Source organism: Eutrigla gurnardus (genome assembly GCF_963514095.1).
Source record: "Eutrigla gurnardus genome assembly, chromosome: 5".
Taxonomy (NCBI): Eukaryota; Metazoa; Chordata; class Actinopteri; order Perciformes; family Triglidae; genus Eutrigla; species Eutrigla gurnardus.
This window is the reverse complement of record NC_139919.1, coordinates 26,955,095-27,023,856: the sequence shown is the minus strand read 5'-3', so window position 1 is coordinate 27,023,856 and position 68,762 is coordinate 26,955,095. Positions and strand designations below refer to the sequence as shown.

Below are 68,762 nucleotides of genomic sequence, written 5' to 3'. Positions count from 1 at the left end.
ACATGTGCGGCCCAACGTCCCCGTTATTCTTCCCGCCGTCTCCCGGCTGCAGACGATGTGTGCACGTACGTGCAGACGGCCTAATCTGTTGCTGCAGAGCTATGGCTGGGGGACTGCAGAGGATATCCTTTATCAGACTGATTAGAGAGGAGGAGGGGAGAAGGATAGGGGAGGAGGGGGAGGAAGAGCCTTCACAGGTAAACACACCCCAGGCACTGTAACACACGCATGCTCAAAGCCGCAATCCAATTATTCAGCGCGGAAACGTCGCTTTCAACGAGCTCTAACCCCCATTTAAGAAGGTCTCCTCACCCAAAGGATTCTTTTTAATAAACAGCAGCAAACACGTGTTGACCGAGAGGCAGCAAACCATTGCTCTGCGCTTTCTCCCTTTTAACTATTTAATTAATCAAGTACTTTGGCTGTAATGACCCGAGTTCATTCTTCAAAGTTACTATTTAGAAGATGAAGAAGCAAAAAAATAAAAAAAATAAAATAAAAAAGAGAGAGAGAGGAGTTTAAAGAGACCTCTGGATATTCTAAATAAACACGGCAGCAGCTCCATAGTCATTTTGTATAATGATGACACGGGATATGTGAAGGCATGCACTTAAGCTGCCCGGGTGCTGGAGTCGGCCTGAACATGCTAACGCCGCAGCTTCCGCGATGACAATTCACGCCTTCATGTGAAAAAACAATGCCTTTTTTTTTTTTTAATCCAGTCTTTTTCATGTGAATAAATAGCCTCCATTGTAGAGCAGACCGGAGGGAGAGTCTCTAGCCAACACTCATTTACATAAACACTTGCTGTTCAATACACAGACTAAAGCAAATTGACTCATGTACCCGTCCTATTAAACATTAAAGCATAGATTGGGACTTATTGTTATGAAAGCAGTTCAGAGAACGCTTGGAATAAATAATTAAAGATTGCATTTTTTCGAAAAAAGTGGAGGGGAATTGAATTGGACTGACCTGTGCTTGCGTCATACTTGCTGATATGTTGACAGGTAGTATATATTGCAGTAGTGCTGAGACCTTTTCCCATTTTCCCCTCTCTATTTTCTCCGTTTTATGCCCTTTTGCTCGCCAGCAGCTCTCCTGTAAACCATGAAGCCAGGCAGGGGGGGTCCAGAGGCCAGTCATCATCTTGTCGTCATTATCTGATGGGAGCACCCTTACTGCTTCCTCGCCGGGGCGGGACGGGTCAACAAGCCGAGCCCCCTGGTGTCAGGAATGGAGAGGAAGCGGTCGGAGCTGGAGCGGCGGTACATTGATGGCATTGACATATGTAGCGGACTGTGATTTGAATTCGCAAATCCTCATTATAGCCTAAGCCTGTCTGAAAACAGCATTATTAACATAGTGAGAGGCATACGTGCCCCCATGAATACTAAAGTCCTGTTTGCCTTCAGTGGAGGATTTGCTCCCAAATCGATTAGGGAAATATGTACTCTGCATCAGTATGAGTTTGAGAACTTGGCATTGTTCAAGTAAAGTCAGTGGTTTTTTTCACCTACTCAGCACATTAGCAAAAAAAAAAAGAAAAAAGATGTTAAACTCAAGGTTAACATATTCACAATGGACATCCTTGTTATTCGTCAATGATTCATCATCATGATGATTTTTTTTTCTCTATCATTGTGTTTTGATCCCAGACCTGTCAAAGATCCCGATTTTTACAGCAAAATGATGATCTGGGCGTGACTTCCAGAATTTGAGTCAGCAAAGATTTATTCATCGCTGTCTAATTTACAAACAATAAAATGTCCATTATGCATGTACACACACACACACACACCACACACACACACTCAGCCCTTGATCCCCAGCTTTAGCCTGCCCTCGCTCTTCACTCTGTTTGCAAACAGAGCTGCCCTGGAAGCCTCTGGCTGGCCTCTACGCAGCTAATCACAGCTCCCACACGCTGGCCTTTCTAACGCCGCCGCCACAAACACGAGTGCAGGATCCAATATTAAAAGAGACAATAACCTTTATGATTTTGTTTTTATGTGGTCAATAGGCCTATGCTATACGGCTGGTGAAATAGAGATGAGAACAACTTTCATATGTGTCCAGGAAATATGAAGCTGCAGCCGGGAGACGGTTAGCGTAGCTTAGCATAAAGACAGGAAACAGGGGGAAACAGCTAGCGTGGCTCTGTAAAGTTAAAATCTTCAGGGGCGTGAGGATGGTGAAGTGCCATCGTTGTCCCCATCTCTCTCCCCCTTTTTACTCTCTTAATGAAAGGCAAAAAAACCCCTTCCTAATTAACGTGCTATATCTTGTTTGTTTAATCCCCACAAAAGCCTTTCTGAGGTCTTAGCATCACCGTGAGACTGGCGGGCCGCCAGTGGAGAATAAGGTCACTGCTCCGAGCGAAGAGACAGTCCAGCACGCAGGACAAGTCCTGAAAAAGACTTTTCGCTGTGGATCCGGTGGTGGACTATACTACTTTTGGACAGAGTCAAGCTAGCTAGGCTAATTTCTGGGTGTGAGGGTGCAATTGATCTACACAACTAACTCTTAGAAAGAAAAGCAGACAAGAATTTGCTAAACTGTCCTTTTAGCTAAAAGCTAACAAGCTAAGAGCTAGCTGATGCTAATGTTCCAATCCTGTAGTTTGTTGTCATATTTATTCCACAGACTGTATGTAAGAAGTGGACGTAGCCATCATGATGTAAATCATTAGTTTGTGGTCTCAGGTATTGAAGGCTCGAGTCTCCATATTGGAATTTTTGTAACCAGTGAAGGAAGTGACCTTATTTGGACTGCAAAGGAGCGACGGGTGGATCCGATGAACACAAGTGGAAGAGCGGCACCCGAGCAGCAACCTTACTGGATCTGGATCCATCTGGATTCTGGTGTGAAGCTGTTAACAAATCCATGATTCAAGGTCAACTTTGCAGGTAAGTGTTAAATTCATCTCAGTGGCTAACTGCATAGTATCGTGTTAGCGCCGGTAGCGAGAAAACGGTAGCGATCCGTCAATCAGAAGGTAGCCACGCCCTAAATCTTACTCTGCTTTATGGACTATATTACTCTAAATGGAACATCATTTACACAATAAATATGCTGCATTGAAGGAGACTTGAAACTAGAGACTGAGACCATAAACTCATGTTTAAGGCACTTCAGCCTTGGCTTTACTTTTCAGAACCGGAGGGTTGCCGCCTAATATATGTATTTAGGAGGCGAGTTGATGTCACATCATGTTGACATTTTTCCATGACAGCAATGACAGATGTTAGCCTAATACAAAAAAAATATAAAACATGTCAAGCATTAGTGTCAGTGCTTTGGAATTGATAGGAAACATTTCCCACTGGACTCAGTATTTTTTTTTTTTCCACAGTGATGATCACACTGAAAGATACTGGCATTGATTTCTGAATCGATTCCTGTCCAAACAGCAACAGTGGCTCTCGCGGTTTCTCAAGTGTAAACTTTTGCTGTCTTGCTGTCTTGCTGCTGCTGCTGCCGCCGCCCACACATAAAACAGCTGGACGCAACAAGTCCAGGCAAGTGCACCGGGGATTAGTCCGCAATCGTTATCTGGAAATTATAGGAGCATTTCTTACCGAGGCAACGGAGCTCAGACAAAGTGGGAGAATATAAGGTCATTCCAGCTGACTCTTGGAAAGCATTCAACATCACAGAATGATATGTTTATAGCAGTTGTGAGACAATCCAAGGGTAGCTTTCCTTGCAGGGTGTTTGCATCCAGGCTAGCTCGTAGGCCTCCGTATGATCTCTTGCCCTCTAGGCTGTAATTAATTAGAGTTGCAACAAGGCCTGATTAGGATTCCTCTGTGATTCACAACCTCAACGACCTTTTTTTCCATCCAGCCTGCACAACCGATTCCAATGCAATGTAGTGAATGTGTGCGCTGCTCATTTAGCTGCTTGTCAAACATGCATTACGACCTATACGGGGTCACGTGCGTCGACCGGTCTGGCAATGCGCAATTCTGTGAGTTGTTTGAAGAAAGTGAGGTTAACAACTAATCAAAATGGAAAACTAAGCATGACTCATTCCTCCTATGAATGTTGTTATGGTTACATGGTTTATTAATGTGATTCAGCAAAAAAAAAACACAAAAAAAAACACAAGTAAATCCCTCTTTGCATTCCGCTGTGAAGCTGCCACCGGGGGATATCTCGAACACCACAGCCTCTTGTCCTTGGCCACTAAGGATTACTTCCACTAGCCCGCTATTGAAATTGTTTCTTTTGATCTCACATTTCCAAATTAGGATTCTAATTCACACCATGAAAAATTAATTACCATTTTCTAGGGTTTCAAAGAGAATGGGCACGATTAGATCCGCACACACACACACACACACACACACGCGTTGGTATTAAATATGTTAAACAGGTTTATTTTTTTATTTTTTTCCTCTTTCTTGGGGACATTTTCTTTTTGTTGCTTGGTCAGGGTCCAGAGTGTTGAATTAGTGATGACCTTCGTGGCGTGAGTCGTCTTAAAGAGGCTGTCTGAGAGTCAGAGCCTAGGTTTTGAGAGGGCACTCTGCTCCGCTAATACGAACGGCACTTCAGCAATTATTCAACAATCCCAGGCTGAAGAACTAGATTTTGTTGAATCTCCAGGCCTGCTGTGACACTCGAGGAGGGTTTTTACACATAAAAATGCGTAACGCGTTGTCTGGGAAAACACAGTCCTATCTGTCATAATGTTTTTTTTCCCCCCTCTGCTTAGAGCAGCAAGGATAAACTCAGCAGTCCATGTTACTCACAGAATCTTAACATCTTCATATCGTCTAGTTCTGACAGGGAGAGAGAAAGAAACACATTTATAAAAAAAAAAACAGGAGCAGATTTTTCGGTATCCGTCAGCTAGTGAAATGACGAAGTGATTCCTTTATAAGTCAACGTGATTTTAAACAGATGTGGTTAACATCCATCTTCCTGTACATCTACACGATGATTGTTACTGTTAACTTAAAGGTTTCCTTTGATCTGAAACTCAAGAGCCTCGATCAAGAGCGACATGTCTTTCCCCTTCGCCTTACCCTTCAAACAACTACTCTTATTGTTCTTGCTAATTAATGGTTGTTCGTTCAGTATTTCATTAATACGACAAATTAAGTGCCTTTGTATCGCGGCCGATTTGCCGAGTGTTTAACTTCTTTGTCTATTTCAATAAGCGATATTTAGGTGTGTAATTAATTTCTTTTGCAGGGGGGAAACACAATTGATTCATTAAAATAAAAAAAGAGAGGATTCTCCTTATCATATTCCCAGAAGGTTCGCACCCACAATTTCTATGTTTTATTTCAAGCCTATAAACTGCTCAGTGGAGGTCGGTCCCAATCAGCGCACATTTAATGATAATGGTGGACTCTCGCAAAAGCTATTCAAAGTTAGTTGACCTTACAAAATTTAAATGAAAAGAAATTAATTTCCATTGAAATTAACAATATGCTTAACAACCAATGGCATTTAGCGAAGCTTGAAAGGCTTTCCATCACCTCGTGTATGACTATTCTTTTCTCACACTAAATAAATAAATTCATGAAATATAACAGTGAATAAGCCTTGATTTGTCCAAGCTATTTTAGTGGATAAACATTATTATTCTAGATTTCTTTTCTTCAAATGCCCCCCCTCCCCCTCCCCATTTGAAATAAAGAGAAAGAGAGATTCTTGTCTCATTTCTGAAGCCGTGGATATCGATTGCACCGCACGCTGGAATACTCTGCGGTGATCCATTTATCTGTTAATCTGTCTGCGACCAGAGGTGAAGAGCCAAAGCAGGACAAGAGCCAATACACCAAAGTCTACACAACATTCTCTAAACTAATTCATCAACGTTGGGGCCCTCGGCAGAGGGCCGAGAAAACCCCAACGGGAGACCAGCTGAAGAGCAACACTGCCACCTGCTGCCGCTCGGCTCCACTTCATCAGAAAAAAAAATAAAGTCAAAGGGAAGCTTTGGCACCGTCCGTGGCATTAAGATGAGAACGCGGGCCTTTGCCAAACGCTGTCGTATTGTGTTTTCTGGTTTAAAAGGGACGACCACTGATTCAGCTGTTGTGGAGCTGAGGGAGATGAGCATATGGCAACAGTAACTAATACTGGAATTTGCTGGGCAATGTTAATTAAAGGATTCGGAGATTTAATAGAGACAGAGAGTTTGGCTTGAGCGGCGTTCAAGGTTAGTTGTGTGTGATTTATGCACGGATTAAGTGTTGTTGGTGCTGCTGGAATCAATCGCCAGCAACCTTTACAACAATCTGTATGTGGAATTAAGAATGAGGCCTGTTGTTGTTTCCCATGCAAAACAAAATATAGAAAATCAATGGGATGCTGAACATACGGATGAGTTTCCACAGTTAAATGAATTAGTCCGTTTCGTGATGCACTAGAAAAACAGGTTTCTATCTATATTACTATTTGCATTATCATATTCTGTCTCCTGTTAATATTAATGCTTTCCTGGCCATGCGGTATTATGGATCCCACAGAGTCTACTGCAAAATTATAATAATAACAATAAATAAGAAGAATTTGCAATTTCCCCCCCTTTTAATGTGTTTCTTTCTGTTGACCTTATGGAAACACAATATGCAGAAATATATTCCCTTGAAACTGTGACAAAACAGAAATGATCATAAAGCATCATTATTACACCAATAAATAAAAATGTGTTATATGGGCTATGCTTTAAAAATATATATATTTCTACTTCTGAATACACCTATTTTAGATTTGTAAAGCTAAGTTTTAAAGCTGGAGCCTCCGAGACACCAAACGGCAGTAAATGCGCCATTTTCTGGACTTCTGAAACACGTAATCAGTTCAAATCACATTTCTAGGCAATTAGGAAAAAGTCACCAAGTATCAAGCTGATTATACAAAGCTAAGAATGTTTTTTTGTAAGCCGTTAGAGAGGGCCAGGAGCCGAAACAGAATATTAGATTTTTGTCAAACAAAAGCTCACCTTTGCCGGTGTGTTAGCGAACTGCTCAGTATTCCCTATACATATTTTCAGGAACCATAGCAGGAAATCCTAATAAAGGTATCGCTCAAAGTGGGCCATTTTCAAAGGTAAATGTCTGACATTAAAAGCCTCTTCTGATGTGAAATGAAACAGAATTCTAATGCAGCGCCATCCGCCGCCTATTTCTGCAGCTTATTGCGGGATAAATTGATTAAAGATCAGTGGGAACTTTATGTGTACTTTGGTTGCCTCTCGAAGGCTCCAGGGAACTTCAGTAAATGTCATGCATCTTTATCCACTACAATGATATGTTTACCTCAAAATCCTTCAAAGCATCGGTAAACAGCGGTGCGTCATCACAATATTAACCACAAAAAACATGTTTGGTTTATCCTAAGTCCTGGCATGGCTTCGAGTATCGCTATCATAAGGAACACGCAGGCCATTGGAAGGAGTTTATGCCCTACAGCATCCGTAGCAGTGATTAAATGGAAAGTCACTCTCACTTAATTCATCAAGGACACTCGCCTTCTCAACTCGTATACTCAGAAATGGCTTGAAATGTATGCTAGCGTGTTTGTTTAATCCGCAGTCACAGCCAAAGCTCAACTTGCTTCCCGTGCTACTTTTCTTTGATCTGATCATCATACATTGGACCCCGACATGTTTGCATTTAGTCTCTATTGGAGCTTGTTTTCCAGCTGCAGCGGGGAGCTGTTTCTGGCCTACACAATGCCAAAAGTTAGCCGCTAGCTGGTGACAACCCCATAGCACGTAGCATGTAGCACGTAGCATATCAGGTATTCCCTAGCTAAAAGGAGAGTGAATCCCGGATGCACGTGGACACAAACACGACTCAAAGTGAATCCGAAAGTTGCTCCATTTCTGCTGGATGCTGCATTTATTCTTTACCGACGACAACTGCTACTATCTTTGAAAACACCAAGATTTCTCCGTATAAAACTGTTGTTTTCGGGAAGCTACGTTAGCTTGCGATGCTGCTGCGATTGCTGGTGATTGGACAGGGGTGCAGACCTTTCCTTACAACTGATTTACATAAATAACTCACTGGTTTGAAACTAGTATATGAAGAACTTCACACACAATTAACAAATAGCTGGTAACTCAGTTCAGGATTGATCAGACTACGTTGACTGCTGAGAACAACTTTAAAACTGGCACATTCTTCTTGGAGCACAGCGGCGCTTTATAATATTCTTTGTCTCACTTTCCTCTGGGTGAGACGGAATGCCTCGAGAACGAGTCTAGCCAGATCCCCCGTGGCGAGTCCACCCTCTTCATTTCCTCTGGCTCAGGGCACCGAAGTGTTAGCCGGGGTATAAATGTTTTTCTTCTCACATCTTTGCCCAACAGAGAGCAAGAAGCTCCTTTCTGACCAAAAAAAAAAAAATGCAATGCGTCTTCGTCCCTCTGCTCTTTCCACCACTCAGGTCTGGAAAATGGCTTAGCAAATTGTTGAAAAATGAAGACAACTAAACTAAATTAAATATATGAGCGAACCCCCGGAGACTGCACAGCCGAAACTACCAAACACAAAAAAGACAATTCACTGCGACCGAATAACCCGAAACAAACGACTTGCATTTAGGCCCGTAAGTTGTTGACACTTTTATAGGCTAGAGTGGGTTTTTTAGTTGAGGTGGCTGAGCCCTGACAAACTTTGATTGAGGAGGGTGTCAGTCGTGATCACATTCTTTCTCCTTTAGGATTGCTGAGTGCTCCTCAGCTCAGGAGGGCCAACGTGAACGCTCGGTGCAGCAGCACATAAGGGGCTAAGTGGGAATACACATTCTTTTCTTTTTTTTATCATCTCAACTTATTGTAACATATTATTGTTATTTAAACCAATCTCATCCCTCCTAACTCCTCAATAAAACACAGTATAAATACCAATGGTTCATCTTTCACTTGTGACATTTCCAGACGGCGAGGCTGCTATACCCATAATCCTTCATGTCTACTGATCAACTCGTTCCTTAAGTCTTTATTTTTTGTGTTTGTGGAACCTTATTAAGTCCTGCGACCCAGTTCAAAGAATGGGCTCCGTCTAAGAATAGAGGTATATTATACGGATTGAAAAGCCCTCTAAGGCAAATGTGTGCTTTGTGATTTTAGGATATAAATATATATATAAACTGACCTCATCTCTCCGCCAATTTGAGCCGGGATAGACTCCAGCCACCAGGGATGCTGCACAGAAAAAAGGGACCCAGATGATGGATGGATTGGTTGGATAAAAAAAAAAGAAAATGTACTTGACTTGATTGTGCGGTTAACGTGGCACATGACACAGTTTGTGCCATCAATTACTTGAATAACGTTTGCAGCAGGTAATAAGATCTGCATGTATCTGTGTTTACAGAGCTGTTATGGACGTGAAGGAGAAGGTGCTACAGAGTTAGACGGTGATCGGATGATGTTTCGCTGCGTTTGCTGGTTATGTAAGTAGACAATGCTTAGCTTAGCCACTACTAAGGCGTTACCGTAGAAACATAGCAGTGCATCATGGCCGTGAAGAGGACCCGCTCTCTATGATGGTATGAAGGACTCATTATTAACTAAAGGATAACACATTAGTTTTGTGATTATACACAAAATGCTTCATATTGGCACTCATTTAAGCAATTGCATGTTGGATTATCATTATGAACTTTATGTATTGAGTTATGCTTCATCGGTGGGGAAATGTTTATGGGTTGTATCGGCTTTCTGAGGGCGACATATATAGATTATGTCACTTCATCATGATGGATATGGATTTTCAAGCATCAACGCATTTAATGGCTATTGCAGGAGAAAAACAAACATGCTGCTCATGACAATCTTAAAAGTACAGAAACCGAATTGGGTTTCCATTATCACCTTGACATGGTGACGGCTGAGCTGGCGGCTCGCAGCTAACAGTGCTTACATCGATAATGATGCAAATTATACTGTAAAAGTGCTGACATAGCTCATGGAGTTTTACCTGAGGGTGGAACCGGTGCTTCCACAATGATGTCGGGACCATCAACTGTATTGAAGATGGAGTCAGTGTTGGGGAGAGGGATGTCTGGAATGCCCCCCTAAGCCTGTTGTCACGGCGACCCAGCCCTGAATAACTGGAGGACGATGGATCGACAAGGCACTGCACACATTGGCATACCTTTTCAGACTCGGAGGTTACCGCCTGGGCAGCTACGCGTTGTCTAGCTCAACTATGTAAATAAAGAAGGGAGAAGCTCAGATAACAACACACACAGAGGGAGAGTGACTTCATTCTCTATAATTTACATAGAAAAATCATTGTTTGCTGCTATATTAATGCTCTGAATATTGAATTTAGAAGCTTTAAGGATTATCATTTTAAACATCGTTTCCAACACTCATCTTAATGCTTCCTAATCTCAGGGATACCGAATATCATTAAAAGCTTGTGACGACTCTCTTTGGGTGAATGTAAACTCAATCTTTTTACAAAGCATCTTCATAGATTTTCAGTTTAAACATATAACAGATCCCAGATAGTGAATATCTTTGCTTCTGCCTGGTGAGTATCAAGTATCACACTCAGGCTAAGCTGTTTACCTTATACTGAAGGTGAAATCTATACACTGATAGCATTATAAATGTTCACGGGTCTGCTAGACAACAGCAACGTGTTCAAAGGACGGGTCGGTTGGGAAATTAAGCTTAGGATTTGGCACTATATCACTGTGTGTGTGTGTGTGTGTGTGTGTGTGTGTTGGTGTGTAATGAATCAGATACCATTTTGAGAAACGTTGTTTATGAGCGTCTGGATTGACGTTGGAGGCGACAAGGGAATGTGGGGGAATTAAGGAAGGAGTGTGAGCTACACTTAACAGAATGTGACAGGCGCAAAATGACGGTTTGGCCCAGGAATCAGGACGCCATGGAGACAACACACGCACACACACACACACACACACAGACACAACACACGCACACACACAACACAGACATACACACTGCCATGAAAAAGAGGGAACAAGCATGAGGGGACAATTTGATCCGTTCCACCAAACACAAATCAATGTCTATGTGGCTCCATTTTCAAGGCACACACACACACACACACACACACACACACACACACACACACACACACACACACACACACACACACACACACACACACACACACACACACACACACACAGTCCCAATCAGTTGGGCTTTCTCAGACAGGGACAAAACAAAGTCATCTGAGCCTGCAAGTGGCTGTCCCAGCCCGGTTGTGACAGCAAGGATAGTTGCTATTAGACAGATTAACCTGAGGGATTTCTCCCCAACCCCTGCTGCCGAGGAAGGACACAGCATTCTCTGTCCCTTTATATTTACTTTCAGACAGACGGATAACGAGGCTGGGCGAGCAAAACGGACTCATTTACAAGTTCACCGTCTTTTGAATTTTGTGCTTTTGTGCCGTTATGATAAAAAAGGAGGGAGGAGGGGAAAAAAAAGAAAAGTTTAGTCAGATGTTATGCCAGCTCTTTAGAGATTCAGAGATATTTAATACAGCTGAACTACACCCACGCACCACATTAATACCTGGAATCCTGTTCTCCATCGTCTTTGTCACACACAATGTCAGATCATCGCTTCAAAGGAAGATGTAGGGACGAGACATGAACGCATTCAGCTCACGCCTGCTTTAAAAAATAAGCTGCATACACACAGGACCAGTGATGCCAGTAACCATTACTTAGTAACGGTGGAGGAGGAGGAGGATGATGATGATACAGAGGAGATGTAGGAAGAGGGGAGGAGGAGGAGCAGGAAAGGGTGGAATGAAGCAGGAGGAGGAGGAGGAGGAGGAGGAAAGGGTGAAATGAAGCAAGAGGAGGAGGAGGTGGAGGAAAGGGTGGAATTGAGCAGGAGGAGGAAGAGGAGGAGATGGGGCAGGTGGCGGAGGGGGAGAAGCAGTAGGAGGAAGTAGGAGGAGGTGGCGCAGGAGAAGGAATGGGTGAAATGGAGCAGGAGGAGGAAGAGTAGGAAGAGTAGGAAGAGGAGGAGATGGAGCAGGTGGAGGAGGAGGAGGAGGAGGAGGTGGAGGAGAGGGTGAAATGGAGCAGGAGGAGGAAGAGTAGGAAGAGAAGGAGGTGGAGCAGGTGGTGGAGGAGGAGCAGGAGGAGGAAGTAGGAGGAGTTGGAGCAGGAGTAGGAAGAGGAGGAGGTGGAGCAGGAGGAGAAAAGGGTGAAATGGAGCAGTAAGAAGAGGTGGAGCAGGTGGTGGAGGAGGAGGAGGAGGAGAGGGTGAAATGGAGCAGGAGGAGGAAGAGTAGGAAGAGGAGGAGATGGAGCAGGTGGAGGAAGAGGATGAGAGGGTGAAATGGAGCAGGAGGAGGAAGAGGAGGAGATGGAGCAGGTGGAGGAAGAGGAGGAGAGGGTGAAATGGAGCAGGAGGAGGAAGAGGAGGAGATGGAGCAGGTGGTGGAGGAGGAGGAGGAGAGGGTGAAATGGAGCAGGAGGAGGAAGAGAAGGAGATGGAGCAGGTGGAGGAGGAGGAGGAGGAGGAGGAGGAGGAGGAGGAGGAGGAGGAGGAGGAGAGGGTGAAATGGAGCAGGCTGACAGTGACAGATGAGAGCGGGAGCTGACAGAGCGCTCAGTGATGGCAGTTTATCAGCATCTGGTCCGCAGGGTCACTTCAGCTCCCGGACTCCCTTTCTCATCTGTCTCCATCTCTCTCCCTTCCAGATCTCCTGACCCAACTTTCTGCCCCTCCCCCCCTCCCTCCCTCTCCTCTTTTTCTCCCTCAGACTGACAGTTCCTGACAGAGCACCAAAACCAGGCGTCATTGTTCCTTTTTCCCTCTTCACACAAACACACTGAGTGAGAAACGGCGTCCGCCAAGACACATCCACGCGCCAATTAAGACGCCCAAATACCACCAACAGCGTTAACAGTAGTTGTCAATAACCTCGGCGATAGATTAACCAAAGGCTTTATTGCTTTGGCATTAACATATTTAAAATGCCAGCCCTCCTTGTGCAGGACCTGGGGATTTACGCTGACATCTGCCGGCTGATTAAATGTGATGTTTCCAGATAAAATACCGTCTTTGGTGAGAGGAAGAGGAGAGAGTCGGGGGAGGAGGCCCGGCTCACGCTGCATGTGTACGACACCTTAATTGCATCGATGATTACCCCTCCACATTACGCTTTTCCCCCCTGCTCATATTTATAGTTGTGTCCAATTTTCATTATGCTCTTCATTACGGCGCATAAATAACCTGCGTAAATGTGCCCGGCAACACCACGACACGCCCCATAACATTGCCAAGTGAGATCCATCTTGTCCCCCCAGTGATCCGGCATTACCTGGGCCTGAGTTATGTCTATTAGCTGCGTGTGGCCCCTCCCACTCCATCAGGACGGCAGATGACAGCATTAACTTTTTAAGACTTTACAGCATCTTCTTTACCCAACACCGTCCCATTAATCCACTTAACGGCCGGCGTGACCCCTTTCATCGTGTTTCGTAAAATAAAAATATGAATAAAGCCCATTACGGTCTCCATTGTGGAGAGTCGGCGATAAATCACGAGTGGTCCTATTAGAAGGATTGCCTCTGTGACAAGTCAGGTTGGCCACACTAAATCATCGCTGCTGTTTGCTTTATTAAAGCTCTCTTTTTCTGTGCCTGTTTTAATGCTTAGAGCTGGAATATTTCATGTGGAGTCATGTTTCCATCCCCCTGTTTCTAGTCAGTTTGTTAGCGTGGAGGCTAACGGCTAATGTTGATGAGTGACTTCTGTCGCTCTCACTTTTAGGAGATTTGCCTTAGATAGAAGTTTCCTCTTGTTTTGGTTCAATCTCGTTAGGTTTTCTGCTGAAGTGTGCAGATTTTTTTCAGAGGGACAAAAAAAAAACTGATAAATCAACCGCACGCTACCAAAACCAGCAGGCGGACGGAGAAGCTAACCAGAATAGCTGGTCAACACGGTGGAGTCAAACAAATACTAATGTTGCCCCCAAGTGAGCAAAAATACATGAATAATTGAATAAAGATTTATACAAAGTGTCAGCTTTGTTTTGTTTCTGTAGGGTGATTAAAAAAAAGAAGAAAAAAAAGATACAAAATGCAAGATCTGCATTTGATATATTCTGTTCTTTGTTTTGTTGCTTCAAAATGCAGCAAGGAACTATTGGCTGACTCACCAGAGACCCATCAAATATGATATAGAGCTGGAGAGGAAATCCCTTTTAACCGCGCCCAGAGGCATAATGCCAAACTTTATTAGTCTCCATTTTTTTTGTAATATTTGCAGAAGACCATGATGCTGAATCTGCATTCAGAAGGATTCACATCTCCAGCCGTGAGGGCAAAGGCCAAATCACACAGTGTGCAGGGTGAATGTGCACGTGTGTGCACGAGAAGCTCAGGTTCATATTCTGTTGAATTATGGAGCAAGTCTGTAAAGGAATGAAGTATTCATGCCGGTATCGTGAGTCCTTTTCACCTCTCTTCATTCCCACCATGCCTTCTCTTCCTTGAAATGCGTCTCCGACTCAAAGGGAGAGTCCTCTGCTTTCACTTCAAAGAATTATCTTCACTTTGCTCCCCCAAAAAAGAAACATCTACTTCCATTAATGGGTAACAACGCCTTAGTGATTGAGCGTCACATATAGTTTGTTGTCCCACACAAACCAGGACGCGGTAATGATAAATGGAATGATGCTTAACGGAAAAAGCACTATCGCTGGCCGCGGCCTCTCGGCAAATTCTCAATTTGGGGATCTAACGATGCCCTTGAATTGTTTAGGCACAACTGGGAAGGTTGAGGGAATTAATTTCAGATATTACCCCAAAAACAGCGGGGGTGCACGGCTCCTTGGGGCGCCGCAGATCTTTCATCCTTGTTAAAAAAAATAAAAATTGAATGGGGGATTTAAGGAGAACACAGATAATTCAATCTTTATCTGCGGCGAGGCACAATGAAATGTTGAGTTTCCGTGGGATCCTGTCGTGTCAAAGGAGGACTCTGGAATGAAAAGGACAACACATCTGAGCATCTCCTCCCTGCTCTCGAGCAAGAAGAGTGGAAAACACACACACACACACACACACATAGAACAAAAGGTTCTCATCAACATATCAAAGCTGCCGACTGTTCAGCATGCTATATGCGAACCCGGTGGAAGCCGACGTACAGGGCACGCCGCTTATGTACGCGACGGCACTGACAGCTCCTGCAGATAGCAGACAGTTACAGATCGAGATAAGTCTCGGGTGTCAGCTATACATGCACGTGCACGCAAACGGTGGCGTGTTTGGCATTCTGCTCCACAACCACCACGATGCATGAGAGAAAGTTTTAGAGGGGGGGGGGGGGGGAAGAAGGAGCGAGATGAGCAGCTCGTGGCTTAGTAGCATCAACGCCAACACACAGATAGCTCTCCAGAAAGGCTCCACTGTAGCGTTAAATGTGTCTACGGGCGTCTAATCCACCGGTTCTGAAGTCCGTAACAACGAGTCAATATGCAATTTCGGGCAGGTTGGCAGAAAACATTGGATTGATTGATTCTGACCTTTTACCTGACAGTACCCTGTTGTACACATTCCCCCACGAAATAATGAAAAGTTGCTGAAATCCCTCTATCTTTAGGTCTGCACCCCCCCTCCCCCTCCCCCTCCCAATAAACGCCTGTTGTTAATCCCACTCATATGTCTGGCTGCTGGTCTGCTTCTCTCTACTTTATCTCTCAGAGCACGGGGGAGTCACACTCAGGGGGGTGATACCAGCTGTATTGATTTGTGCAAACATGCACAGTCACACATAAGAGACGCCTGTGTGTGTGTGTGTGTGTGTGTGCACGGCTTCGCTATAATCCTCATGATTTAACGCCATCTTACATCGCAACTACTCAAGTGATTTGTGATAAAAAAAAACAACAACAACATAAATATATATTTCTAATTATCATTGTGTACTGGCACCGTGGCAACTCGGCCAGTCACCAAAAACAACAATTATATGATGGATTGCCAAGAAATTTGCCTCTTTGGTTCACGACTAAATACCTGCTGTTGATTATGCCACATATTTGTTTGTAATCAATACATATTGTGAGCACATATTGTAATTTGTTGTGGTTTAAGTTCCCTTGATAAGCAGCGATGCCAGGTTTATGTCTGGGGCTTTTATTGTGAAAGGTAAAAACAAAAGGAACAGTATACACTCATTCATTCACATATATTCAAAGTTCTTTGTGACTGTGTTATGAGCTGATACTCTACTCACATTAAATATATTATTTTCGCAACAGGGGCGACTCCTCTGGTGGCAGAAAGAAGTCCGATTACATGGAAGTCAATGGTTGGCTGGTTTATTATCTCAGTAAACTTGTAAAAATGAGTTTATGGTCAATCAATCGCTTGTTAAACATATTCTTCAATACAACAGGATGTTCATTAGTAAATTATAGTCAAATTTGTAGTAAAACAAACAATAAAGCAGGGTATGCTTTAGGGCGGGGCTACCTTGTGAGTGAAAGGCGTTGCTACTGTTGCTACCGTCGCTATCAATGCAGTTAGCTTCTGAGATGAATTCAACACTTACTGATAAATTTTACCTTGAATTATAGAAGATGGCTGACTTCACATCAGAAGTCAGATGGATCCAGATCCGGATCGGTTTCTGCTCTCAGTCGTCAGATCCACCCGTCGCTCCTCTGCAGTCCAAATATGGTCACTTCCTTTCACTGGGCTGAGAAATATCCAAGATGGCGATGGCCAGAAGGCTTCAAAATTGTAGTCCACGAAACCCAACGGGTGACTTCATGGCAATCGGTTGAACACTACCTTTCAAGATGAATTGATTCCACATTATAGGAATAAATCATTCTCACTAAATATTCGGACAGTAGTACAACGTGGTGATTTCATCACATTATACCTGCTAAAAACAAGCAGATTAGTGCTGTGGGCTTGTCGGCGTGCGGATGTCAGATCCAGTTCATTCTGACTAACATGGCCGCCGTCTCCACGTCTCAAGATTGGTGCAGCGATAAAACTGATTTTGAATGCCGTCGACATCAACAAGACAAAGTCTGCGCGGCATCAATCCCGAGCTTAAAGAGAATCAACACCCTCTTCCAGTGAGGAATGTGAGCCATCAAGCACATTTCAAGCTGATAGCACTTCTCACCGGTGCATTGAAGGGTTATAATACCCAGATGGGAGGGTTGCAGTACAAAGAGACACAACATCCTTCTCCCTTCAGATGTGGCGTGAAAAAAAAAAATCCCCTTAAGGAGAAGGAGGCGAGTCGCTTTCATATCAATCCATCAAACTAAGGGACGGCTCACGCAAACTAGAAAAATGCCAGTTCTAAATTAAATTCTCTTGTCTGGTGAAGAAGGCCCGGTCACACGAGGGGGTTTAAATAGAAATCTATTTTCCGGCCTGAAAATCAAACTGGCCATCATTCCGGTCCTGCCTTCACCTCTCTCCTGGGAACTTGTCACATTTATAACATGTAGTCATTTTCTGGGCTGTCAGACCCCGTGATCCTACCGAGCTCTGTTCCCCAACACAACCTGTCAACTTCAAATCTAATCCGCCTGAACGTCCGTGTGCGTGTGAATGAAGTATTTTTTTTTTTTTTAAATGTCTTGAATTATAAGGAGATTCTGGTTTTATTCATCATTACTATGTGTGAGAGTGTGCAACACAGAGGTGGCGTATAGCAAAGTAGGTCATGACAGAGGTTAGTAGTGGATTAGCGACTGTCAGTGGGCAGGACAGCAGTGTGCAGACACCAGGGCAGCCCCCCCCTCGTCCACACACACACATATACACACTCAAACCGAGGATTTCTGCAACTCGGCGGCGTTCTGTCGTGGATCTGAGCCAGCAGGCCGTGACACACATGGAGGGCAGCGTCCAGAACAGGCGGCCGTGTCCGGTCTGTCTTTTGGGTGTGTGCGCACACATGCATGAGACAATCTTTTTTTTGCATATGACAGGACTGCATGAACCTGCCAGAATTCAAACTATTTGCCCTTGCCAAAGACTCAAAAACAAGTGAACTTTTTGTGCGTGTGTGTTGGGGGGATTGTTATATTTTTGGGGGGTTATTCAAAGATTTGCTCTGTCTGAGCCCAGATGGATCTTCGAGAACCCCCTTTGTATCAGCAATCCAGTTCTAAGCGTTGACTTATGGAAATCGCTCTCATTACTTCCTTTTTTTTACGGTTCAAACTCTCACATAAAAACATAATGATCCAAGCTGTTTCTGTTGTCTCTGGCGTAAGTCAACGATTTCTTTCTTTTCTCTCTTTTTTTTTTAAAGTTCCAAGTCTCTTCAGCTTCCATCCTCAGAAAGTCGGGGATAATTATGTGAATAAAAAGGGCTCGCTATCGGAGCAGATTAACAACATCTCACTGGGCTGAACTCCTCGCTCCCCTTTTATCTCCTCAAACGCAGCAGAAGAGAAGACGAGTTACGCAACCACCACCCCCCCTCCCTCCTCAGGGACCCAGCCGACTTTTCCACCCAAACTTCTGTCTGCCTCGGCATGTCTAGGGCGTCTGCCAGTCCTCTCTCGCTATTTGATGTGTGCGTTTGAAGCAGACGTGCGACCGGGGCGAGAAGGATGCGCCTGTTGTTGTCGCTGCAGCTCTGTTGCCCCCTGGAGGGCCGAGTTTCAAAGCGGTGGCAAAGTTGGACCTTTCCTGCTTCGACGCTCTTTTAACAGCTTCTCAAACCGCGGTGCCAAATGTGCCGGATGGCGTTCTCTCCCTTTTATCAGCCCTCCAAAGACCCCACGTTTCCTTTTTGCAAGAAAAAAAAAAAGAGAGACCTGTCATTTAGCTCAAACATGTCATTGGAGGTGAATGGCGCTACCCAACGAACATGGCTGAAGGTCTATGTTCAAAAAGGGCATTTCATCATTCCAGCTCAATAAAATGTTTCCTTACATCAACAAGTTGCGTGATCTTTTTACTGTACTCATTAGAAACAGCTTTTATCCCCCCTCCCCCACCCCCACCCCCACCCAAAGTTGAACTTGGGGTTAATTAGTCTCTGATGGAGCTCGGGAAGATTTCCACATGAAAAGCTCTGCTTATTTATTTTTTTATTTTGGCCTTTTTTCTGCTGCAAATGACCACATGTAGGATTTATCAAGAGGATTTATCAAGAGGATTTATCAAGAGGCCCCCAATTTCTATCAAAATAATATTTTTTTTATACTTAAAACGGCACTAAAACACGCTGGAATCACTTTTCACTTTAAGTTGAATGTGTCACAGATAAGGCACCTTTTTAGTGAACATTTTTTAGTGAAAATCAATCACAAAATCTTAAATATGATCCTAAGGTCTCCCTGCACAAAAAGCAAAATAATTCTAACCAGTATTTTTACAAATCAAGGTCGATTTTTCAGTTTTTTCAAGTCAAGATATTTATGATTATTGACGAATACTATTTCTTTTTTTAATTTAAATTCATGATTAAGTCCAATCTCTACTGGTACCAAAAACTGGATATTCAAGCAATTCTGGATCAGACCTTTCACACCGGCATGAGATCTGTATATGCAGATGACATTGTCCAGAAGTTCTGATACCAACGGGAGCAGTTGTCTTTGTTTGAAGATAACATTTAAACTGCTTTGGTCGGGTTCTTCTGCTCACATTGCATTTGCTTTTATATCTGTAATGTTGAGATTGGATTACAGTTTCATCTCAGTAAGAGGTCAGAATGCAAGCGTATTGCATTTCCCCCCTTCTTGTACACACACAACATTTGATTTGAAAACATCTCTCTCAAACAGTACGTCTGTAGTTTGTATACAGATTAAGACATCTACAGGATTTAGTCATATCAATAAAAAGGTTCCCATGTGAGAGCAGCATGCAGATACAGATCTCCATACATGTTCATCACATAATAAACTTAAATAAAATGTGATGGGAGCTGATGGTAGGGCCATTACACCCGATGGCTCTATCAATCTCACAACTTGTGGTTTTAAAGGTTCTTCGGGTTTCTCACTTATTAAAAATGTACTTGGATTTATTGACCATGGGATCTTTGTTCAAGGTGAGCATGCAGCTGGCGAATCCCTTTTTTAAATTCAACGCTGCAGTGACAGCGACACATTTTTTTCAGAAATGATTCCGTCTCCGAGGACAGTCGCTGCTCTCGCCAACGTGAACCTCCGTTTCCTGCAGCTGGAAACTGTGGAGCCGACCCCCAAATGGTGGAATATCTAATCTCATATTCGTCCCCTAAAGTAGGACATTCTTGTTTGTTAAACATTTGTATGGAGTGTGACGGCTCGGTCGCATTAAATGGCTGTACAAAATAAGTTAATGTCTGTGAGCAAATAACCTTTACAAATATTAACTGTCGTCATAATTTAAATAACCGACTGCAATGTTATTGATATGAATGTGTTAAGCCAGTATTGATCTCGTCCTCCTGCTTAATGCTCCATGCTCTTTTAACCACAGCACCACGTTACAACAGCAACACACTGGCTGCTAATCCTTTCTAAATATTAACAGTCACATTCATCCACAGAGGCAAAGAGGCGATGGAAGAGAGCCCTGCTGCTTCCTCTAGGGAGGGGGGGGGGGTTTGACAATTGAGTCCTCATTTGACATAAAATTACTCAGTGTGTCACCTCCTGTCTAAATGTGGCCCACCCTCCGATACTGTAGGCACGCTACAATTAAGAACGGCTGCTGCTGCACATGACGGGAGACGGGTCGCGAACCTGCGCCACGAAACAGGAAGCTAGGCCAATTAAATAAAAAAAACAACTTCCAGAGAATTACACGCCTGATTTATTACATTTTGTCAAACAGTAGCTTCATATGGAGATTTTTTTATTTAATTAATTATTTATTTTTTAAATGGAGGCCTTGTTAGTTAACACAACACAAATTATCTGGATATTTGCCATATTATTCTGAACATTACCACTTTTTTTTTTTAAAAGACATTGTAATATTTAACTGAATTTTAGACTGTATGTTTATGGTTCTACTTATTTCTGACTTGTAGTCTCCAAAATGAGCTCGTCATGGTTTGCCTCTGAATGAAGCGCTTAAAGCCACCACTAGTGGTCACTATTGAACCCTGGAAGTCCTTCTAATCTACTACTATGTGATCAGAACGTGACATATGGTGTTTGTCAGCGCGTGAGTGGTGCCAGTCAGGACACCAGACAGCAGGGGCTGATTTGGGTATCCTTCTGGGTGACTGCCTTCTCTTTCCTCCGGGTGGAGTTATAAAGTAGAAAGGTTGCCAGGTGGAGATGTTCTTTGTACCATTATAGTCCTTGGCCCTTTTCATTTGTAACTCTCCAACTGCTCTTGCTGCAGAGGCCTCAAACACAGGTAAGCAACTTTTCTCTGTATTCCCTCGGGGGATTTGGGCTTTTTTCAAATTGATGTGTATAATAACCAGGGATGAAAGTAAAGAGTAGCACAGGCGGGATCTATAATTCTACCAATCTGCCGTGCCAAGGAGCCTGGCGAGCTGCCAAGGGGGATAGAGGAGTGGCGGGCCAGAAGGAGTGCTCTGCCAATGCTGTAATGCCTGGCACAGGTGCATTGTTAAAGACACTGTTAAAATGATTCATTTTCAATCCAATAATCTGCGCCGCACTATAAGATGCTCCACAAAAGGTCTATATAGTTTCCAAACGACTGCTAAATATGTTTTTCACCTTGAAACAGGAGTCGAGGTTCCAGCTCTGGAGAGCATCCATCACAAATGGGATTTGACTAATAACACTAATGACAATTCTGTAATCTTGGATGGACCATCCCCTTCTCTTGAGCGCCGTAGACGCTAAACCCAGAGAGCAAGGTGGGGAGTGACCTTGAGGGTTACAGCGGCGGTTTCCATGGTGATGATGTAGGGACATCCCCCCCCCCCCCCCCCAGCTCGTAATAGATGCGATAATGTGACTGTTGTCGTTTTTTGATGTTGGAATATGAGGAAGTCGTTAGCACGTCACCAGCGGCGGAGTCGGCCCGGGTCATGAAGATGGGATTTCTTTTTTTTTTTTTGCACTCATCACTTTCCTTAATCTTCGACTTTCCCCCGCTCAGGCTCACACTAATTGTCAGATTTAGAGATTTGAGTCAAATATCATCCAATGACTTTTTCCAGCAGACCTTGTTTCACCGAAGCTTTTTCATCCCCGGCCTTTGATTTCCAGCAAAATAATGAATTGTTCAGTTTTCGGCTCACTTCAAAGCTCTTATTTTGAGTTGGGATATTGTCGGAGTTATTACACCCTCAAAGGCCGGAGCTATCTGGTAGAATTTCACAGCAACGCCGTAAAATATCTATATCCAAGGTTATTAAAAGAAAGTGGTCTTGTAATGCCCCGAGTGTCATCAAAAAGAAGGTCTGATCAAATTTGATCATCGCTTCATCCCTTTACTTTTCAAAACACCTGGAGACATTAAGTATTGATTGGCTGGATTTCAGTTCTCCCGTTTGTCTTTGAAAGCTAGGATTATAAAAATTTCATCAGATGTGTACTCTTTTATGTATGAACTCTTCCTCTGCGCTTTGTCCGATAGGTCTCCCTCCTATGGCCGGCATACCATGTGCGGTGTCCATGCTGTTACTGCTGGCGCTCTACTGTCCGGCGGTGTCCTCGGCCCCCGCCCAGCACCTGTGTGGCTCCCACCTGGTGGACACCCTTTACTTCATATGTGGAGAGCGGGGCTTCTTCTACAGTCCAAACCGACCCCACAAGCGGGATCTGGAACATCTGCTCGGTAAGCCGCGGGACTCATTCCGTTTGACTTGTGTGTAAGATAAAAGCTCTAATTGTCCTCTCGGCGGTGGCAGCTCAGAAAGCAACAGTGTGAAATCGCACCCAAACGGCTGCCCGTGCAGTCACTGCCCACCGTGCTCAAAAGTTCAGACTCAGCCTAATGAGAACGCCAATTTGGATCCTCGCTGGGAGGAAAACTGTTCAAGAGACAACAAGCTGGAAACTAAACGCGTTTGTAGGAACAATCATTAGTGCGGCGTCTCTGGCCTCTTTTGAATTCGGCAGTGTGGCCGTGATTTTGGCTTTTTTTGGCGTGAACAAAAATCCTCATTCCCAAAAGCCATTATTTGGACGCTCTGCTTCAAACACCCAGTGGATGTTTTTGAACTTAAGACGTGTGAGCTATGATATGTTGGAGCGCTGTCATATCTCCTCTTGGTGTGGTGACTAATGAGACTAAATGGATTGGGGAGATCTGATTACCTAGCCATTAAGTCTCCATTAAAGTGGTAAGAGTTTAAAATGGTAGTTTTAAGAACTGTAGGTTTCCAGCAGCAGGACTTAACACTTTATCCTCCTCAACAAGGGTTCCTGTCTAAAAGGGCCAGGCAGGAGCAGCAGCTGTGGAAGGCTCTGTCTGGCCGGGAAGAGCCGAAGGTGAAGAGAGGCATCGTGGAGCAGTGCTGCCACAAGCCATGCAGCATTTACCACCTGGAGGGCTACTGCGACTGACTCGTGACTCATCGCTCCCTCCAACACTCATAGCTTGTAAAAAGTCAATTTCTGGCCCAATACTTGCTGGCTATGTCTTATCAACTGAAGGAAATAAAGCCTCATGACCCATAACCCCAAGGCTCGCTCTCTGCAGAGATTGTGAAGTTGTGTTCTTTGTGGCGGGCGTATAGTGTGGATGAAACGTGGGCGCTCCAACCTGCGGCTACAGCGCTAGAGTGCTCTCTACTGGCTGAGGACAGACATGGCCGAGACGGTTCAAGCAAAAAAAATTAATAAAAAAAGGTTTTGTACATATTTTTTTTACACTTGGAAATTAAATAAATTTCAGTAACACTTTTGTTTAAGACGTGTATTAAAATCTGTCTTTATTTACAAAGAAGGAAAGACTTTTAAAGAAGTTTGCTACCATAACATTTGCTAAGGAAGTTAAAAGGATAAAATGTATCTCTTATTCTAATGCTGACTATAATATTGTTCAGTTTATTGTGTGCAGACTAGCATCCGTTTCCTCATTATTTTCCACACACATACATTTAGGGCATTTTGCATTGCATACACAATCTACTAATACTTATTTTTAAAACTCCAAACAGATATGTACATCCTCTCTCTCTCTCTCTGTAACTATTTGACACAAAAGGCTGCAAAACAGCAACAAGTACAACAGAAACAGCAGTGAACAAAATGAAAACAACATTTTAAAAGCATCCAAGGAATTGGTAAAAGTATTAAAAAGAAAATTTAATTTAGTTGTCAGTTCTTGTTTGGAAGATGAGCTCCGTTACGCATAATGATTTCCTGATAAAAAAAAGGACAAAAAATAAATAAATCATATACCGGTTTAATTCTGATCTTGTCATATCTCCAAAGTTCTGCCTCTATATGGTTTCAATGTGTTGCAATTCAGTACTCACCTTCCTTCAGGGCTTCAGTTTGCCTGTTCTCCTTGTCGTGTTGGAACGCTTTGCTGGGATCAAACCTGCGACGAGGCGTACCGGGGGCCTTTGACTTCAGCTGCTCCAGATCGCTCTTCTGCCGGCTCACCTGGGACCGAAGCTTTGACAGCTCCTTCACTCACACACACAACACATCAGGACGAATTCAGGCACTTTAGATTCAGACAGAACGTGAATGCCGTTTTTGGAAAAGTGCATCACCTGTTTCAGGTTACTGTTCTCATCCTTCAGCTTGATCACGTGTTTGATCTTCTGCTTGTGGTTCTGGTGGCCCAGCAGACGAGCGTAAGCGCTGGACAACTTGTTCAGCTCCTCGTGGTTTGCGCCGTTTTCGTTAAGTAGTGCGTTTCGCTCAGCCGCGAAGGCGTTGAGCTGTTCCTGCGGAGCACGCGAACAGAGAGGGTTTTAACTCATCCAAAACAGACAGGAAACGGTTGTTTTGGGGCGACAAGGTGTAAGCACAACACCCACGTACGGCTGGAAGTGAGGCTAAATCAATACTGTGAAGTCGCAGCCAGTAAATCAAAAGAACAAGCTGAAAGACACCAAAATGCTCCTTAAAGCTGAGTGGAAGTGCCGGAGTGGGTGACAAATATCTGTGGTTACGTCACTTACAAAACACCTTTATCATACAAAGTCGTTTGTTTCCACTACTGATGTAAAAATATTGATTTCTGCAGCTTTAATGAAATATTCTGAGGTGGAATGATGTGGAAATGACTGACCTGGAAGGGCCGGACTTTCGCAAACAGCTCTTCATATTGTTTCCTCCAGTGTTCTGTCTCTGAATTTGGGGAGCTGAGGAGAAATAAATGAGTTAAAATGTGCAATTTGTAAAATAAATTTTAAAAAAAGTCCCAAAAATCCAATCGGGTTCACCTTTTCTCCTGCGCTTCAGTGATTTGTTGTTGGAGTTGCTGTCGCTGCTCCTCCATCTCCCACTGCAGTGTCACCTTTTCCTGAGTCAGCACCTCCACCTGCTCCTGCAGAGCCCGTCTGTCTCGCCTTTGCTCTTCCAGGTCGCGGTGCAGAGTCACTGTCTTCTCCTCTATGAGGTCTAATTGGGCCTGGAAACCCTCTTGGAGCTCATCCGGGCGAGGCTGATCTCCGTCCTGCTCTTTGAGCTCTACTTGAGACCGAAGGCTCTTCCTCTCCTCGTCTGCTCTCTCCAGCTCGTTCTGCAGCCTCAGCACCTCTGACCTGACCTGCTGGAGGTCTTCTCTTTCAACCTCCAGTGCTCTCCTTTCCTCCCGAAGGGCTGTCTGAATAATGACGTTCCCTTCTCTTTCTAGTGTGAGCTGCTCCATTATTTCCTCTTTTTCCTGGCTGACCTCCTTTAGCATCTTCTGGGCTTTATCTTCCTCATTTTGGAGCCGACTCCTCTGTTCCTCAAGTTGCCCGAGTGCCTCTTCTTTCTCCTTTGTCTGCTGCTCTAACTGATTGATCAAGGCGGCGTGGCTCGCTCCCATGGCCTTCATCTCCTCATCTTTTTGTGAAAGGTGAATCTGCACCTCCAGCAACTTTCTATCAAGTCAAAGAAAAAAGGAGTGTATAGTTATATATATACACGGTGGAAAAGTGACTTTACTTAGATCCAGACTCAAAGTGAATTTGAAGCATACCTTGAATTCTCTTCCACGGCTTTTGCTTGAGCTAACTGTCGCTCCTGATGCTCCTCTAATCCCTCCTTCACTCTGTTGACCTCCTCCTCCTTCTGTTGAACCACTTTGTCCATCTCCTCCTTCATCTGCCGCGTCACTCTCTCCAGCTCCGCTTCCAGTTCCCCCCGTCTTCCCTCGGCTCCCCGCAGAGCCTCTTTTGTGCTGAAAAGTATGACAAGCAGTCTGTGAAGCTCGCACGCCGGTTGAATTTTAACCCAAACACGGATCCAAACTCACACACACACACGCTCCAGGAATGCTGACAACTCCGGCGCTTACCTTTCCAGCTCTGTGACGATGTCTCCCATCTTGCTCAGTGAGTTTGCGTGCGCCTCCTGGAGTTCTGTCATGGCGGCTCTGTGCTCCTCTGTGAAAGCAGCCACGTTGTTGCTTTTACTGCAAATGACAAGCACAATGTTTTATGGGTTAAAAGTTCAGACTTTACTGATACAAGCACCATCCTAAAGATCACTATTTACATCTTGTATTTGGGTCGTTTCTAAATTCGACAGACTTCTAATGTTTGTGGAAATATACCTTAAAAAATCGGAAAATACCAGATTTCTGAAAAAGTGGTCCTGTCAATACGTAGATAGAAAAAAACTGAAAGTATTTCTGCTGATAGTGAATTCCAGAGCGACCCTTTAACAACAAGTCAACCAGGAGAAAATGAATCTGCAACTACTTTAGTGATCAATAAAATGTTAACATTGTTGGTTGTTTATCATCTACAGTGGGGGAACAACATACATTTTTTAATAGTTACAAGAAAAAATATGTAACTAAATGAAATTTCTAATTTCAGAGGGGTGAGTTTTACGTCTACTATTTTATTTCTGACTCCACTGTCAAGTTTCTAATAAAATAAGACAAAAATTGGTCTCCCTCCGATTCCAAAGATGAGGTGGCAAGGTTACTTGCAAACTTGAAATTGGGCATACACAGAAATAGACAGTGACCCGCTGTCTGTGTCAGCGCTATGATGGACTGGAAACCTGTCAATTATTTCTTTTTTTATTTTATGCTCAGCGTATGCTGGGATACGCTTCCAGCTGCCGGTGATTCTAAATAGTAACACACAAATCCCCCAAAAAAGCTGTTGTTTTGCAAGTGCAGCGAGGGGGATATATTTAGTACAACTTTCAAACTTCCACTTTTCTGTCAACACATCTCATCAGTATGCTCGGCCTTTGGTCCCTCACCTCTCCAACAGTGCCCTGGTATCACTCAGCTGTCTCTCCAGCTCCTCGTTTTCCTCCTGCAGCCTCTGGAGGGACTCCTGCCGCCTCTCTGCCGCCTCCTGCCTCCTCAGCTCCTGGTCCTCCAAGATAGCGAGCTCTCCCAGCACCTCCTCCATCTCATCCCGTAGCTGTCTCAGCTGCTCCTCGGACTCCTCCCTTTCCTGCTGCACCAGCACAGACAGGGAGTCCACAAGTGCCTGTAGAAAAGAGGAGAGAGACGGTTAGGTGATCCTGCACTGAATCTAAAAGGAATGTGAGAAAAACAAACAATCACCCTTTCTTTCGTCAGTTCCTCAGTCAGAGCAGCACGTTCTTGCTGGAGCTGAATCTGGGTGTTTGTGTGATCTTTTTTAGCTTCCTTCAGCGAGGAGAGCTCTACTTTCAACTCCTGCACTCTCCTTATCCCCTCCTCTTGAGTCTTGCCTATAAAAATAAACAGAAAGTACACGCATCACATAACCGCCCATTTATTTTCTGCAATTTAACTTAGGATTGTAATACTGAACATACTTCTCTCCTCTTCAGAGAACAGACACCTCCGTTCAAGATGTGCCACTCTCTCATCCAGCTCCTTCTCCGTCCTCCGGAGCACCTCCCTCAGTCTCGCCAGCTCCGCCTCCTGCTGTCGGACCGTTGCTTGGGAGTCGTCAACTTCTTGGTTGGCCGACTCGACTTGGTGCTCCAAGTCGCTCACCAAACTTTGTGAAGACTTGAGCTCCAGCTCCTGGTTCTCCAACCTCTTCTCCACCTCCACTAAAGCCTCCTTCGATGCCTGCAGCTCCTGCTGGAATGTCTGGGCCTCCTCCTCTCTTTGCCTCAGCACACCGTGGATGGTTTCTAGCTCGGTACTGCGTCGGTCCAGGTTGCCCTCGAGCTGCCTGTGGAAAAGTGGCAAATAAGTAACATGGTACACGAGACTGAACATGCTTGGAACCATGAGGGCATTCGCTTACTTTACTTTCTCCACATGAGAAACCGTGTTCTCCTGCGTCTTCTCTCTGAGCTGCAACCGTAGATCCTACAAAACACACACAGAGGTCAAGCACGTCTTTCACAAAGCATGACTAAAAGAGGCCTACTTCTTGGAATTGTTCTTATAAGCTATACCTGGATCTGGTCATTGGCTGTGTCCAGGTATTCCTGTATGACTCTGACTTCCTCCTTCAGCTCCCGTATCAAAACTGGAAAATGACGCAGAATTATGGGTGGGATAAGGAAGCAAACCCACAAAATCCGCCGTGACCTTTCGTCTTTATTTGTACATAAAAAGGGTCAATCTTGATGTACACAATACCAGCTGAGAAATCTGGCAAATAGTCCAGATTTTTTTTGTTTTTTGTTTAAAATAAGTTATTGGAAAAAACTACTAAATGTGCATCTAGGGGAAAAAAGGCCACACATAGAACTCACCATGCAATCTGGCATTCTCATTCTCCAGCTCCTCGTTCTGAGCTTTGGTCACTTGATGAAGGTCCTCTGTAAAAAAATAAATAAATAAATCACAGTCCAGCTCCAGTTGATCTGAGTTTATTCCTTTATACATGCACGCACGTGTGTTCGACTATTAGGACTACCTGCTGTTAAATCTTACCCATGTCTTTAGTCCTGTCCCTGAGAGCAGAGGCAGTAGCCCTGGCAGCTTGCAGGTCAGTTTCTAGCACCCTTACTTGGCCTTCATTGTTAATCTGCAGGACATTTAACTCCTGGACATACAAACAGACATCAACATGCCATTAGCTATGATTAAACCTATGGAGGATAAAGGATGCATGTATACACACAGGTTCTACCTTGTTTTTAACATCCAAAGTGTTCCTGGCCTCCATCAACTCCATTGTGAGAGAATTGATTTTCTTTTTCGTTTTGTCAGCAGAAACCTTAAAAAAAAAAAGAACATATTCAAAAAACACTTTCAAAGTGTAATCAAGTAGTGATTTCTAAATACATTTCATATAAACCTCTAAAAACAAGCACACCTTGTTTTTCAGGAACTCGTTGACTTTCTTGAGCTCCACCAGCTGTCTGTCGAGGGTGGCAAAATTGGCGGCGAGGCCCGTCTTCTCCCTGACTGCAGCCAGCAGCCTGGCCTCCACCTTCTTCAGCTCCTCTTCCAGAGCCAGCACACGGCGGTCCTGCTCCCCCCGCTTCTGAACCAGGGACCTTATCTGCACAGAGACGACATGAAGGTTCCACATCTGCAGTTACTACGTGAAAAACATCTGTCAATTTGCCAGCTGTGACTCAAGGAAGCCACTGATGCAGGAAATCCAACACAAATACAAGTGTAGTGTAGCTATACCTCTTTCTCCAAGAGTTTCTGCTGCTTCCTTTCCACGGTCATGCCATTCCTGTCCTTCTTTGCGCTGCTCTCAACCTGGGGTTTTGACAACATGTTAGTTTCATGACAGGAAGGCGAGCATATGTTACTGAGAAGGCATCTTAAAAATAACTTACAAGACCATCAACGGACATAGTCCTGCGGACAGGTGACATGAGGTGACTTTTGGAGGGTGATGGTGGTGGAAGGAGAGCAGCTGTGGGGGGACACATAATCAGAATGAGTGGTAGTGTAGGTAACGGTTATTTTCTTGGCATTATCTCCTCATAAATGACCCACCTGGCTTGACGGGTCTGAATCGTTCAGATTTGTCGAAGGAGGCGGCTCCCTTCGTTTCCCCGGCTTTGACCTCATAGGACCCCGGCGCAGGGGTGGAACCTTCGGCCAGTAGCACAACGTCAGTTAGCCAAGTTACAGATGCTAAGCTAGCGAATTTAGCTAAACTTTGGTTACATTCGCGTCAATTAAGCTAACAAAACAATACCAAACTAACAAAGATGAATTAGCTAACGCCTCGTAGCGGTTTACGCTAACGCGACCCAACAGTTACGTGTAAGCTAACATAAGCTACTTACTTTTCCCGACACACGCCGCTCGCTTTTTTTTTTTTTTTTTTAACGTCACTTACCTAAGTTATCGTTGAACCTTTTCAAAGGAGCTCTTGGGAAAGACATGATTTTAATCCGCCGCAAGTAACTGTGTTTGACTTGAGAAACGTATCGATACGGCTGCAGTGCAGCAACTCCCCCAATGACACACACACAACAACAGATTTCAGCTTCACCGCTGAAATTTCAAAAATAACGTCATACGTACGTTGACGTGCGTCTGGCCAATAGGCGGCCGGTGTTGGATGACGTCCCCCCCTGGTGTTTTTCTTCTTCTTCTTTGGTGTAAATCCATGTAGGATTTATTCTATCCATCCATTCATTGTTTTGTATAATCCTAATCCCATATCCATACCATAACGGCACAATATGTTTCTAAAAATTTTTTTTTAAAATTAAATAAGTAGTAGTAGTAGTAAGTAACTGAATTACCGTAAATAATATTATATAATTATGTCAATATTAATAATAATCTATTTTTTCTATTCATTATTTTGTATAATCCTAATCCCATATACATACAATAACAACAGTGTTTCTAAAAAATAAATAATTTAAATTAAATAAGTAGTAGCAGTAGTAGTAGTAAGTAACTGAATTACCGTAAATAATATTATATAATTATATCAATATTAATAATCTATTTTTTTGCCATATCCATACCATAACACAATGTTTCTAAAAAAGAAATAATTTAAATTAAATAAGTAGTAGTAGTAATAAGTAATTGAATTACCGTAAATAATAATATATAATTATTTCCATATTAATAATTATCTAGATTTTTTTTGTGGTCTGATTGTGGCTGGCTCCATATTTTTACTAACTCCTTTCTATTAATACATTTACCTTATAAACACATTATTATTATTATTATTATCATTATTCTCATGTGATTAAAAAAACGTGTGCCTGTCAGTTGGTCAACAAATACTGTATACCCACTTATTAAGTTATCAGAAGCACACTGAAGTAGAACCCAATTGAAAAAACAGTATCGTAAACACAACTTCATCTTTTCAGTTAAACATTTTTTATTTCATGGAAATACAACATAATTTCAAATCCTTTGCAGGACCATTGTTGTACATTTTATATTCTTTTTCTCCACTTTTTTTTACTTCAAAACATGGTCACTTGTACAACAATATCATAAACAAAGCCTCATGTCACAAATGGAGCCATTGATGACAATAAATTACACTTGCCATGCTAAGGTTTTGAGATGATACATTGGTACCTTCCATTTTTACTAGATTAACCTTTAAATGAACAATACATCAGAGTTGAATAAATATGATAAAAAGACACTGGAGTTACAAAAGAAAGTTTGTTGATTCAAAACAGAGCAGAAAAAAAGACCACAGGGCAGTTTGAGGAGGGTTACTTCTTAATAATTCATGTTTTCCTTCATATGAAAAAAAAATTACAGACAAATTTTGCATATTTTGATAACACTGCTAAATCTAAAGGAAAGTCCAACAATAGTAAATACTGCCTATATTTAAGAAACTGCCCTTTAATTATAACTGACATTTTAGCTATGTTTCTTTTCCTTTATGTGAAGTCACAAGTCTGCGAGACCAACATCATCCATTCACACTCAGAACGGGTTAATCACATACAGCACTGTCTTTATACAGCCTAGAGGTATTTTCTAATCTTGGTCTTTTTTTCTTTTCTCTTTTTTTTTTTACTCTTGAAAGAGCCAACACAAGATGAAGTTGTGTATTTCTCCAAATTGTTAATATCACTGTATTCATGTACAGAATATAAAAAATCTTTCCAACAGACAAAAGAGAGAAAGAAACAAAAAAAAAAAACATGAGGTTTCCAGCCAGTAGTATAGAGGCAAGTATACCACAGATGTGTAAATTAAAATATTAATAATTAAAAACAAAAACAATTACAACACTCGACACTTCACTTAGTTCAACAGTGAAATTTACAGTGGAACTGGTGGAGAATAAAAATGTGTCAGGAATCCAGATTTTGTGGGTGAGTGGGGGGGTAAATAAAAGCAAATCGAGTACGCAATGTACCTTCGTTCCTATGAAAGCAAGCAGGCGAAGACGTGTATTTGAACGCATCATGATAGAAATCGCTTACATTACAAGGGCAGACCAGATTATTATACAAACGATGGATGCGTCACGATCAACAGGTTTGGGTCATAATAGAGGACACGTAGCGTGATGCTAGCACAGGTGTACTGGCGGTTAGTAGCACTGAAGAGCACCATAAAATATATTTATACAACTCAGAAAATGTGTTATTTTGTTGCATTATTTGTTTTAAACTTTATTTAAACATTGTTAGATTTACTTTTTGTCTCCGCTTTTGATTGCAAATTCTGAAAGGCATTTAAGAGTCCCAGCGGACTTCGATCACGTGGATACTCGTTTGGCATTTGTGTCGGTGGTTCGATCCACAGCTGTGCAGCGGAAGGAATAAGAGAAGGCATGCATGAGTCCGAGTGAGAGCCACACACATAGAAAGAAAAACAAAAAAGAAAACGGTGTGAATATACACTCCTGCCTCTGGCCTGGTCCACTTCTAAGGGGTTGGTGCTTCAAGAATTCAAAGGCAGCCACATTTTTAGAGAGAGGAACAGCTTGATAGGATCTGTCTTTGGATTCTTAAAGCTGGTGTGGAGCCATCGTGGTAATCTGCACCTCTACGAGACCAGGGAGAGGCAGAAATTAGTACCGGGAGCTATGCGTGTTCTGAGTGTGTGTGCACGGATGTGTGAAGGGTCTATCTCAACAGGTGGTAGCCAGGGATTGGTGTATAGGAGGCTGGAAACAGCGAACGTGCTCCACCGTGGAACTGTCCGTCTCCACCGCCTTCATGTACTTGTTGAGGATGGCAAAGATCTCATTGTTGAGGATCTGGTACTTCCTAATGCGGTCTGCCATCTTCTTCAGGGGCTGTCGAGGTTAAACGAACATAAAAAAAAAGGATTAAGTCGAACAGCATGATGTTTCGTGGGAGTAAATGTAACGGATAGAAGCATACCCACCACATTTTTGATGATCTCGTCCTTGCCGTCCTGCCTTTGGACTTTGAGCAAGTGGTAGCAGAAGTCAAAGAGGTCAAAACGACGCTGCTGCCCCAACAGCACGATGATGGCACAGCCGGCCCAGTTCAGCCCGTCCCCGAAGCACTGCCTGGAAGGGCGAGGCACGTACAAACGCATGAGCTGTGTTTTACATTAAAGTCAGGCGCCAGTCACACATTTGAGAAATGTCAGCAAAATAAAAAATGCAATTCAGTGCACACTTCCATCAACTTAAAATAGAGTGCAGAGGATGTGATAGGATTACATAATTAATGCTGCAACAGTATCACATCTCTTCTGAAGTGGACCCTGTGGTGTCGTTATCGGCTGATGAAGGTGACAGAGGAGGGGGACGAGCGTAAAAATGGTCCCCGTGTGGACCTGAACCGAGGTGTGGCCACGGATACCTGCCAGAACGCCACTCTTCTTATTATGGTATCTATTTTTTTGCTCCTACTGAAGCAGAGCCGTGTCGTAAGTGGCAGCGTGATGAATGCTTCGCTACGGCAGAAGGAGCCGAAGGAACTGCCCTGAAAATGTTTTCCCTGAAGGTTTATGACATCTTCTCTTTCTACACAAAAAAAAAAGAACTACAACAGTAAATGCTGTAGGCAACGGGACAGGATTTGTAGTCAGAGGAGAACTGACCAATCACATTCAAGCAGGCTTTGGTTGAATTCAGAACCCGTCGGCTATCATCAGTTGATGATAAAGCTTTTCATTGGTTTAACATCAGCTTGTAAAACTGCTACTTTTTGGTAATGGGACCGTAAAAACAAAGATCAGCACTTTGGAAAGGAGGGCTGGCCCCGGATTTCTGCTCTTTACTCCTCCGGGCTTCGTCAGACTTACAGTCAGTGGGTTCAAAGATGTGGTTGATAGCTGAAAAAGAAAAAAAATACTGTATACAAGCACCCTCCTGCTGTTCACAAGCCAGCCGGGTGCCACTTACTCGGCCGTGAACTCGTGCGTGCCCACGGGGATGCAGTAGACAAACTGCATCGCGCTCCACAGGCGGTGGAACTCCATACACTCGTCGACGTGCATCACGCCGTTGGTGGGCGGAGGGCCGCGCCAAACCCCGTCCTGCAGGAAGCTGCGGATGCGCGTCAGGATGACCTCGAACATGGAAAGGCCGCAGCACAGGCGCTCTTTGGTCAGCAGGTCCCCCTCGCGGGCGATGGCGATTTGCTGGTCGAAAGAACAGCCGTAAAACTTGATTATTAATGTTAGTATTGAAACATTGTGGGACTGTGGTGAGTATTTCTCCTATAAAAGTAGGAGAAATACATTTGTCTTCATCTGCCTGCCGTCTGGAAGACAGAGTGATGTTGAACTCACCTGTGGGGTTCCCAACCTCTCAATTAGAGGCACAAGATGGAGAGGTGCGTACTTTGCTTCCAGCCTTTTCATCCTCACCTCCAGTCGCTCTCCCTCTATACAACACACACACACACACACACACACACACACACACACACACAAGAAGGGACATGAACACATTGTACAAAAATGACATAAATCCATGAGCAACGGAGTGGACGCCGTAGGACGAGTAATTTGATCTTTTTTTTTTACCCCTATGCCTTGCGTTTAGTGCATCCAACCCTTTTGAATACCTTTGATGTAGACTCTGGGCAGAATATTCTGGAAGGGCGCAGCATGAAGCAGATCACACACTTCCTCCTGGGACTAAGATTCAAGCAGAAGAAATGGGGATTTTAATTCAAAGCACAGCCACCTTTCCTTATGGACCCCCTTACAGAGCATGCAGGTAGCCATGACGTCGCTTTTGAAAAGACCCCACCACCCCCCGATGCTCACAGCTGAAATCCTTAAACTGAGTCTCAAAATGTGACTAAAGCATATTTAAACGTTATAAGAACAGCTGCTATGAGCTCCATGCTGCAGGAGTGCTCTGAGGCATTACTCGACACTATCTCCTTCTGCAGAGAAGGAGATAAGATGACTAGGTGTGTTAATCAGGATGTTAATCAAGCCGTGATGGCGGGCCAATATAGACAGGATTTTTCTAATCAGGCGAGAGGTCACGTGCTCTTTCTGGGCAAAATGTCAGTGTGTTAGTGGTATTCTCATTCGTCTAGGCGGTTGTCAAGGTGATTGTTAGTTAATTAACACAGCGAGCTATGAATCAAACTAAATGCAACATCTTGAAACTACAAAGGGGATGAATAAAAAAAAAAAAAGAGTCATGCGATGATGCAACACACACACTTGCAGGCAGTCCAAACCAACGTCACAAACCCAGATTAGTGCAGTCAGACAGAAATGGTAAAAAGAGTGACAGGTGAGTAGTGTAATGTAGACGGGCATCACAAGCACCCAGAACCAGGAGAACACAAGCTTGTACCAACAACCAAGCAGAAATATCACCTCTTCCACGGAAGAGAAGGACATGTAGATTCTATAAAACTGAAGCCAAATGTGCTTTTTACTTATTAAATAGTCTTTATTTTACTTAAATAGTATTAAATAGTCTTGATCAAATGTCTGCCTTTTAATACAAAGACTTCCTTTCATTTAAAAATGACGTTTTCACTTAATTCTTGGTAAAAAATATTATCATTCCCTTTGCTTCCGTGGCTGATTGGAGGTAAAACCGTGTGTGCCAAACTGACACGACAGAAGAAGAAGAAGAAGAAGTAACAGAAACACAGCAACTCAAAACCAACAAGAGATAAAAGAGAGAAAAAAAAGACATTCCGTCTCCGTGCTATTTTAAGAGAAAACCTAAATCCTTACCACCTGTGGTAGTCGCCAGCGTGTAATGAAAAATAGAGTTGTATTTCAGAAGCAGAACATCACAGATCAAACACACTCTGGGGGGCCTGACAGTTTATGTCCCGTCTTACTTCAATTAGGGTGTGAATCAACACCGTTAACGGGGCAGAAACCACCAGGCGACCAGGTTATCGGTCACCCACACAAAAACAAACGCCCCGCAGAGGGGATTAACGGTGGAAAAGGTTGCGAAGGCGGTAGAATAAGGAGGTGACAACTAATGTCACAACATGTCAAAACGACAAACGCAGGAATGGGAAACAGGAGTCAGGGGTGTAATACAGTAAAATATAGTACGAAGGGGGAAAACTAAAGAAGACGTCTTACCAGAGCTTGCTCGATGAGCAGGCAGAAGAGGATGGCATTTCCCACTTCCCTTAAACTCTGGAAGACATCCGTCTTCAGCTCAGCATACTCAATGATATCCTTGAGCTGATGGTGGAAGAACTCCAAGATACCTGGAATGGCAGAAATGCACGAGCCATGATCATAAATAATAAATATATATTAGTGAACCACCGCTTTATTCCTAGCATCAAATGTACAGCCAAGCAGTAAGCGGACGCTAATTCCTCATCATGTCATTGATAATCTATCGCTACCGGGAGGACTCAGGAAGGTGTCAGCGGGTCTGCCCTGACCCACATTGGGTTCAAGCATCAGCACAGGACGGGAGGATCATTAACAGTAAGATCACAGGCAGTAAGCCAGGTGCGGGACTCAGTGTACAGAACATCAGTAATCTACAGATTACTAAACCTTATATCCCATCTGACCAGCCTCTAATCTGCACAAACAGTGCGCCAGCCAAAATGCACAGAGGGAAGTCACCGAGTACACCGAGGCGCCAATGTAAGGAGGCGGAAAAGTGGAGCAACTTTTGCACTTCAAGTGGGACGCTTATTACATGCCCCGATCTAAAACTTTAAAGCATCTCTGTTGATAAACGGAACATTTATAACTCTTTGTGTAGATGATTTATTCATGTTATATTATATCTAACTTGATTTCCATTGTAGCAGAGTTGCTATTTCCCCCCGACTGCGTTCTCAAATCGGCTCATCTCCTCACTGATTCATCACGTTTGATTCTTGTTGATGTAGCGGTTTATATGTTGTCAGCGTTTTCTTCTGCCGGCTGGAAATGTTTCACCGCCGCTCTGAGTAATCTCTTATTCCAGCAATGTTTCCAAGTCCTGACGGAGGTAGCATGTGCACAAAACACACGGAGGACTGAGCTGACTCAAGCGGGTTCTGATACATTTGCGAATGCATTTCTGTTTTCAACATATCATCTACTCCTCTATGCATCTAAATGTCATAAGTATGTTGTACATCCTGCAGATGTAAACCCCGTTTATGAGCGTGAGCTCACCTGGAGAGCCGTACTCGTGGCGTGGTAGGCGGCAGATCTTGGGCATGACTTCTATCAGTGTTTTTACGTACTGCAGGATGGTGCCCTGTAACTGCACGGGCACAAGGGAGACAAAGGAAAGAGAAAAAAAAAACACTGTGACACTCCTGGACACTGAGGAATATAACAGTTTTTTTAGTGTTGTCATGGAAAATGCAGATTAATACCAGGCTCTTGACAATCTTAAGCAGCTCCTCCATCACTACAGCGATGCCTTGGTAACCAAGGAGACGACAGATGGTCTTGAAGTGGGGCGGGCCGACAAAGTTTCTGTAAGAGCTGTATATGTGGGAGTAGGCAATGTTCAGAGGCTGAGGAGGAGAGGAGGAGGAAACAAGAGTTAGCATAGAAGGGAGACGGGTTTAAAGAAAAATCTTTACTGTGAAATCAATATCAGCACCGTACCTTGGACCCATACAGGTAGTAAGGCTGCACGTTGGCTGGCTTGTCTCTTTGAGGCTCCTGGGTGAAGGGAATGGCTGTACGTACAAAGCTGAAGAGAAAACCACGTTTAAAACCCCAAAGAGGAAAAACCTCAAAACGTCTCAGTAAACACACGCGACAAAGCTGACCGGTTAGTGGATCCGTTGTAGCAGTAGTTGGGCAGGAAATCGAAGTTGAGCTCCCAGAAGACGTGGAGCGTGATCCGTCCGTACGGCGCGGAGACGTTGTGGTTGGCCTCGCGGAACATGGCGTCGAAGCTGTCCAGGGTCATGTGCTTGCACAGGAGCCGGTGGGTTAGTCTGTTGATCTCTAGGAGCCACTCCAGCTCCTGTCGAACGAGGGGTAACGGATTTGCGTGAGAACGCGAAAAGGTTGTTGAGGATAGGAAGAGGGAAGCTCAGAGTCATCTTACCACTATGGAAGTGAGGTCCTCGCTCTCAAAGCGGCTGATGGCGTGGTCCAGGGACTTGTACATGGCTGCCGAGATCCTCTGGGTGATCAGGCGGTTCAGGTCGATAGAGCGACCTAGCAGCTGCAAGGCACAGGACGAACGTTTTAAAGGAATACGGTAAAACACCACCCAAGAATACATTCCTAGATGGTTCCCAGGATTCCAGTACCTGTACGTGTCTCTGTTTGAGCAGCGTCTCGTAGCGGTTTGACGGAGGGTACGGGATGATCACGCCATAGTTTTTACACTCCGCTCTGAAGCGCTTGTCTAGGAGGACGCTGTGAAAAACACGTAGCATGTGATTGAGTGGATGACATTTGCATTTCCAAACGTTTAGAGAGGAAGTCACGTCTCCTACTGTACCTTCCAGCCATCGCTTTGTAGTAGGCAAATATCTGATCCGCTAACTTGTAGACGAACTGGTCGAAGCAGAGGTTTACCTGAACACGAGATAAGAACCACTGTGAGGCTGCTGTTTTTAAAATGAAACACTGAGATGGAGATCGCTGCTGTGACGCCGTACCTCAGCCTCGATTTCATCGTAAAGGAACTGCTTCTTGAACTTGGTGAGAGCGTAGTAGCCGCTGTCGTTATACAGGTCTAGAGGGTACAGCACGTATCTAGAGGAGGGAGAGAAGGGGTGTTAGAGTATGTGTTATATAATACGCAAGTTTGTCACTGCAGAGTTTTGTCTTACTCCATCATGGAGGGCTCTTTGGTCTCCAGGATGTGGTCCGTGAGGATCCAGGGCATGGACATCTCAATGGGGAACTGGATCCTGCGACCCATGGTCAGCTCCAGGAAGAACTCCCTGAACCACAGCTGGGACAGATCACAGCACTGCTGCAGGGCCTCTGCTCAGTGGAAGGAGACAGGCAGGGAGAGGAAGGCAACTTTAAATGTCCACATTTCTATTTGGAAGCGCATCAGGTTATTTAATGACGAGAGCTGAGAGTTTCCACTCACCGCTGAAGTTGAGCAGGTGTGTGAAGAAGAAGGAATGTTTGTGGAAGTCTTCTATGGCCACCACGATGGGTCCGTCCAGGCTGCTGCGGAGAGTCTTCTTAGACCCGCTCTTGTCTGCTATCAATGACTCCAGCATGGTGCGCACCATGTACAGCTGCGGCAGGAAGACCAGGGTCAAACGATCACGGCACATCAATGAAATCAATCATGAGCAATCATTTGCCACCACATTAATAACCATGACACAGCATTTCCAGTTGATTCAAGAGAAATACTTGCACTGTTTTGGGAGGAAATTCTTTTTAACCTTCAGAATACAAGCCTGAGTAAGTGAGGAGATGTGTGAACTGGTCTACTGTGATCCCAGTAGACCGGTTCAGACAGGAATGTTTTCAATGTTTTCATGTCTCACCTGTGTGCTGGAGGGTCCTACAGCCCTGCGGGGCACTTTGATGTCAAATCCACCTTTCGGGTCCTTCTCCCCCCTCAGGCAGGGGTCATTTGGGGGTTCCCTCGCCCCATCCCAGTCGCAGACAGTCTTTCGAATGGCCTGAAGGACACTACAGACGAAGAAAAGAGGATTAAAGGACCGCTTTAGATTAAGTTTAAGGTACATTTGATCAGATCCTCATTGTGAGCACCTACCTAATGAGGACGTTCTTCTTCTTGCGTACAGCCTGCCGCAGAGGCTCTCGGAGGGTCATCTGGGCGAAGTCCTGCAGCGCTGCATAGATGGTGTTCCTGATGGCCTGGTTAAACACCGACTCCATTCGGCCCATCAGCACCTACACGGTTCATTACACATCTTGGTCATAAGCACTACTGAACAGCAACTCGGTAATAAAAAGGAATGATGTGACATTTTGGGAAATACACCTATTTACCTTCTTGCTCTTGAAGCCCAATACTACTGATATCTGTCCATAAAGATGCCCTCCACACATGTTTTAGGACATAAACCTTGTTAAACTTGCACATACATACCTACAGTATATTAAATCAACTTCTTCTCATTGAAAAATCTAAGAATAGGAAGGAACACCCTGTTTCCTGTCATGCTATGCTATCCTATTTATTGACAGATTGACGCGTAGCTTCTCATGACTAAATAAGCTGCATATACTGTATGTGAAAATGACATTTGAGCGGCTGTTGGAACACCAATAAAAGAGCCTGTCGGGGTCACCAGTGTCGTACCTGTAGCCCTTTGATCATGGCGATGACCTCCACCAGGGCGAATTTCTCCTCACTGGTGTAGTTGTATCTGGTGGCTCGCTCGTACTCCTCCGCCGTGCCCGGACAGTCCTTGTTACAGAATTTATCCGTGGGATGGACCAGCTTCCACGAGTACTGAAAGAGACGAGGAGCGCTATAAATAGACGGCAAGAACTGCAAAACGTTTCACACCTAAACAAAAAAATCAAGCACCATTGACTAGGCAAGCGTGCGCCGCACAATCAATCAATCCCTGGCTTTTACTCACAACTTCCATGACGTGCGTGCTCCACTTGGACAGCAGCTGCAGACCCCGGAGCGCGAGGTCGAACAGCTCTCGGTACTCCTCGTCGGACTTCTGGCTGTCCAGGCCCGAGCCCGTCACCACCTCGCTGTTGCTGTAGCGCGCCAGCTCCGAGATGAAGCGGATGTGGTCCTCCCTGATCTGCACCATCTGCTCGCACAGGTTGTACTGCGGCGAGATGCTGCTCTGGGTGCACGTCCACCTGGGTGTAAAGAATGGAGAAGGTTCAGGCGGGGCGGGAGCTGGTTTTGTGGTGGAGAGTATATAACTAGGTATCTAGATGTCCTCTTACTTGGACTTGTTTTCTTCGTAGTGGGCACTTGTCTCGATGTAACGCGACAACTCTATCTGCATGTCTCCAAACAGCGGCACCACTTGAAGCTGAAAGACAGAAAATGTCTCACGCTTGTTTCATGCACGCAACTCCGGATAAAAGAGACGCTGAAAAAAACTTACTTTGAAGAATTTGTCGATCTTGCTGAGGTTGATTCTCTTTTTGGCATCGAGTTTATAGATATTACTCACGTTCCCATCCATCAGGTACAGACCGAAGCCCATCACCTGACACACAAAAGGAGATTTAGCCAGCTAAAAGTCACATTATTGCCAGTTATATGTTGGCAGCAGGAAAAGATGAGTGCACCTTAAGCAGCATGTGTTTCTCACTGGGCGTCAAATACATCTTGTTCTCATAATAGTCGACGCAGATGTTGACAATGTCGGCCAAAAGCTCCTCGTAGCCAGGGATCACCTCCAACTGTTGGTGCAGGCACTACACGGAGACATGGAACAACAGGTCACCTTCACATGAACTCCATTTACAGTCAGCGAGTGGCAGACGAAGCCTCATGAAGCTTTCTTTTCTATCTGTGTACTGAAAAAAAAGATTTGAAGCGTCGGGGATTCAAACGGGCTTACAGCCACACCACCCTGAACACTCCCGATCTCGTCTGATCTCGGAAGCTAAGCGGGGTCGGGCCTGGTCAGTACTTGGCGTCCTGTCTACAGCCCCCCCCCCCACCCACCCTGCGCGACCCTGAATAAGGATAAGCGGTAGACAATGGATGGATGGATGGGATTCATACGCAGCGAACACAGCGACATCTGGTGGCTTGCGAAACTAATTGCAGCCCTTAAAGATGGTGCCGAAGCACTTTGACTCTTTTTTTGTGTGACATTTTTAATGGCTTTTGTGTTCAATAAATTATTATTACATCTGAAATAGTTTTGTTCAGAAGGGCTGAATTAAACGGAGATGATATTGTGTAAAAATGTTACAGTAAAAATCCTAAATATAAAATATTTTTTGTGTAGTTTAGGCCCGGTATGACTGTGTGTTTTGACTCCATGGTTGATATTCTTGTAATATGATCGGAGAATGATATTCATGAAATTGGCTTATTCGTTTCATTACATGAGCCTATTACTTGGTATCAGATGGAAATGTTTTCGTACACATGATTAAGTTTTTCTAGTGTACACCGCCATATTTCTCATTATTCTCATCCCTTCTTATCCCACTAAAAGTGCCGATCACAACGTTTAGCTGTGAAACTGAATGATGGTTTTCTGAAGCAGCGGTGACGCGGTGTTCCTCGTTTTGACACGAGCGCCGAAACGGCGAGCGTGGAACCAGCTTCAGGGCCGTGGTATCAATCGCCCCATCTCTAATTTACAGACGAAAGGCAGAAAGGACTCATTCTACCGTGACATTGCCAACGCTGCATTAAAACTTCTAATTCCATTCAGGAAGATTAACTTTAAACACAATCAGAAAAATAAAGAAAAAAGAGAAATTACAAAATGTTTCATTCTGGGCTTTGAATGGGCGTTTTATTCATTAAAACTGCAGAATTTATAATGGAGCATGTAATCTTTTAATTCAGCTAAAAATGATGTTCAGCATTGAACTAAGGTTTGAACTGAGTCTAAACCGGGGCTCAGACGACAGGAGCTTTAACAGCCAGGAGAACGTTCACAGATGCTCTTCCCTCTAATCTCAAACGAAATAAAAAAATAATGGTGCATCAAGCACGACAGGATATTATTAAGATTATCGAGCCAGAGGGAGCAACGCACCACCTTACGGGATCTCATGGGGACATGAACGGAAAGGATGATGCTTTGCAATGAGAAAAATCAAGTCTACTCTTCAGCGAGAACAGGAAAGGACCGACATAATGATCCAGATTTTAAATCCTAAATATGTAACATTTTTTAAAATTTAATCAAGGAGTCTGACAGCAGTTCAGGAGGGTTAAGACTGGATCCATAAACCCCTCACATTACCAGATAATCTGGGCCCTAATCAATGTCCCTAGACCTTAGCCAAGTTAGTCAAATTGTCTAATTTCTTCTAATTTCTGTCTAATTCCTTCTTTCTTTTCCATCATTATCCGACTGTAAACGGGGAAATGTGTGAGTTAAATACTGGTTGTTTCTCAGGTCAGATATTAATGTTTGGGTTAAAAGCTTCATTCAGACTGTCACATCCCATTAAAAGAGAACAAATGTGAGTCCGTCATCTGCTCAGCGAGTCTGGAGTATGAAGTCAGAAGGCTTCTGTAGTTCTGTATTATTACAGACTAAACATGTGTAGCCACATTTCCATCAAAAAGGTGATTTTTCTTTTTACAAAGATAACCTGAAAAAGCAGCAAAGATACTCCAAAGTGCGCACACCAACCTGGGTGATCCTGTTGTGGTTGGCTAAAAACATCGAGAGGTTCTGGGACTCCTGGATAGACTGAGGGTCGGCCATCTTCCTCAAGAATTGAGCCGCCCTGGAGGAAGAGGAGAAGAACATTAACTCGGCTCTCCACAACAAATCCTACATCAGGATTTACGATTCCTTCATTTGTGGCTCGCTACCTTTTATAGGCGGAGTGATCGTTCTTGACGCTGCACTTCATGTTCTTCAGTTCGTCCAGCACGGCGAACATGTTAATAAATTTGCCCAGAGTGAGCAGGTAGGCCTCAGACACAAAGTCCTTCCTCCTCTCAGCGTGACACAGACGCTTCACTTCGCTACAGAAGCGTTCTATAGCTTTCCGCTGTAAAGACAAAGACATCAGGCTATATGAACACAATAAACACAACGCCAAACCCTCTGAAATGAAAATGAATGAGGATTCACATTCAGGTAATCAGGCAGCTGAATCTTACCTGGAAATACATGAACTTCATGAGCTTGGTCACCTCAGGTTCCAACACCTCCACCGTTTTCTCATAGATCTCCACTCTGTTGGGCTGCTCGTTGCATTTCACCTGGCAAACACAAGAGGGTGCCATCACACAGCCTGATTCTGCAGCAGCAGCACCGTGCATTGAGTTCAGCTTTGCAGGTAAATGTGATTCAAAAACTCCCTCTCGTTACATGTTTCTCTCACCGCCAAGTTTTCCCCGTTTTCATGTATGTATAAGCTGCAATTGTCCAATTTGAGGGAATCATATTATGCGCAATATTGCAGTGACCCAGGTAACCACGGGTTATCTTTAGTGCAAGAAAAACTGACAGCTGAGTTATTCGGAGGTCAAATGACATCATGTCTGTTAAGGAAACAGCCACAGTTTGTTGTTGTTCAGTGAGCTCTGCCATACAGAGTTACACGATTCCATGAGGTCTGTCTGTGTTTTCGGGGCACCAAGGGATGAGGAACTTGCAGGTTGAACAAAAAAAGAGATTAGGTTTCTTATAAAGAAGAAGTATGTGTGTTTGTGTGTTACCTGGGGAATGGCTCTGGAGCAGCTTCTCCAAGTGTATAGCATCACGGCATACTCGTGTCCTTCCTCCAGCATTTCATTCTGCACAAATAATACAACAAAATACAACAAAAGTTCAATTAATTTGTAATGAGTTACAGCAAATATAACGGGCAAAAAGCCTAGAGTGTATTCCTTAATTTCCCTCCCTAAGGCACTTGACAGCACAAAATATTCCCATTGTCTCAGACAAGTCACATACACCAGGATGAATGGGGCTTGATAAATATTTTAGTGGTGGAACATTTCTTCCATTGAGAAGAAGGTGAGGAGGATGTCTCAATCACTGTGGCTGCAGAGTGGAGTGTCCTCAAATAGACCGGCGTCGGCTTCAATAGGACTTCCTGATTAAATAAGGTTAAATAAAGCACTATTTCCCCTCTTTGCAAGTCAAATCACACTCTCCACTCATTCACCATCGGGGGAAAGAGGTTTAGTGGTCCATTGCCTGCCTGATTCACCAATGTGAGAGGGAAGTGTGTGTCAATGAGTGTGTGTGAGTGTGTGTGAGTGTGTGTGTGTGCCCTGCCACACAGGCCCAGCCAAATCCTAACAAAAGAGCCAAATGATAATCAATTCACAATAAACAAGGCTCTCTTTAAGGAAGCGAGGCTGCTTCCCACAGTCGGCTTTGTGTTCACTGAAAAGGGAACAAGTATTCAAGATAAACAAAACTTGATCCAGCCAATCAAATGCAAAAAAAATAAAAAAAAATAAGATATGTATATATATGATTTCTCACCATGCTGGAGTGGACTGTGGCCTGCTCTATATAACGGGCGATGCCGGTCACAAAAGCATTCCTGTCTTCAAAGTTGGTGTCGAAGTTAGCCTGCAGAAGGAGGGACACGTTAACAACACGCCTGAACAAACCGGGGACGAGGGCGGGCGACGGCGTGCACGAGTGTGTGTACCTGGTACATGATGGAGGAGGGAGGGGGTTCGATGCATGGCTGCTGGTCCGGGAGGGGCAGCTCCTCCAGCAGGTCCACGTTGGACAGGGCATCCTCCAGGGTCACGTGGGTCGTCATGGTAACAAGGCGTCACTCACACAACACCCCGGTCTAAAAGAGAGGCAGAGAAAAGAGCAAAGATACAAGATGAAGCTCCACTACGGAGAGTCCGAAGATGCAAAATGGGGCCTGAAAATGCAACATGGGGTACCCGGGTTATTCTCTAGCTACTATGGGATGCGTGAAAAAATAGATTTGATAAAATACACACTATAATTTGGTTAAATAAGTACAAATCAGTACAGGTGAATACTAAGGGTACCAACTAAGAAAACATGAAAACGCTCAAGTTGAAACATTGCACTGGCTGAATGGATGAAACAGATATCTGTCAAAGTAGTTAGCTACATCGTTAGCTTAAAGTTATTTGAAATTTAATGAAATAGTTAGCTAAATCATTAGCTAAATCGTTAGTGAAAATGAATGAAAAAGTAAAAGCTACATGGTTAGCTAAAAGTAAGGAAAATGACGGAGGAAACCGATAACTAAAAGTCATGGCTATCTGTTTAAATCATTAGCTACATCGTTAGCTTAGTTATTGGACATTTAATAAAATAGTTAGCTAAATCTTTGGCTAAATTGTTAGCTAAAAGTAAGGAAAATAAACTAAACAGTTAGCTACATCGTTAGCTTAGTTATTGGAAATGTAATAAAATAGTTTAATCTTAAGCTAAATTGTTAGCTAAAAGTAAGGAAAATTACGGAGGAAACCGATAACTAAAAGTCATGGCTATCTGTTAAAATCATTAGCTACATCGTTAGCTTAGTTATTGGACTTAACATAGTTAGCTAAATCTTTAGCTAAATTGTTAGCTAAAAGTAAGGAAATTAAACTAAACAGTTAGCTACATCGTTAGCTAAAAGTAGGGAAAAGGAACGAAAGTTGGTTGAAATAGACATGTAGACAAGGAAAAAATAATGTTGGTGAAATTAATAAGGAAAGTGTCATATCATTATTCAAACATATGCTGCAGTGCAAGGCTTTTCACTCAAATATACGGCCAACAATCTCTTCATGCGTCTAGACGCCACTTCCTCTTATGAAAGCCTGTTGGGCTATGCGGTGCAGCATGCGCGTGTGTTCACCCTGCACCTGTATCCTCTCCCATTTCACTGAATACCTCAATATCAGGCCTAGAGGCCCCTCACGGTTTCCTTTTTACTTTTATGCTCGACATATTTCAAGCCTGTAATTCTTGGAGAGTCTGGCAGAGAATGACACAAAAATATGATGTCCTGCAAAGGCAGCGGGCCCATTTGCAAATATGCTTTTACCATAAGTTTCTCTATGCTTTTATTATTTAAATTAACATGATTTATAGTATGTGACACAGAATATACATGGCTTAAAAATCCACAGCCTCTGCAACGATCGTCCTCCATCCTTTGAATAAATGACAAGAGCCCCTTAGAAACAGTGCAGCCATCACAGTGCCCTCTTCCTCCTCTTCCTCATTATAAAAACACCAGCCCTGCCAAAGCAGTGTGTAGAAGCAGTGCGTATGCGCCCACCCGTATATCATGTGCCCCTCAGAAATGTGTGTTTTACGTCTGACCTGGCAGACAGGGCTGACAGGGCCGATAATCAGCTTAATATTCACAGCCAGGGAGAGTCTAACGAGAGCCGAGAGGGCCAGGGGCCAAACGGCAAAGTGAAAAGAGGCAAACGTGGCCGTCTCTCTGCCGTAGGTAGACAAAGGAAGCAATGACAGGAAGCTGTATGCTTGCATCAAGGTGTAACATTGGAAATGGATGCAGTTATTTCCTATTTCAATACGGATAAAGTTGGGTTATGGGATCTTATAATAAAAAAAAGTATTCTATTTTGTCCTGGAAGTCAGACAGACCAGATGGACGAACCCAGGGCCGGGCCAAAATCTTGTGAGGTAAAGATTTAAATATCACGACACAAGCTTTCTGGTAATTCAATAAACAAATAGTCAAAATTAAATAACCACAAAGCCAATTTTTCTTTACATATAAATCAAACACATTTCCTTATTTCATAAAGAAGTTTTGTGCCGCGTGATCACATTTTCTGAGCGCAACTTCTTGTTATTACCGATTATTTAGACGATACGCTGCAATCATGTGTATTTCAATATCTTCACGTGATCTCAGTGAAAAGACGATAAATGATCATATCAAATTATCGCCCAGGCCTCGGCGAAGCTCAAAATGCATACAGTAGACGCCCACTGCATTCTGCATCCACTGAGACACACTGCTGTTGATGATAAATGATGAGAAAAAGGAGGCGGGTGGAGTTTCCTACCACAGTCAACACATTGAGGTTGTATTTGCACGGGACGAACCGCTGAGACCTCAACTGAGACAGATGGCTGAGTCCTTAAACTTCTAATGACACTTGAGATATTGTAAGATTCTCTGATTCTTTGTTATTCTATCTTCTGCTCTGCCATTATTGGTGTAATTAGTATTGTCAAATTCTTTCCCTATTTTCATTGTTATCTGCAGATTTGAAATGACATTGGTGCACACTGATGATGAGTTTTACATTTTTAAAAAAGACCCGCTTCCTGTTTTCTTTGCACCTGACCTTACAACCTGGATTCACACACACTCTCTGATTCTTTGAAGACTCAACCGGTTATTTTTAACCGTTCGGCTTATAGAAAATGAAACATTCAGCTCGCTACAAGGGATTCTGTCAGGCAGACACACATGCTCAGTGCTGCTGAACTCCCATCTGTGCTCGAGAATACGGATGGAGGAGGGGGCTGAAGCCTGGGCTAGCTGAATAAACTTTCCCACCCTGTACCCGACACTGTTCAACAGTTGGTGTGTCTGTGTGTTTGTGTGTCTTCACAAAGCAAAAGGGCCCCTTCATTCCCTCTTCTGGACACTTGGTAACCGAGCTGCAGGGCTTCACACCGGAACGACTACACTGGACAACTTTTATCAGGGAGCTCCATGCAGTGGTGCTGGAACATCAATGATATGCAAAGCAAAGCTCCCCCTGGCCAATCTGGCATCACAACTAAAGCTTCTATACATGGAGGAGCTTGGGTCAGAGCTCATGACGGTAGCCGCGGGACGAATTTGAGGAGTTCACGTCACGCTCATTCCGGCCAAAATAAATTACGATTCATGATGTTATCACCGTGATCGTCAAAATGTGCTTTGAACTCTTGAAATGGCACTAAAACCTGCTTGTATCACAAATGTTTTAAAGACAAATCTCTTATTGTTTGAGTGTGAACATCCTTTTGTGTGAAAAACAATCACATAATGTTAAATAATATGATCCGAGGTGTCAAAAGTACTGACTTTCTATACTAATGAGTAGAAATACAAGATATAAGTACTGATTCAACCCCTTTACTCAATTAAGAGGGTAAAAGTACAGGCTCTGAAATGTACCATGAAGTAAAAAGTATCCCTATGAATTTCTATATTTCTACTGGCTATATTTCTAAGGCTACCTGAATGTCACATCATATTAATAAGAAAAGTAATAATCTACAATTCCCCTCAAATGCATCAAAACTAAAGCAACGAGCCCGTTTTGAAAATGTGAGGAGTAGAAAGTACAGATATTTGTTTTAAAATATAAATCCTGAAGTAAAGTACAGATACCCAACGTGGCATCATGACTTTTCCTAAATATACACGCCACTTCCTGTGGGGTGTTATCTGTACGCAATTCAAGCTATCCGCGTGTGCGTTCTGAGCAAAACGACCCATCACATCCGCGTGTTTGTCAGCGCCCTCTAGCGAAATGACCCATCACATCCGCGTGTATGTAAACGCCCTTTAGGGTTAGGGTTAGGGTTCGGCGTTGATAAACACGCAAAAAGGCGATTGTGCGTATATAACACGCCATAATGGCATACGAGTTGGCGTGTCATACATACGCCACTTCATGAGACCAGTCTGAGATACCGGAAAATGCTACTTAAGTACAGTAATTAAATATTTTTGCTCTTACTTCCCACCTCTGCAAATCATAAGGTCTTCCTGCATAAATAATATTTTTTTTTAAATGTGCTTGTCTACCATGATAGAGAACTGGACCGCTTTTTCACGTCGCTCACGGCGACACATGCATTTATCCCGATAATGGAAACATGACGCGACAGCACCGAACCACGCTCAAAATCTCGGCCAAAAAAGAAGATGAATGGAAAAGTACTGGCAGCAGGAGAAAAGCAGGACGAGTGTGTGCTGTTAGTCTGTGTGTGTGTGTGTGTGTGTGTGTGTGTAGTCATACATGTTGCCTGAGAGGAAGACAGACTGAAAAGTGTGTCAACTTCGGGGTCACACCACTCCGAGGGATCCCCCGCCCCCCCAGGCTGACTTTGTAATGTATATATTCCTCCTCACAATGAAGACGAGATGGTAGAAGAGCGTTTTAAACACATTCACAGTCACATGTGCGTCCCAGCAGCATCTGTGTCATCATCATCATGAGCAGGAAGCTGGCTGGCTTCAAGTCATTTCAGAGTCGCACTACTGCTGTTGTCTCATGATCCCTGTGATGTCACGCTGTCCTTTTTAAGACAACAATGAGGGTCACATGATCAGGGGGGGAACCACACATAACCCTGGCTCACATGACCAAGCTTGACAGGTAGAGAGGATTGTAAACAAAAACCCTAAACTAACATCGCCGCCCTTTGATTTGGCAGCTTGAGAGTGACGTGCGGATGTTTTCCGTTCACCAGAGTTCACCTCGACTTCTCCTTTCCTTTGACCAAGATCACAACGTGTCATGACAAATCAAATTCACAGAAAGCCACATTGTGGGTATTATTACAAGAGCTGAAACTATAGTGGCTGTTTTCATTGTCAAATACTTCTCTATATAATATATATTAATCTTCAACTATTTCATCTGCTAAATTTATTGGTTTTAAATCGCACTGTCACCGTTTTTATTACATTTTAATGTCTTTGCTATTAATGTCTGCCTCTGTAGAGCACTTTGAACCGCCTTGTATACAGTATGAATAGTGCCATACAAACAGACTCATCTGGCTTTGTCCAACCAACAGTCCAAAACCCAAAGACGTCCCATTGACAATGATAGAAAAGACAGAAAGGAGGAAAATCCTCACAGCGATTATCACATTATCGTGATAATCGCGGATATCGTCACGAGTGAATTAATGAAGCTGTCTAGCTTACTATCATGGTAGATAAGTACAATTTTTAAAATGTATTTATCCTTAAATGTATGTAGGGACACCTTATAATTTATGATTATGTCATTTAAGATTGCTTGATTGTTCTTCACCCAATGAAAATATTTCTTCACAAAATAAGTGTCAGCATCTTTAAGCACCATTTTTAAGAGTTTTTTGATATTGTGATGATTATCGACATAATGGTGTCATAATTAATGGCATTAAATTGTCCGATTGTACCCTGTAACTAGTGAATATCTGGCATGAGGATCATCCATTGCTATTGAGCGACTAGTCAATGAATCAATTCATCTTTAAACATCACATTATCACTAATATCAGTAGGGTGATAAAACCACAAGACTAGTCTGTCTGTAAGGGAATAGGGGGGCCTGGTTGTAAAGCACATGGGAGGGAAAGTGTGGGATTTGGGGCTATATAATTAGAATTGACCTGACTATATGACTTGATTTACCCCCCAATTTACTATGGATGAGTGTGAGCAGCAGCAGCAGCAGAAATCATTACATCACTGCTCGTCGGTGAGGGGGCTGGCATACAGATGTCTTACTACTCGGTGAGTCTGCAACACGTTCACGTCTCCTCCAAGTGATGAACAGACCCGAACACGGATCCGATGGAGGAGACGTTTGTTGCGCGCGTGACGCGTGAAACGGAAGTAGGTGTGAACCTGTCATGTGTGTGTGCATCAGTAACGAGGCCATGATGGCTCTTTAATGAATTTTACGTGTTGTGCCCTGCTGGCCAGTGGGTCATGGGGGGCGATACAGGAGGAGGAGGAGGAGGAGAGAACCCCCCCTCAAAAAAAAATGATGAAAGAGACGATGTGAAATTAGATCCGGCGGAAGCATCAAATTCTGCTTCTTATCGCGGGCGGATCTTCTCCGTTCCGTTATCGCTCCGCTCCTTTCTCCCCTCCATCTTTCGCCCGGTGCACTTGCTACAACACGGGAGGAAGCCTCCCTCTCTGCCTGCTCCACCCCACCCATCTCCGTGCGAGAGCTACGATGCCGATGGAAGCTAACGGGGGATCCCATTCATGTGTCCGCGGACGTTCAAACCGCCTCACGGCGAAGAGGGAGGAGGAGGAGGAGGGAGGGAGAACGGGGGGGCGAATTCTCAACCTTATCGTGTTATTTATACACGGAAAAGTGATAGTGGTGCACGATAAGGGGAGGGAGAGAGGAAGAAGGGAAAAAAAACCCTCCAGCCATCATCACTACCCAGCTCACATCAACCAGCCCCCCCTCCCCACCTCCCCCTGTTCATCTTCGGCGCTGCGGCTCCATCCGCCGCTACATTTGCCACATACCTGTAAATTGCATGTCCGTCCGGCGATATCCAAAAGACGGGCGGACGGTTCCCGGTCGGTGTGCGACGGTTCTCTATGTATTTTCTTCTTCCTTTTCCCCTCGGTCTCTCGTTCTCTCCTCCACTCGTCTTCTGTGCCGATTGATGCTCTAGTTTCGCCCCGTTCCTCCCCAGTGCTAATCCACCCCACACAAAGAGCAGAAAATGGCTGCAAGTGCATTTTCTTAAAGGGACAGTAGCCGGAGTAACGGTTGATGGGGAGACGTGTTGATTCTAGTCATTGGAGATTTACTTCTTTCTTTTTTAATTTTTAATTTTGCATAAGATTTCTTTTATTTGGGTCGCCGGGTATATTTGCAGATTTTTTTTTGTCTATTTTATTTAACATTTATACCTGCAGTACACATTTGAGCCACACGGGAGAGCCTTAATTTTTTTTTTTTTAAATTCTCTGATAATTCAATTTCAATTAAATTAAAGCTTTATTCGTCATATCCATGTTGACACTGTCACAACGCAATGATATGTTGTGGACAAGAAGAACCAATCAACTCACTGTTCTTACATTAGTAAAATCAATAGTGTGCAATAAAGAAAAAGTATAACAATTTAGGAAAAAATGTAAACTTTGTTTGAGAAATATACTTTATTATATATTCCTGGAATATACTGGCGTGTATCTGGGTGCTCATGCAGTGGTAGTTTTGTGTGTTTTATATGATTTTTTGAAGATATGGAGAATGTCATTGTGATTAAAACAAATAATATAATGATGAAATTGGAAAATATCCACACATATCACACATGTGACTTTTTGGAGCACAAATATTGAGAACACACTTGAATAGCAGGGAAGAGGATTATACTGTGCACTGGTTTGATTTGTGAAAATATAGAGAATAGCGTTTGAATTAAAACAAAAAAATATATAATGATGATGGAAATAATTAATTAGTCATCTCAGACCGCTGGTGGCGAGATGTGATTGGAGCCATATAATTAATCCTGCAGTTTAATTTGTGTTTAGCTGGTGCTTAAATTAGTTTTAGGGGAAAAGAAAATAATATGATCATTCAAAATGTGTGAAATAAAATGCAAAATTATCTGAATATTCCCCCCAAGAGTGTGAATAAAGCATTTTCTGTCTGTTTATATTATTCACAAACTACCTATATATTTAATTATTATCATTATTATCATTATTAAGATGAAGAAATGCTGAGCATACAGTTGAATAGCAGGGAAGGTAGTTATATTGTGCAGTTCTGTTATTGTAGTGCTGATGATGAAATGATGAGGAACCAAACACGTAGAACATTTCATGACAACGGAACCGTTTAATTAACAGTGGGTTAAACAACATAACCCTATGTACAGAATATTTGAAAGCTTAATATAAACCTGCTGGAAACAGTGGTAGCTGTGTCATCGGACTGTGTGAGACTTATAGATGCAGTATGAAACAGGTAAAGTGCAAAATCCAGGAATGTGGAAACTGTCTTGGGTTGTGTAATTAATCTTAATCAAAACAATGTCAGACACGTGAATTTTTCTGTAGATGAGACATCAATAAATTAAATAAATAGGCATTTTCATAGTATTCACCCTTCAAATCTTATCCTCACAGGTCTGAGAGGGAGGCCAGCTCATGCATGAGGAGAGCAAAGGATGGACGATCGTCTGGTTTCTGAGGGTGAGAACAGAAAACCAAAGGGTGTTTAGTACGTCAGCAGATCTTCCACCGTAGGAGTAAGTTTGATTCCCGTGCCCACCTCCTTCCAGCACCACTCCATGAGCAGGTGGACGGCGTCCGGGGCCAAGCGTGGCTTCAGGAGCCTCAGGCCCGTGGTCAGGGACTCCACCACTTCTGCATTAGTGCGGTTCTCATAGGGAAGACGGCCCTCGTTGTACACTTCCCACATGAGCACGCCTGAGCAGAGGGGGGACAGGGACAGTTCACGCACCATAGAGAGGTCTGGACTGTCATTTGCATGTTTGTGGTTTTGCCGCGTAAGCTCTTTTTTGCAACGCTTATGATTATGAGCTTCATCCAGAGTAAGCAGGGTGACGGTTTAATTATAGAGTGCTTTTACAACCACGTGTTTCTCCATTCAGCAGTTCTTTTTAAGCTACATGCCGTCTTGCATTGTCCACTAATTTGTGAAAAATAAAAAGGTAATTGTAATCATCCCTGGTACTTATAATAAATAAATTTGAGTCCTGTCAGATATTTATTACTTCTGAACAAAGGAACTTCTGGCGAGGGTCCCGACTCTATTAAGAGATCTCTGTAAATCCACTAGTTGGCATTGCTCCATGATAATAGCTATATATTCAAGGTTCTTGGCACCCTTATATGAATAAATCAAAGAAATATGTTACATTGAAGGAAGGCCCATTGCTTTTTTGCACTGCCATTGCTTTTTCTTCAGGCGTAATAATCACCTGAGTCTTAAAATTATATATCTGAGTGTGGTTTCAGAGCTTCCAGTGTTTAGCTCACAGAGAACACCAGAGCCGGTGTGATAGCAGGCAAAACAAAAAACGGATGACCAGCTCCCAAAACCTGCCGTTTTTTATACTTGTAATCTCAAAATGCATATAAGGTGTTAGAAAAAGACAAAAGAGGGACGTTTGCATGCCACACACACACACACACACACACGGATGAACACACCGAATGACCAGATGTCGGACTTGCTGCTGAACTTGCAGTACTTGATGACCTCCGGGGCCGACCACTTGACGGGGAACTTGGAGCACTGGGAGCTTGTGTACTGATCATCTAGAACAAATCTACAGTGCGGAGACATTACATGTGAAAGTTGACTTTTTGAAAAAAAGAAATATTTTGCTTAACACACCATACGGTTAGTAAAAAGAAAAGCATACCTTGTCATCCCGAAGTCCGACACCTTCACCTCATTGTTCTTTGAAACGAGACAGTTCCTTGCAGCCTGCAGGAGAAAGAGGAACAGAGGACGGATTAACTAACGGAGCGGGGATCCAAAGGTGTTTCCAGAAGATAAAAGTTCTGATCTGTTGGTTTACCAGATCTCTGTGGATGAAGTTGGAGCTCTCCAGGTAAGCCATCCCCTCACTGACGTCCAGACACATGCCCAGCATCGTGTCCTGAGACAGACGGCCTTTCCTGGCTCGCAGGTAGTCCGACAGGCAGCCGTTCTCCATGAACTCAAACACCAGACACATGGGAGAGCACAGGGTCCGCACGCCGAAGAGTTGAACCAGCTTACAATGGGACAGCCTCCTGTTTAAACACACACACACACGTAAGATGAGTGGTTCATTCTGCCCTGAGCAACATGAGGCAACGTCATCCGGCGTCACTTACATCATGACTCTCGCCTCTTCTTTAAACTCCTCGTCCGACATGCACTCTTCTCTTATCACCTTCACCGCCACCTTCTTGCCTCTCAACCTCCCTTCCAGCACCAGCCCAAACTGCCCGCTGCCTAACTCCTGACCCAGGGTCAGCTCCTCGGGGCCCACTTCCCATTGATCTGAGCAGCAAAAAAACAAAACAAGTGGTCAACAACAGCACTGCACGCTTGTTGCATAAGATGAAAACAATGATAAGTTGAATTAATTCCGATCAAAGGATTGTGAAAGTGTTTGTTGCACAACACCGAACCGTCAGCTGATTATCAGGGTGTGCCGAACGCACCCTGAGTGAGCAGAGCTCCGTGAGAACCACTAGAGGTCAGTGGAAACGAGATCCGCGGGATGAAGTAAGGTTTTCAGTTCATCCGGCTGACCCATTTACACAACAGTAGTGCGTCGTCTCACCTTTTGAGGGATCAGCAACGTCCTGAGAGATGCCTCCATCTTGAGACACGGGGTGTCTCAAACGCGTTATCAGGCCTGAAGGCACACACACACACACATTCATATATATATAACATCACTCTGTCACAGCCGTTTAATGAGCCTTTGAAAAGCTGGCACACTTACCGGCAGCGTTGTGTTGGTGGTAGTGGATGAGCTCAGGAATGGTGCTGAACAGGTACTTCTCCGCCAGGTAAAACCTGGCCTCGCCGGTTTCTGTCTGTCTAATTTGGTAATGTTTCACTCTTGGGTTCTTCTCCCCATTTGATCTGAACAAAGCAACAAATCACACACATGAGCACAACTGTATTGAGCACATTGCAATATGAGTGTATAAGGTGAGAAAATGCCGTTGATTTCAAACTATTAGTTATTGTGGAGCATCTTACTGATTTAAACAAGGATACAGTCACGTCATCAAGTTTAGCAGATTACATTCCGCTCCATATTATCTACTAATCTCATGTCATTTTTATCACCAATCATGTAAGAAGGAGGTTGAATTACCCCGGTGCTTTGGTGAAGACCGACACTGTGTAGACTCCTGCCTGTCTGGAGTCACGCACCATGAACGCACCTTCTTTCCCCTGAAAGTAGAAACCACATCAAATCATCAAAATAAAACGCTACATTTGTAACGTCGGATGTGTTTATTGACTGTTTAATATGCAGCTGATAGCGCCGCTGCTCCACTTCTACATGATGGAGGAGCTGTTCTACCTCCCGCTTGCAAAAAAACTGAGCAAAAGCCCTTCACTGCAGGAAATTCAAACATTGGAGGAAACACTGTGGTCGAGAGCCATTTTTCACGTCCCATGTCTTCTCACACTCTTGTTTTTGCAGGTGCATTTGCATTAATTTTTTTGCAAATGCGAGACTGCTGTAGGAGGCACAGTCACAGCAAAAGTTCACCGCGTCACACGGGACCAACTTCCTGCTAATTTTCGTCAGAATGATCATTTGTGAGCATTTTTTCCGTCAAATAAACAGCCGCAACGATGGAAATAGAATAATCACCCGTTCCTTAGACGCTGACATCGTTTTTTTTTTTTACCTGTTTCATTAACAAATCCTCTGCTTCCCCTCTGGTTATGTTTTTGTTGTACCATCTGTGAGGAGACAAATTTACAATTACATTTATTGTGTAGAAGGCAGAATGGATTTTACAGGGAAATTCACATCAAACTCACTCAAATCGCTGAAAGTTTTTGCCGAATTTTTCAGCTACGTAAGTGCTGGGGACAAAGCCAGAGTTTCTGAAGGGGATCAGAAAAAAAATCATCATTAATCACAGACTCACACACAATAAAGTGCTATTATTTTCAGCGTTTTCTTTCGAGCCTTACCCCTTGTCGTCGTGTACGGCCCACCAGTCAGCGTTGGAGCTGTTGATCAGGGTGTACTCCTGGTCTTTGTGCAGGGGCAGGTCATCGTCTCCCAGCGGTGTGTAGTCCTGCAGAGCGATTACCGTCCTCTGTCCTGCATCAAGCACTCGCATCTAGCAGAGATTAAAAGAAAAACAACATCTAAAAATCTAAAAAAACAAACACTACAAGAGATATTATTGCGCTGTAATGTGAATTCCAACATTCTGTTTTAGCAAAATATTCTGTAGGTTTTAAAATCACATATCTTTTACAGCAGTGACAAGGAGACACAGAGCAGACTTGTGTGTTTTTCTGGGTGCTATTACACTGAATGTACGTACATTATGTTTTACAACAAGATTCAAACAGTCTGCGATAGAGGAGGCCTAGCAACCGTGGTAAATTATCAATACAAGATAACAAACCGAGCTGTGCCCAAAGCACAGGTGCAGTGGTCGTGTACAAGCAACAGAATACATATTTTTTTTAAAAGCAACCATCTGTCATTTGAACAGTATTCACTAACACAACAAGAACACGTTATACTTTGGAATGCGGTACCTCTGGATCCGGGATCTGAGGAAGTGGCTTCTTAGAAGCTGTGGAATGAGAAAAATACAATTGGAGATTGTTTTAGGCACATCCAAATATACAGAATAGTCATTTCATACTGGGTTTTGTAGAAAGGTGATTTATGCAAACGCTTCAAAAATGTAGATAAAGATCTGCCTCAAGCACGTTAGAAAATATTTCTTTACAGAAATTATGTGAGACGTATTTATGATGGCATAATTACACACTCAAATTAGACGTTTGTCCTTGATGGAAATCCATATGAAACCAGAAGAACAGACGAAATCATACAAACCATAACCGACTGGGTCATAAACATGGCAACCGTCCGCCAGTTTCTCCGTCTGTTGGCAACATCTCCATTTTCCGTCCATCCAGAAGTTTGGGTGGTATTTTGCAACCAAGTCGTTATGCTTCGTCTCTAAATCGGACGTAATGAATGAGATTTCAAGCTTATGAATCACAATCGAGCCAAGACAATAACTTGTCTGAAGAGTGGGTGTGTTACATTATTCACCTTCTTTCAGAGCTCTGACCCATCTTTGACGGCAATCATTGTCGGGGGCGAAGATGTAGAGGAAGTGGTTGTTGTGAAAAACCTGTGGAGAAATTTGAGAAAACAGTGCTTTTGTTCTTGTATTATGTTACACATACAACACATGCTTAATCATATATATATATATATATAATATTTACTGTATATAACACTATATCAGTGTATCAACTTACCTGAAAAGGGTACTTATAGGTGCACGGTATGGGAAATTCGCTACACACCATCTCCACGCACTTGATTCTGGACAGCTCGATGCAACCTTTCAGCATGGGCTTTTTCTGAAAGAACATGATGTTAACTTTACCACACTGTGGACAGGATTCAAATGGGACGTCTCTTTCCCTTCTGAGTTCAGGTTAGCAGACATAATTTCACATTTAAATCCAGCGTACTCGTGGAGTAAGTATACTTACCCCCGGGCGGCGTTCAGAATACTTCAGGTCTTGAGTGTCCAATACAAAAAACCTCTCCTTGTAGTTGCAAGGTGATGTCCTCTTCTTCTGTTGAGATTTTTTGATCATAGTTCCCTTCAAAATCACCCTGGGAAACATGGTAACACCAAACGAATAACCCGATTAAAAACACTGGCGGCTCAGAGACTCAGTACCTCGCAGTCACGGGAAAAAAAAGAGTGAATAATAAACTTGATAGAAGCCGTGGAGCTTCCGGCATGAAGTTGTTGCACTCGGTGAACCACATCCTTGCGGCACTAAGTGGGTTGTGCTTAGACAAACACACACATGCACACACACACACACACATAGTTCAAGCACTTGCATGTACTTTCACTAGCGATGTTGCAGTAGGAGGAGTGTAATTCTTTAATCTCTGCACTTTTGAAAGTTTTCCAACAAAACATGCAGCTTCCACGTAGTAATGTATCCTGATGATGGCATTTATTTGGTAAGTATTGGTTGAAATTTAAAGGTTTGAAAGGCGTGTTGATTTAAAAAAAAAAAGATTAAGAATGTTAACTTAATCTCACCAACTTTAACATTTTTAAAAATTGGTAAAACTTCGGCCAATTTTCACATTTGTTGCAGCCATTACATATATATTGCAGAGGTGTTTCGTGTTCTATAATGTTTTTTTTTTTACTCTACCTCTAGTCTATATATACTTTATGTTTTCTTGGTTGTTGTTTTTTTAATCTCTTACGATAATCCCAGACAAATAAAGGCAGTTTACATCTTCAAGCAGCATCGAGTTGGATTCCAGTCAGCATGGAGGGAAAAGAGATTTTTGGATCTTGTAAAGATATAGTGGTTGGAGTTAAGAGTGGAATTTTAAAAAGTCAGAGTCAAAAACCGAACCTGTCAAAACATGTAAGAATTACATGTAGGTTAGCTATTGCCCCACCATCAGGAACATTGTTCATAGAATTGAGCCTGCATTAACATTTTGGATGAAAATGGACAACCATCTGGTCTGGATTAATTATCACTGAAGTTAAGGTACTGTTTTTGTATAAATTAATAAATAGAAAATTAAGACAATGCCACACAAAAAACATCAGTATATATTTAGTAGGGGTACAAATATTTCTATTTAATATTTATATTATTTTGAGCTGTGTAGAAGTCTTGTCTCACATATCCAAACTCTATTATGCAATGAGTAGAAAATGTGACTTTCTGACATTTCAAATGTACTTTCCAGCTCTTTAATCTGTCTGTTGTGGATTGGGAAATGTCAAATAATCTGGTACAATTTGAGCATTACAATATCTACACTGTCTAAAACAATGAAAATGTAGACAATTTTGTTTTCATGATTTAATAAAATCAGAATGATGGACTTTATGTCCCCTAGAGTGTCTGAAATGTCTTCCTGTGCTGAATTTATATTTTAGTAACATTTATGCAAATATTGTTATGCAATATGTTGAATTTTTGCCTCTTAATACACTTTTTTAAAACATACATATTGGCTTTGCTTAACAACTTATACATGTACAGTTTATTATTGTAAGATGTAAATTTACTTGGCTAAATTCTGTATTACTTTGTGTGTGTGTGTGTGTGTGTGTGTGTGTGTGTGTGTGTGTGTGTGTGTGTGTGTGTGTGTGTGTGTGTGTGTGTGTTGGTATTTATATTATTATATATTTTTGTTCATACGAAGTCAGTTTTATTGAGATAAAAAAGCCAAATGCTATAAAGAAGTTGTATTGTTCAACATCCTCGGTTTTAAATTATTCTAAAAATTAAATGAACTTTTAACGTCGTTTCTCGACCAAACAATTTTGGAGTATCAAGCTTTTATCAAATATCACAAAACCAACCTTCTTCGTACTAAAAAAATAACGACCAATCAGCATCCAGGTTGTTCTTCGGGTACAGGCCAATCCGCACGACCAAAAGAGGTCACGAGGACATTTCAGCCAATTGGGATGGATGGACGAACGTTCATGTCAGTGAATGGAAGGAGCTAAGCTAGTCATGATCTTAGATATCCCTATGACCGTTGAGATCTAAAAACCTACATTCAGCAACTGGCGAGTCATTTAAGAGGTGTGTAGAAGTGTCATGGCTGTTTTTATTTGTCTAAATACGCGTATTTTGTTAGCTTGTACTGCCGACTTAATAACTAAGGCAGTTAGCAGAGCAGAAGTACTGCTAGCCCGACGCTAGCTACGTAGCTAGTTAGCTACGCTTTCCTCTGGTTCCGCTAACGCCTACGTCTGGTTGTAGACTGAGCTACACATTCAGCAACGTGAATACATGTTTTAAGATAGTAAATTATATGATGTGCTTGTTCGGACGGTTAACCATTGACGTCGCTCGCTCGTTACGTTGTAACCTTACCCGTATTAGCCGTAAACCAGCAGGCTAACTTTGTTCTTGTATACTTTTGGTGTAGGTTTTTTTTTGCCGCTGCTGCGAGTGGAAACAACCATGATTGTCAGCAAAAATAATGATTTTACTCCACAACATCTACACGTGTTGTGTTTACAACTGTGTTGTTGTGACGGCTGCAGTCAGTTTAGGTTGTAGATTTACATTTAACGAACTAAATGTTCATAAAACACATCGATCCACCCTGGACATCAATAACAGTTAAACCTAACCTAACAGTGCTTCAGTCCAGTTTTCTACATCAACACCAGTCTTTGTCATGTGTTTGATTTTAGATATAGAGCTTTATGAAAAGTTGTAACACAGCAAAGTTGTACAGAGGAAACTCACAACTTGTTAAAATATATAACTTATTTCTTATGTAAAAAGCTGAGAACTTATTTTGGTGAAACGGACTGTTTTGTGATTTGTGTGTGATGTGTTGCCGTTTCAGGTGAGCATCATGGGTGAACCACAGCAGGTTAGTGCCCTGCCTCCTCCACCGATGCAGTACATCAAGGAGTACACGGATGAAAACATCCGCAAGGGTATGGCTCCTAAGCCACCTCCACCCATCAGAGACAACTACATGATGTTTGGCAACCAGTTCCAGTGCGATGACCTCATCATCCGGCCACTGGAGAGCCAAGGCATCGAGAGGCTCCATCCCATGCAGTTCGACCACAAACGGGAGCTAAAGAAGCTCAACATGTCCATTCTCGTGAACTTCCTGGACCTGCTAGACATCCTTATCAAAAGCCCTGGCAGTATAAAGCGTGAAGAGAAGCTGGAGGACTTGAAGCTTCTGTTTGTTCATCTGCACCACCTGATAAATGAGTATAGGCCACATCAAGCCAGGGAGACGCTGAGGGTGATGATGGAGGTGCAGAAGAGACAGAGGCTAGAGACAGCTGAGCGGTTCCAGAAACACCTGGAGAGGGTGGTGGAGATGATCCAGGGGTGCCTCGCCTCCTTACCCGATGACTTGCCACAGATTGAGGGTCAGGCTGGTGATGGGACAAGGAGTGTGTCTGCAGCAGCTAGTGTTGGTTGTTCCTCTGGGCAGGCCCCCAGGCTGAAAACTGAACCAATGGATGTAGAGGAGGCAGGGGCCAGCTGTATGGCAGCAGGTCACCACCAGGACAAGAGCACTACTTCAAAGAGGGACAACATGTGGGACAAGGATGCTGCCATGTGCAGTATTATTGATGAAATTGCTTAGGTTTTCTGTTGCGTAGTCAAGTTTTGTTTTTGTACACCAACGTGTGTTTTTGTATGCTGTAAGTACTTAAAAATTGTTAGCTGTGTTTTTCACTGAGCCTGAAATTCTATCTGGAGTTGAGTGGTGTTTTATTTAAAAGCCATTACGTCGATATCACTAACGGTTCCCGTGAAGATATTTGAAGAGTGTAAATATCACACAGATCTATTAGAATGCCAACTTTCAGTTTTTGTAATAAGACCAATAAATACATTTCCAATTGTAGTAGGAGTGCAATGTGGTCCTAATAGTGTTATTTAAGCCTATCATTGTTTTTTTTTCTAGGGAAACTGTATAATATCACAGAATTTCATAAATATCAATCCATTATGTGTGTTGACATTATGTTCACAAAGCTTTTAAGGCTTATCACACTCATCTGGAGAGTAGGCCATGCAAAGGTCAGTGTGTATAATTATATAGTCACTCTTACCTCACTTTAGTTTTTTTTGAAAGCACTTAACAATCTAATATTCTTTTTGCCTTGTTTGTGCAACAGTTTATGCTATGCACTTGTTTAATGTTGCAAACTATGCTAAGCAAGCATCTCCTTTAGCAGGATCCTAATTTCCTTATTGCAACACAGAGACAAATCATTCAGGGGGTAAATGTGTAAATATACTATAAAGTTAGGAGAGGACAGATAATGTTTTTGCCGTAAAAAGCAAAACCTTTCGGTGTTGGTTGAGCAACGTGCCCTTTGGAAGACCGCGTAAGGCAACGTTGTGACTTATGTTTCCTTCATGTACATGCGCCATGAAGTATCGGGTCACACGGGTTAGGGAGGCCCCCTCTCTGAGGCTGCAGGCTAAGGGTGTGAATTCAAGTGCTTGTCTGGCCACAGGCTGCAGCGTTACGTTAGTCCAGGATGACTTCCACGAGACAGATTTCACCTGACATGCCCCGACTTGTGTAACCGGAGTGCAGAGTACATACACTGATCTGTACATTATTTTCTGCCAATTGAAACAGGAAATGGGTAAAATAATCTTGCATCCTTGTGCAGTTTGCACCTTCCCGGAGACTTAACGACTCCCTTTTTAATTACAGAATGTAGCCATGATTCCACGTGGCTCTGTGTTTTAAGTAGGTATGTAAAAATTGGTTTTATATCATGATCCTGCCCACCACCCCCCTTCTGGCTATTATTATCCTCTGCTGGGATTCCCTACACAGCAGCAGTGTGATTTCCATAACGTACACACTAACAAACAGAGTTGAATTATTGTTATCCAATGACGAGACCTTCATCTTGTGTTCCTCACCCAGCAGATGGTTTAATAACACCGAGTTTTTTCTGTGTGTTGTATTTTAAAGCCAAGAACTTTTGTCGCAGGAATTGTGTTATGAAACTCGGCATCCTTGGCTTTCACAACAGGGCGGAAAGCCATCCCGCCGTCCAATCAGAAGGCGCGCTGCCGCGTCACGTGGCCCTTTATTTATGTAACGTAATGGTGTTACACAGTAACCCAGCTTTGTGGCCGTACACACATCGCGACAGGGGTTAAAAAGAGACGCGGACGCGCACCAATTTTTTTAAAAATAAGAAATAAACATTCATGTGAAAGTGTTCCGGTTGCGGGTTCGCGTCGCGTTTTTTTTTTTTTTTTTTTTTTTGCTGGCTTCGGATCGGCGGAGCGAACTGGAAGGAAGATAGTTTCGGATTCAACCTGCATGTAAAAGACGTTATGTGTCCCAAACCAAAGACTAAGTTGGGGTCGGAAAGGACAGGCGTCTATGGATACGTTTTCATCCGCAAAGGGAATTAATTTGTGAGGCGAGGATATACAACCAGCAGCAGTTCCACAGAAACCGGTCTGCTTCCAGCAGATGTGAGTGATCAAAGAAGGGACACATTCACTGTGACGCTCTCTGTGTGTGTTTTAAATGGTCGATACCGTACGAATGCATTGACAAACCAGTACTTTTATTTAAAAAAAAAGGGGAAAAAGCTGTTTTTCTCCTCGTGGGACGTTTTTTTTCCCTTCCTCCTGTGACATAACCCCCGTCCACCATGGATCTGCTGGAGTGTCCGCTCTGCCTCTTCCTGATGTGCGAGCCGGTGTCCATGTCGTGCGGACACACGTTCTGCCGGAGATGCGCGGCGGGCTACCTGCCGTCCAAATGCCCGTTGTGCCGGGAGAGGTTAAAACAGCGGGAGGTGAGGGCCATGAAGAACAACGTCCTGCTCATCAGCGTGGTGGAGAAGTGCTGCCCCGACCAGACAAAGACCAAGTGCCACATGCAGGACAAGCTCAAAGCCGGCGAGTTCGCGGAAGCTTTACGCATCGCGGACGAGGGGCTACGCTTAGGTAAGAGACGCGCACACAACGCGTGACATAACGGCATGGACGTTTGCTTGGTGTGTGTTAAGGTCCAGTGCAGGTCTGCATGGGTGAACGCTGTTAACCTTGCAGTAAAGGGAGGCAGACACTTTGATTCCCCACTTTTACGCACTGCTCAACAGTTTTGGCTGGAGACCAGTGCCGGTGCTGCCCCGGTCTGCTCTCCAGAACACAGAATGTGCGCAGCCGTGAGATTCAGGAGGTGTAATGACAGAAAACAGAGGAAACTCTGTGTGTTGCATCCACCGTCTAAGGCTATTGATGACCTGAATGTATAACTGGGTCAGTGAGCAGTCTCCTCCTTCTATGACTAGTTTTTCTCAGTGTGAACCATTTAGAGGAAAACACTTAAACGAAAACCATGTGCTGCAAAATTAAGATGCACTAGAAAAAGTTAGTCTGGTCTAACATTTTCCCCAGTGTCTATGTTCATCATACACTAAAAGGAGCAGGAATTGCAGCTACAACAGCTGCCCAGCCCCTGCTTTTCAGAGCCCCCTCTCTGGACACTTCTACGTCCAAATCAGGGTCGGAAATGGTGGAAGTGGTGTAATATTTTCCCTGCAAACAAAATCTCTTCTGTTACCAGATATACGCACGTTTCCTGATTGTCTGCACGGCACCCTCTGTATGTGCAATTGACCTTATTTTTTCCTCATGCAGCAGCGAGGAGGGAAGAGGGACAAACTTCTGCCCTAGATGAGTCCTGGGGACATAAGCAGTGTTTATGCAACAGTGAATCAGCCCACTGTTGAATTACCTACATGTTTGCCATACCTATTAAACAGTGCTGCCTCCTCTCTTGATTCTTGTGTAACAAACCCTTGTTTACATCACTTTCTCCTCTGGTGATAGGAGGTTGGAAGGCCTGCCTTGTCTTGTTACTTAATTATCTCATATTGTGGACATTTTTAAGCAAATTACCCGCCAATAAACAACAGCTTCACCGGAAAAGCAGCTTTCGGCAGTTAGTTTTTGTTTTAAGCGCAGTTTTTGTTTTAAACACCAGGAGAAACGTGACGCGTTTGTGCACATACAACATACGTGTAGCAGTATTAGCACACACAATTCAGTGTTGAACTTTTCTTTTTACAAATGTAAGCGGTTGCTTCATTGAGGATGAACAAGATACTCACTCTTCTGTCCCCTAAACTCACCATGAACCAAGATTTTCATACTAAATCCAACACATGTAACATTGTTTTGGGTGCAAATGTTAATGTCGCTGTGCTAGAAAGCTTATATAAATAGCACTTTTACAATCACGTGAAAGAGCTAAGATAGAGCAGTCAATGCGGATCTGTAGCATCCTGCTGTGAAGTGAATTTGTGTTAGAAAAGCAAGCAGACCGATGATATGCAGGAAGCTCCATCTTGTCATGACACGTTGACCGTTTAAGGTTGAAAGGTGTTTAAATCAAGTCCCAGCATTAAAGCCACAGCTTTTCAAATGACTCTCTTTCTCTTCTGTTTGTTTTTTTCTAGCCCCGGAGGATCAGAGTCTGAAGGCGTACAGAGCTGAAGCTAACTGGGGCCTGATGTGTTTCTCTGACGCCCTGGCGGACCTCGACTACCTCTGCTGCCTTCGTCCTAACTGGACTGAGGTGAGGGACGTTGACAGTGTTAGACAGACGCTTCTCAACACAAACGAGTCACCTAGTAATGTAAACAAATGTAACGCTGCATGTCTCTCTGCAGAATTTAACCCCACCTGCACTCCGTTTGTTGGTTTTGTCGCAAGAAATCAAGAAAAGATTGTTTGAATTTATCTTGGCCTGCAAAGCTGATCCATTTTTTTCTCTGCTTGTATGTTCATGTTATGTCATTTCCAAAGTTATGCAAACAGCTACTTGTGCCATTATGTCATTTAGCCAGTGGGTGGCTCCCTGTTACTGCAGAAATGCACACTGTGTATATAATAGATGTTACATTACTTACTCTACAAATGTCACACCCCATTTCACTATTAAAGCATTTAGCTGAGAGGGAAATATGATATAAATGCCAATCGGAATTAGGAATAAATAAGTGATACACTTATTGATGGCGTAGCGTAGAGTTGTTATGTTGCAGTGAGATGCTTTAGAGGCGTCGTTCACTCACACAGGCGGTGCTGAGGTCACTTTGCTGTCTGTGCAGGGCTTCTTTCGTAAAGGGAATGTACTGCTGGAAATGGGTCAGCAGACAGACGCTCTCATCCAGTTCCACCGGTGCCTCAAACTTCAAGCCGACTTCGTCCCTGCAAAGAGCCAGATCAAGAAGGTTGGTTCATCTTACTGGGGGTCATTTAAGGTCACACAGGGACTTGAAGTACTTTTCAGGTATCTTCACCCAAGTATTTATTACTCCCTAGATTTTACAAATATTTGCACTTTCTACGTACATTTTCAAAACAGGCTTGTTACTTTAATTGTAATGCATTTTAGGGGAATCATCAACTTTATTGTTCATATTAATATGACAGAGTCAGTTAAAAAGTAAAAAAAATAAAACCAGCCAGCAGAAATGTCCTTAATAGGGATACTTTTTAACTTATTTCAGATATTGTACTTCTTGAGTCTTTTTGAACACAAGTTTACTTCTACTTGAGAAGTAGCTTAAAATATATTTATATTTGGTTTTCATTCGTGGGCTTTTGGTGTTGTGGATTTATTTTTCCTACATATATTTATAATTGTTGCATCATTAGTCCCGGGACAGAGGATGTAGTACTTGTACAGATTGTAAAGCCTTCTGAAGTAAATTTGTGATTTGGGTCTACATAAATAAAACTGAATTAAATTGAAATTGAATAGTAGAAGTACTAGTAATACTGGTTGTAATATTAGTATTGATAGTCCTTCACTTCTGAAAGGATGTTGAATTTCCACAGTTGGAATACATTTTACATGCAAAGTGGATCCAATGTTTATGTAAAAGTTATTTCCCATTAGCCAACAATTCCTTTTTTTTCTTTATTTTTTTACATTTTACATTTGATTGTAGTTAACAGTTCTGGCTGAAAAACAAAGCGTTTATCTTAACATCTCAATGTGAATGACTCGTATCATGACGTGGATTTAAATGGCAGATTCTGGAGGCAGAGGGCGTGGCGGTGCCGGAGGAGTCCTGCATCCTCCAAGTGGTGTCCGAGTACTTGAAGGGGCCCTGTCCCATAACCAGCCTCGGTGGCTCTCAGGGGCCAGCTCACCCCGAGGGCCTCAAACATCCACGTGGGGATGACGGCGAGGGAAAAGGGACGAGAGAGGCACGCCAGGTGAGCTCTGCGCTTTATCTCAGGGGAATGTTGACGGCCGTTATGTGCACTTTAGTGCTTGTTCGTGGTGTAAAACCTAACCGAACATTCGGGCCCCCCAGGTGAAGCACGACGCAGGGACAGAGTGCTGCCTCAGCCTGTGTCAAGCCGTTTCCTTCCTCCCCGCTGCCGAAGAAGACGAGGAGATGATGATGAGGAAGGAAGAAGGCCACGGCAGGGGTACGGCACGCACCAGCACACATTTATTGCAAACTGTCGTTTTCATCATCGTTGTCGTCATCTTTGTTACCGTGGCTACAAACAGCTTTCACGTAACTCCCACCAGCTGGTTTGAAATGGCGTAATAATTGCTAGTTCTTCCTCAGCGGGTGCCAACGCATCATAAAGTCTCTCCCTCTCTCTCTGTTAGGTGAAAGCGGTCACAGCAGAGAGACAACTCTGGCTGTTCTCACCGTGTCAGACTTTGAGTGCCCTCTCTGCATCAGGTCGGTGCTCTGCAGCATTCGCTCTAATCAATAATGCATCGCTGTCT

General features: G+C 43.4%; 6 protein-coding genes across 8 annotated transcripts in view; 3 read left to right on the top strand and 3 right to left on the bottom strand.

The window, feature by feature from the left end:
• Nucleotides 1-21,144: 21,144 nt before the first annotated feature.
• Nucleotides 21,145-23,620, top strand: insb (preproinsulin b). The gene is made up of 3 exons (XM_084009690.1): nt 21,145-21,342; nt 22,543-22,743; nt 23,329-23,620. The coding sequence occupies exons 2-3, from the start codon at nt 22,554-22,556 to the stop codon at nt 23,472-23,474; spliced, it is 336 nt and encodes a 111-aa protein (XP_083865816.1). The 5' UTR covers nt 21,145-21,342; nt 22,543-22,553; the 3' UTR covers nt 23,475-23,620.
• A 191-nt stretch (nt 23,621-23,811) lies between these two features.
• Nucleotides 23,812-30,420, bottom strand: hmmr (hyaluronan-mediated motility receptor (RHAMM)). The gene is made up of 20 exons (XM_084009683.1): nt 30,302-30,420; nt 29,953-30,051; nt 29,790-29,869; nt 29,635-29,709; nt 29,312-29,500; nt 29,126-29,212; nt 28,927-29,038; nt 28,746-28,811; nt 28,443-28,516; nt 28,289-28,353; nt 27,846-28,213; nt 27,610-27,758; nt 27,297-27,532; nt 26,374-26,490; nt 26,056-26,256; nt 25,313-25,957; nt 25,159-25,231; nt 24,635-24,811; nt 24,392-24,545; nt 23,812-24,275 (listed from the first exon to the last, which is right to left on the bottom strand). Exons 1-20 carry the CDS (start codon nt 30,345-30,347, stop codon nt 24,259-24,261), a joined length of 3,030 nt encoding a protein of 1,009 aa, XP_083865809.1. The 5' UTR covers nt 30,348-30,420; the 3' UTR covers nt 23,812-24,258.
• Nucleotides 30,421-31,291: 871 nt separating this feature from the next.
• cyfip2 (cytoplasmic FMR1 interacting protein 2) lies at nt 31,292-52,355 on the bottom strand. 3 transcript variants are annotated; one of them, XM_084009159.1, is made up of 30 exons: nt 52,195-52,355; nt 45,613-45,762; nt 45,441-45,530; nt 44,663-44,740; nt 44,102-44,203; nt 43,808-43,989; nt 43,623-43,719; nt 41,581-41,709; nt 41,394-41,498; nt 41,230-41,318; nt 40,902-41,139; nt 40,616-40,768; nt 40,064-40,203; nt 39,831-39,978; nt 39,419-39,572; nt 39,150-39,306; nt 38,976-39,072; nt 38,816-38,892; nt 38,622-38,730; nt 38,414-38,533; nt 38,130-38,329; nt 37,963-38,050; nt 37,725-37,868; nt 37,519-37,609; nt 36,472-36,602; nt 34,962-35,034; nt 34,684-34,778; nt 34,295-34,557; nt 33,304-33,451; nt 31,292-33,211 (listed from the first exon to the last, which is right to left on the bottom strand). In XM_084009159.1, the coding sequence occupies exons 2-30, from the start codon at nt 45,727-45,729 to the stop codon at nt 33,044-33,046; spliced, it is 3,783 nt and encodes a 1,260-aa protein (XP_083865285.1). In that variant the 5' UTR covers nt 45,730-45,762; nt 52,195-52,355; the 3' UTR covers nt 31,292-33,043. The 3 variants fall into 3 exon arrangements, with proteins under 3 accessions (XP_083865285.1, XP_083865286.1, XP_083865287.1); XM_084009160.1 differs by having other exon boundaries at nt 34,295-34,533; XM_084009161.1 differs by lacking the exons at nt 31,292-33,211; nt 33,304-33,451; nt 34,295-34,557; nt 34,684-34,778; nt 34,962-35,034 and adding an exon at nt 36,044-36,108.
• A 1,155-nt stretch (nt 52,356-53,510) lies between these two features.
• itk (IL2 inducible T cell kinase) lies at nt 53,511-59,179 on the bottom strand. Its single transcript, XM_084010205.1, has 17 exons — nt 58,949-59,179; nt 58,709-58,813; nt 58,497-58,578; nt 58,275-58,400; nt 57,968-58,005; nt 57,386-57,537; nt 57,230-57,295; nt 57,094-57,148; nt 56,547-56,626; nt 56,166-56,308; nt 56,001-56,075; nt 55,546-55,714; nt 55,245-55,461; nt 55,086-55,150; nt 54,871-54,989; nt 53,966-54,123; nt 53,511-53,880 (listed from the first exon to the last, which is right to left on the bottom strand). The coding sequence occupies exons 1-17, from the start codon at nt 59,084-59,086 to the stop codon at nt 53,815-53,817; spliced, it is 1,854 nt and encodes a 617-aa protein (XP_083866331.1). The 5' UTR covers nt 59,087-59,179; the 3' UTR covers nt 53,511-53,814.
• Nucleotides 59,180-60,914: 1,735 nt separating this feature from the next.
• Nucleotides 60,915-62,867, top strand: med7 (mediator complex subunit 7). The gene is made up of 2 exons (XM_084009966.1): nt 60,915-61,045; nt 61,824-62,867. Exon 2 carries the CDS (start codon nt 61,833-61,835, stop codon nt 62,589-62,591), a length of 759 nt encoding a protein of 252 aa, XP_083866092.1. The 5' UTR covers nt 60,915-61,045; nt 61,824-61,832; the 3' UTR covers nt 62,592-62,867.
• A 1,235-nt stretch (nt 62,868-64,102) lies between these two features.
• Nucleotides 64,103-68,762, top strand: part of lonrf4 (LON peptidase N-terminal domain and ring finger 4) — a 10,902-nt gene continuing 6,242 nt past the window's right edge. The window contains exons 1-6 of the mRNA XM_084009089.1: nt 64,103-64,942; nt 66,460-66,578; nt 67,114-67,236; nt 68,045-68,230; nt 68,332-68,449; nt 68,640-68,715. Coding sequence (XP_083865215.1) covers nt 64,645-64,942; nt 66,460-66,578; nt 67,114-67,236; nt 68,045-68,230; nt 68,332-68,449; nt 68,640-68,715 — 920 coding nt within the window. The 5' untranslated portion in view covers nt 64,103-64,644. The remainder of the gene's footprint in view (nt 64,943-66,459; nt 66,579-67,113; nt 67,237-68,044; nt 68,231-68,331; nt 68,450-68,639; nt 68,716-68,762) is intronic.

Excerpts from the sequence above, each read along its gene's own strand:
- cyfip2 (XM_084009159.1), bottom strand. The coding sequence starts at position 45,729 with ATGACGACCCACGTGACCCTGGAGGATGCCCTGTCCAACGTGGACCTG. Across the intron at positions 44,204-44,662 it reads GCTCCAGAGCCATTCCCCAG|GTGAAATGCAACGAGCAGCC; the intron begins GTAACACACAAA and ends TGTGTTTGCCAG. Across the intron at positions 38,731-38,815 it reads TACAAAGCGATGGCTGGAAG|CGTCCTCCTAGACAAGCGCT; the intron begins GTACAGTAGGAG and ends TGTTTTTCACAG.
- insb (XM_084009690.1), top strand. The coding sequence starts at position 22,554 with ATGGCCGGCATACCATGTGCGGTGTCCATGCTGTTACTGCTGGCGCTC. Across the intron at positions 22,744-23,328 it reads GGATCTGGAACATCTGCTCG|GGTTCCTGTCTAAAAGGGCC; the intron begins GTAAGCCGCGGG and ends CTCCTCAACAAG.
- med7 (XM_084009966.1), top strand. The coding sequence starts at position 61,833 with ATGGGTGAACCACAGCAGGTTAGTGCCCTGCCTCCTCCACCGATGCAG.
- hmmr (XM_084009683.1), bottom strand. The coding sequence starts at position 30,347 with ATGTCTTTCCCAAGAGCTCCTTTGAAAAGGTTCAACGATAACTTAG. Across the intron at positions 29,039-29,125 it reads CTTTGGATGTTAAAAACAAG|GAGTTAAATGTCCTGCAGAT; the intron begins GTAGAACCTGTG and ends TTGTATGTCCAG. Across the intron at positions 27,533-27,609 it reads AGGAACTGACGAAAGAAAGG|GCACTTGTGGACTCCCTGTC; the intron begins GTGATTGTTTGT and ends TCTTTTCTACAG.
- itk (XM_084010205.1), bottom strand. The coding sequence starts at position 59,086 with ATGTTTCCCAGGGTGATTTTGAAGGGAACTATGATCAAAAAATCTCAA. Across the intron at positions 56,309-56,546 it reads GTCTTCACCAAAGCACCGGG|ATCAAATGGGGAGAAGAACC; the intron begins GTAATTCAACCT and ends TGCTTTGTTCAG. Across the intron at positions 56,076-56,165 it reads CCACCAACACAACGCTGCCG|GCCTGATAACGCGTTTGAGA; the intron begins GTAAGTGTGCCA and ends GTGTGCCTTCAG.